At 37.0% G+C, this 67019-nt stretch overlaps 1 protein-coding gene across 2 annotated transcripts; it reads right to left on the bottom strand.

The window, feature by feature from the left end:
- Positions 1-1947: 1947 nt before the first annotated feature.
- On the bottom strand, positions 1948-50618 carry LOC113069262 (growth/differentiation factor 11). Of its 2 annotated transcripts, none has more exons than XM_026242295.1 (3): positions 49863-50618; positions 6451-6824; positions 1948-6258 (listed from the first exon to the last, which is right to left on the bottom strand). In XM_026242295.1, the coding sequence occupies exons 1-3, from the start codon at positions 50278-50280 to the stop codon at positions 5881-5883; spliced, it is 1170 nt and encodes a 389-aa protein (XP_026098080.1). In that variant the 5' UTR covers positions 50281-50618; the 3' UTR covers positions 1948-5880. The 2 variants fall into 2 exon arrangements, with proteins under 2 accessions (XP_026098080.1, XP_026098079.1); XM_026242294.1 differs by having other exon boundaries at positions 1948-6261; positions 49863-50617.
- Positions 50619-67019: the final 16401 nt, after the last annotated feature.

Raw genomic sequence — 67019 nt, forward strand, 5'->3', positions numbered from 1 at the left:
TTACAGAAGGTTGTGACACACCCAAATCATCACTATTGCATTGTTGCATTTTCCCAGTTGCCGAATATTGTAATGTAGTGATTCCTTTAATTTATATATTAAATTATAAATTAATATATAATCTATACCATCTTATTAACTCACTGTCATCCGTTGTCTGCAACACATTACTTCTGCCTCTTTGTCTTTCAGCCATTTTCTCCCCTGCTAAAGAAACTCTTAAGCCTCTTAAATGTCCTCGTCTGTGCTCTTAACAAGTTTGACCTTAAGACCTCTTTTAAGGGTTAAGATGCTTTCTGAATTACTTTTTTCTTTACTAGGATTTTTTCTTTATTTTTAAGAGTAAACGCACACATTTCTAAGAATTTTCTTAGAATTTTGTCTCTAGGTGCTACTTTTTGCATTAAGATTCTTTATGAATACGGGCCCAGGTGTTCTTAATCTAAGCCAGCCCACAGCACCCTCTCCTAAGGACATATCCCGGCAATATCCTGGTACAGATTGATTTTTTTAACCGCAAGTGGCAAAGGACTAAAATTGGCAAAAATTGGCCAAGGGTCAAGCATTTTGTTTTGTAAATCTTTCGTTGTCATCAAGCACAGAAAGAGAGTATTTACACACAATGGGTATCAGAATTTCAAAACATATTGCTAGAGGTGACCATGATTTTAGTACAACATGTTCCTGGCTCAACATCCTCGTTGTTCCTGGAACAACATTCCAATTAACCAATCAGAACTGAGGGATAACTTTTCAGGAAATACCTGTTTGAGGCTTATGATTAGGGTTGGGTCGTTCTGCACTGACTTTAGGAATAAATTATGGGTAGGGTTAGGTTTAGGGGAAGGGTTTGTGTTTAGTCTATATTTTTGGACCGTAATTTTGATCCAGGATCAACAAAAGATGTTGATCCAGGAACATGTCTTGCTTGGCAAATCACAGTGGCCTATTACTAGTGCAGTGCAAAAATGCTTAGTGGAATATGTGGAATGAATTTACTATTAGAAAAGAGAAATGTTAAAGAATAACATTTTTGAGTAAAGTTCATGTAAAAGTAATACATGAAAACAGATACAAGCAGTTGCTGAATCATGTACCAGACAATTGCACTAAGAATCCACAAAAATGCAAAACACACACTACAATATACTAAACAAACTTATTGAATTAAATAGGCAAATATGGTGAGAGATAAAATAAGTAGTGAGATTGAGGCCCCGTCCACACGGAGACGCGTTTCTGTGAATACACACAAATTTTTTATCGGATAGGCTTTTCGTCCACACGCATCCGGCGTTTTCGTAAGGTGAAACCGCTATTTTTTGAAACCGGGTCCCAAAGTGGATAAATTTGAAAACGCCGTCTTTGCGTTTTCGTCTGGACGGCTAATCCGTATATTTTCAGAAACGGTCATCAGCCCACGTCTTTCCCCTAGTCAGACACCTCTACGTCTAGTAACAGCAACAAAAACATGAACAAACACTGAACGATTGTCTTTTTATTAACTAACATTAACACAGATTAATACATGTATTATTCCATGTTCGATTGTGTTCCACGCGCAAGGTTTATGAGCATAGTCCAAGTCTTCTTCTCTGTTTTTAGTGTATCTCTGTGGCAGAATTACAGCGCCACATACTGGTCTGGCATGTATACAACATCATTTTGCGGTTTCGTGTGGACGTGGATATTTCTTGAGACGAGGAAAAAAAAGATCGGATTGGGGTAAGCTCCTTCTCCGTGTGGACGGGACCTGAGATTGGACTGTTTGCCTTAATAGTGGATGAGAGCAAGCATGTCAGCAAAAAAGGGCAGGTTTCTGTGATGATATGTTAATTGCACAAATTATTTGTGCTCTTATTACTCTTATTACTCTTATTGCTAATCAGTCAACACAGTCAATGAATTAAGAAAAGGGCATTCATTTTGTATTCTAAATAAAGTATTTATTGTACAAAACATGATCAAACAAAAATAAGGACAGATATAATGATGAAGTATTCTTATTTGCATGAAAACCAAACTACATAATTTCTTTACAAAACATAAAGAATGGTTGAACATGACTAAAACAAGTAGGTAAATCTTCAAAACAGAGTCTGTAAACTGTATATAATGTAGAATGTTTTCATTTGGATTTTTTTCTTTTTTAACATTTACAAATCACAATTCTTTTTTTCTCCGCATATTGTATGACAAAAACATTTAGAACATCACATTATACAGAAGTTTGAAATTGTACAGCTTAACAGGGTAATGGCTTACGTTCTCCATATCATATTTTCCATTCTTTGTATCCTTAAAGGACATTACTATAGAGACCCTGTGGCATTTTATAAGACTTGTACATAATTCAAGTAATAATGTTCTAAAAACATTGATAGAACTGAAATGGCAAGAATAAAAAGTCTGAAGTAATTACATGCATTTGTATTTTTCAGATGTTCTACAATTTGTCGTTTTTTATTTCATAGCAAGGTTTCAAACTTCAAAAGAACTGAAATGGCAAGAATAAAAAGTCTGAATTACATGCATTTGTATTTTTCAGATGTTATACAATTTGTCGATTTTAATTTCATAGCAAGGTTTCAAACTGTTTTGATGAGGTAGGTTTGAATTATTTTGTGATTTAATTTTCAGTAGGAATAATTACTTGTGGCCCATATAACCTTCCTTCTGCTGGGTACCAAGTTAAAATGTTCATTGCTAGTTAATACATAATTCAAGTCCTGCAAAACTTGCCTTTCAAATCAGATGTTATCTAGAATATTAAGGCTTTATAGACTTCTGTTTTGTGAATTTGATAGTATTATAAAACAGCAATTTAAAACTTCAGGCATAGATGAGCTTTTGAAAATTAAGACATGATTTGTTTTAAATGGCATAAACTCCATAGACATTACTAGGTTATTAAAATCCATCTACAAGGTTCTTGTGCTTAAAAAGGTCAAATAGAAATGGAAATAAAAAATTCTCGTGCCATTTTTACTTCCCATAGTGCAAAATTTATTGTTGGTACATAGAGTGCCCAAAATAATCTTTTATGCCCTTCAGCATGATCACACTGCCATCTTTTTCTCTTTTGTGATATATCTATATATTACTTAGATTTAGTATAAGAAGGCTCCTCTTTTATCCAACATCATAGTGCTTTTGTTTTCAACAATGGGACATATTTGAAGAATAGAAAAGATTTATATTCTACTGTACTACTACCCCTCTCCATCCTTTGCTTTTTCAGCTCTCCCAGAGTTTACTGTACCATTAAAGTTTGGTACGGAACAGGGAATAGTATTTAATTAAATACTTTTACTTTTCTTTACTAATTACTTTTCTCTATATTTCTCTAAACTGCAGACAAGTGTCTTATCTACAAAGGATAGAGTACTGTTGTGATCCACAGTGACATCTGTTCTTTGAATTCATATAAATACATGTGCCAATATAGAGATCTATATGTTATTGTATTAAGTGCAGATGAAAACTCATCTTTATTTAGTACAACTGCATATAGTCATGAACATTTTTATGTTTTATTTTGGTTTACCTTGGCAATGATTTATTGATAACAGATTTTAAAGGCAGAGTTAATGTAAGCAAAGACATTTCTGAAAATAGCATTTCTGTAAAATCGAAGAGTATGGATTTATTTTTATTTTTTTACACAATTACTGTTTGTGTCACATTTCACTTCTTTAAATAATAAATTTTTAATTTGGTGTTGACAATTAGGTCTACACCATAGTGAAAACAGCTTTAGTGGAGGGGCTGAGGTGCATTTGTCTCTTGTCACGATTTCTCTAATGCATAACATTAGCATTAAAATACAATAAAAAATACATGTAGGAAACCTAGAATGAGACTTAGTATGCTGGCTTAAACACTTTGGACTCAATTTCAAAACTTACAACTGAAAGATGCACACACACACACACACACACACACACACACACACACACACACACACACACACACACACACACACACACACACGCACGTAATAATTAAAAAATATATGATAATATTTTACTTTCCTAAATTATAGATCAACACTAACAACTCCACAAATGAATGAGTGTTTTGTCTTATGATCTATTATATCTTGCACTAAATTTTTATATCATCCTCCATTCCGACAGTATCCCCTTACCAGCTGTAATTCAACAATTTTCCAGCATTTTTATTTTCTATTTTCTCTGAATGTGTAATACTGCAAAAAGCAACAAGACAATGAGGATATATTTGATGTAAAGCAAAATTGTGGACCTGAATCTCAGAACTACCTAACAAAATGCATCCAAAAAAATGTGTGTGTATACAGTGGGTAAAGTAAGTATTGAACACATCACCATTTTCCCCAGTAAATATATTTATAATGGTTGTTGAAATTGAATTTTCACCAGATGTTGTTAGCAACCCAAGTAATCCATACAAATAAAGAAAGAAATACTAATTATTTTAGAAATTAAGTTCGGTGTTATAAAGTGGAATAACCCAGGGAAAAAGTATTGAACATGCTAACTGAAATTTAATTAATACTTTCATACAAAGCCCTTGTTGGTAATGACAGCTTCAAGTCACGCATCGAGAAACTAGTCGTGTGCATTGCTCAGGTGTGATTTTGACCCATTCTTCCACACAAACATTCTTCAAATCTTGAAGGTTCCGTGGGCCACTTTTTTGAACTCTACTCTTTAGTTCTTTCCATAGACTTTCTATTGGATTCAAGTCAGGTGATTGTCTGGGCCATTCTAGCAACTTTACTTTCTTTATCTGAAACCGAATGAGAGTTTCTTTGGCTGTGTGTTTGGGATCATTGTCTCGCTGGAATGTCCATCCTCATTTCATCTTCAACATCTGGGTAGATGGCAGCATATTTTTATCAAAAATGTCTCTGTACATTTTTCCATTCATCCTTCCTTCAATTATATGCATTTTACCAGTGCTAGACCATGATTTTTTGGGGTGATGTGCAAATGCCATGTGACCCCCAAACATGGTGTGATAATTAATTTCACTCCTCTATCAGAAATCTTGTGAGGAGCACCTGGCGGTGGCCAGTTTATGGTGAAATTTTGTCCTTTCCACTTTCAGATTATGTTCTAACAGTGCTCACTAGAACATTCATATAGAAATCCTTCTGTAACCAATGCCATCAGCATGTTTTGCAACAATAAGGTTGCAAAGGTTATGAGAAAGCTCTTTGCTTTCACCCATCATGAAATGTTTTCTGTGTGACACGTTGGTCAGACAAGGGGCAGGATTGCTTTCTAATTATTGATAGATTTCAGGTGGTGTCTTGGCTTTCCATGCTTTATTGCACCTCCCTTTCGTCATCTGTTCAGTACTTTTTCCCTGAGTCATTCCATTTTATAACACAGAATTTAATTTCTGAACTTATTTGTTTGTATGGATTACTTGGACAGTAACTGACTTCTGGTGAAAATTTAATGCCAACAGCACCTTTAGAAATATATTTACTGAGAATGTTTGTGTTTAATACTTATTTTGCCTGCTGTATATGTATATATACACACACACACACACACACACACACACACACATACATACATACATACATATACACACAAACACTCAGACAAATACACACACACACACACACAACACACACACACAATTGTGGTAGAACTAAAATTCAGATTCAAATAATAAAGTGAGAAATTAGGATCCTGGATCTAAGAGTGCTGTACTAGAGTTAAGAAGGATACAAATGTCTTTTTGTTCTCTGTACATTATGAAATACTATTTCCAAGGAGTGTGAGGACAATAAAAGGTAATTGCAGAGACTTGTAGGTGCTAGATTCATCCCTAATACCCTCCCTCCATCAATTTCCCTTAGCTCAACCAAAACATATTATTCTATGAACAGCCACAACGGTCCACCACCATTCCTGGGATTTTGCCATGGATTATCTGCTGTTTATCATTGAAGTACAACATATTTATCGGTGACATCTTCGTCGGTGTGCAGCATGGCCCTGCCGAGCCTCTAGGATTGGCATGCTGAACCAGATGAGTATGTGGGTACTTCTGCATGAACATGTACTCACACTGGCCTGAACAGTAGTTTGCCTTGTAACGTTTGGGTGCAATGATCCAGTCCCAGCCAAAAGCTTCAAAGTCCACTGTGAGCGGGTAGCGACAACAGCGGGATTCCATGGAGTGCTCATCACAGTCAAGACCCAGATTTCTCCGTGATCGCTTGGTTGTTTCAAGAACCCTGACCTCCAGGAATGGCTGCTGGAGATTACAGGAATAAGGAGACATACAAGAGATGGGTCAAGTACCTTGTATAAATTGTAGACTCATATGCTTCTCAAGTGACATAAAGCTAAAACAAAATAAAAATAAATAATATTTGGCTCAGTATGATGATTATTGTTTCCACTATAGCAGTATTTTTTATCTAGCAGGTCTAAGGGTCCTTACCAGTCCTTCCTCTCCAGGCCTCAGAGATGTCACAGCCAGGTCATTGCCACTCTCGTCATAGGCATTTATATCAATGCCCCAATTTGTGTGTGGTTGCTTGAACCAGTTCTGCAACACATGTTTGAAATCAATGCTCTGCCAATGACCAGCTTGGGAACTAAGCTCGATTTTGAGCGACCGGATGCGGATGTGTCGGCTTCCCTGCTCAGTGATAGGTTTAAGGCGAAGGATCTGCAGATAAACAGTGGACGTTTTCTGGAGTGGACGCAGATAAACCCACAGCTGGGCTTTCAGAACCTTGGTAAACATCAGTTTTGGACTGAACTTGAAGAAACAACAGCTGGGTTTCCCATCCACCTGCACCAGAGGTTCAGCTAAAGGAAATAAAATAAAATGCTTTTATTCACTGAAATTGCATTTAAAATGGTCAAATAGTATGACACTATGATATAAACAAAACAATATAAATCTAAAATAGAAATATAGCTGGCAGCAGCTTCAGGAAAACAATACACGGTGGCCACATGCATTTAACTCTTTCTAATCTTTTACCCTTACATCTAATCTGAAGGCGAATAGTAGGCATATTTTGGCATGCTGTCCTGGGGGAGAGGTCCGGGCCCGGAGCATAGCCCGAACCCAAATAACTCCCCCTATCCCTAATTTGGGATAAATAGATTAGAAGTGAGGAGTTGGGGTGGAGGAGGGATGCCGAAAAACTGTTGTGGGACAGGAGGTAGGAAGACTGGATATATATATATATATATATATATATATATATATATATATATATATATATATATATATATATATATATATATATATATATATATATATATATATATATATACGCTTGTGTGCTAGTTAAGATGATTAGCTAAACGAGATGCAACTGTGCAAAATTGGATGATTATCTGATCGTGCTCCTCCTGAACTTTGTTAATAAAACCCCATTCAGATGCTGGTGTCTGAAAATGGAATAATATATGGTGCCAATTGTCATACTTGCAATACAAAATATGACTGAAAAAGAATAAATGATTATTTAAGTATAAATATATCTTAAAATTACCTCCATATCAAACAAATGAGGAAAAAAAACACAGCCTTTTAATTAAATACATATTAAGTACTGTGACTGTAAAAAAAAAAAAAATATATATATATATATATATACATTTTTTTTTAGATAAAATATTTCAGCCACAAAACTTCAAGAGTATAAAACAAACAGACAAAGTTGAAGACAGAGTGAGATCAAAGTCCCAGATGGAGACTGATTACCAGTTATTTATAAATTTAAAATAAATTAAATTTTAAGGGGTCATATGATGCAATTTCAAGTTTTACTTTCTCTTTGGAATGTTACAAGCTGTTTGTGAATAGATAAAATCCCTAAAGTTACAAAGTCTAAAGTCTCTAACCCAAAGAGATATTCTGGTAACACTTTAGAGTAAGGTTCCATTAGTTAATCTTAGTTAACTACTTTAGTTAACATGAACTATGCAAGAAAAATCCTTCTACAGCATTTATCAATCTTAGTTAATGTTAATTTCAACATTTACTAATGCATTATTCAAGTCAAACGTGGTGCCTGTTAACATTAGTTAATGCTCTGTGAATTAGCATTAACTATAAATGAATAACTGTATTTTCATTAACTTACATTAACACACTCTGTCAGTTTAAATCTAGATTAAAGACCCACCTCTTTAACCTGGTTTACACATAGCACAAGGATTTCTAGGCTGCATTAATTAGGAAATCCGGGAACACTTCCCATAACACACAATGTACTTTCTACATCATTAAAAGAATGGCATCTACGCTAATATTAGTCTGTTTCTCTCTTATTCCGAGGTCACCATAGCCACCAGATCCAGTCTGTATCCAAATCCAGTTTCAACTAATATAATGATAATGGCATAATAACGCAGGTACACCATTTCAAAGATCAATAAGCTTTTATTTTATTTTATCCCACATGGAAAAAACCTATATAAACATAAATGTTTCAATATAGGTTTTTAATATATGTGACATATATGAAACTGGCCGTTTTCCTATATTATATGTACATATATGTACTAGTGCTGTCAAAATTAGCGCGTTAACACATTCGATTAATTTGAAATATTTAACGCGTAAAAAAAAAAAAACGCAATTAACGCGGTTGCAGTTTTTTATTTCCAGTTGTGGCCTATGTGTGTTCATCGTGCAAAGAAATATGGATAAGACCAAGGAATGACTTTTAGACGGAAAGTTTCAGTATAAAACTCTGCCGGATTACTCTTCAGTCTGCCACAAGAAACATTACTCTTCATTCAGTCTGCCACAAGAAACAGCAACATTAAAATCATGAACTCAAATGTCATTGTTTAAAAAAAACAAAAAAACAATGACTGTAACAGTGCGTAAATCAGACCTTTCTATAATGCTAACGTTAATTAGCTTAAACGAAAATAACGAAATAATTGTGTAGCGGAGTATTTTTTGTACACAGTGCCGCGAACTGTCAATCTCTCCTGTACGCGCGCATCACTGTCCTCCTCAGCTGTAGCAACTTGCGCTCTCTCTCTTCATCAAGCTTTAAAACAAAAGGGGGACAAAAAGATCATATTGTCTTTGTGCATAGGCTATAGATTAATTAGATAAATGAATATCTAAATTTGTGCCTTGCCATCTACAGTATTTTTTTAGAACTTAGAAAAAAGATGCTGCAGCCAATGAACAGCCAGCGGGGGCTGCAGGACGACTCAACCTCCGCAGACAGTTTTTAATGTTTATCAGACAATAAATACTCAAGATTTTGCTTTAGTATAACTCACAACTAGTTTCACACACCTTCTCCGGCCACGTTGAGTTGTTGACACTTAACAGTGGGAAAAGCGACACATGCGCTATTCACTTGTATAACTTAAGGGTGAATGGGTAATGTAGTTTCTGCTCTGTGTGGGATGAATTAGGAAGCTTGCATTGTGAAGGGCGCTCTGAAAATCGGCAGTGCAGGTAAAAGATTAAAACCTCTATTAAAACAGATGTCCAAATGAGCGTACCGGTACGCTACAAGTACGTTCTGGGCGCACGGAGAGGTGGCGGTACGCTCAAGAGCTATATTTGGAAGTGGCAGTACTGAGTACCTGTGCTCTGGCCCACTTAAAGCACTGGCAATGACTATACTTCGGAATTTTTTTGCAGTCCACTTAGAATTCAACATGGAAATTATTTTTGTTTTTTATTGGCATTGATTGTTTTGAAATTCAAATGGTAATTACATGCCTGTGTTTTTATTTCTGTAATAAATATGGCTTTCAAGCCAACAGTTAACTTGGAGGATATTGATGGTTTATTGCAGGTATGTTGTTTACATGAGAAAATCTGTGTTACAAGTTAAACAAAAATTCCAATAAACAATAATATTTTGAATTTAAATAGTTTCTTTGTCTTGAGTTTACTTTAATTATTTACATTTTACATTTACATAACCAAAAAGTTTCAGTCTTTTAATTGCGATTAATCGCGATTAAATCGCGATTAATCGCGATTAATTTTAAAAAATTGTGCGATTAATTAGTTAATTTTTTTTAATCGATTGACAGCACTAATATGTACATATATATGTACAAATATATGTATATATATGCACACATATATTTACACATATATGCACACATATATATACACATATGTACACATATATACACATATGTACATGCACACATTGCATTTGGTGGATGTAACGGTGAATGTGTGGATGTGTATGAGCTGTGATGTGAATCTGGAAATGACTTGAAATTGAAAAAAAAGTTTGACAAAATAAAAATTAAAAACCATTTTGTTATACATTTCCTTATTTTCCACTATCTTCCTACAAGAAAGAATTGACCTTGTAAATATTTCTGGAAAACGTGTAGATATCATAGTTAATATATCATGTTAATATATTGCCATAGTTAAATTCCATCACACGCCAATTACATGTGATACCAATTTCACATGTTCGCCACATACATAATTCTTGCATCATTTTTTTTCATTAATTCTTAGTTTTTGCCTTGATAATAGAAAATATGAGCTAGGCATTATGTATGACAGTCAAAAATGAGATATGAGCTACAAAAATTACCAGATCCTGCCATTAGCTATATAGAAGACATATCTTGTATGTATAGGGCTTATATGTGGATATGAAGAAGCAATGCAGGAGACCTATATTTCCTGTATATGCACATATATGCACCTCAATTTTACCTATATGTGGCATATATACGAATATATGCAACATATCTACGGCATATATGCAGCATATATGCAGTATATATGCAGCATATACAGTATTGTTCAAAATAATAGCAGTACAATGTGACTAACCAGAATAATCAAGGTTTTTCGTATATTTTTTTATTGCTACGTATATTTCTACTCTCACACACATTAATTTTTCCTTTCACATACATACATTTCTACTCTTTCTCACACACATACATTCTCCTTACACATACATTTACTTCTATCTTTTTTTGTATCCATTACTTGCTGTTTAAGCAGGAATTCATTCTCAGACCAGGAAATACATGTGCAAGAACTGATCAGCTCTTCCTCACAATTTTACAGTTATGCTATTCAAAGTCATCCTTTTTCTTTTCAAGTACATATTTTAAGTTTTTAACTTGGGCATATCATTATGCAACCTATGTGTTTTACAGATCTGTGTACAAGTGTTAAGACACTGATTTTGATTGTATTAAGAGGGCTTAATGCTAAATAAGTTTTCTACTGGTCCAGTTCGGCCAGTGGTTTAATTTTTTTTACTTGCCCTGGCAAAATTTTCACAGGACTTGCCACAATCAATCAATCAATCAATCAATCAATCAATCAATCAATCAATCAATCAGACTTATTTTTTTCATTGTTGACTGTAACATTGTATTTTAATAAATAATAACCATTTTGCACAAATAGGTACAATAGTTCAAAGATAAAACTAAAATAAACCATTCTTTTTCAGGCCTAACTATTCCAGTTAAGGATGCACTGATCAGGATTTTATTTAATTTACAATCAAATGAGCCGATTCCCATTCTCATTGGCAATTTATTTAGTTCTTATTCTTTTTCTCCTTTTTTTTCGTTTTTACATTTATTAAATGTTTATTTTGCTCTGTTACTGGCCAAACTAACCTTGAGCAAACAAACAAACAATATATGCAACATGAAGCAAGTGCACAAAAACATCAGATGGGCTGAATTAATATTTTATTATTACTATTTATTATTATTAGTTTTATTTCCTTAATTATATGTGTGTGTGTGCACTATGTTTGTACTTTCTGTACTGGAAGCTCCTGACGAAATTTCTTCTGTGTGTAAACACTTGGCAATAAAGCGCTTTCTGATTCTGATGAAAATGCTAATTCAATCTCTGACAGCAGGTGGCGCTTATAGAACACTAGTCTAGCACTGAGTTATTGCTGCACGCAGAGCTGTGCAATTGAATAAATTAGTAAATAAAAATCTAAAAATAAATAAACCGCAATGAGTCTTGGGTTATTTAAATAATATAAAGATATCGCTGTCCCTAACTTGCTGTCTCCCACTTAATCCACTTCCTAAATTAAATGAAAGAAAAATAAATTAAAATAAAAAATTATATACATATAAATATATATATATATGTGTGTGTGTGTGTATGTATTTGAGGAGCAGAGAAGAGAGTAATTGCATTTGCTGTCAGTTTACAGTCAAATAGCTTGTGCAAAGTGCTAAATCTTTTATAATATGATTTTTTTTTGGCCAAATAACAGAAAAAACTGAGTGCTTACATAGTGACTGAAAACTTACTCATTTACTAATGTAACCTTGGTTCCCTGAGATACAGGAACGATTACTGTGTCTGCTTAAAACGCTATGGGAAAAAGCCTTTTTTCTCCTGAACTGAAGCCTTTATTCGCAGTGTATAAAAGTCTAAATAAAAACCAATGACCAATGACCTGGCAGCAGATCTGCACAAGCCTATGGTAAAAAAAAGCCCACAAGAGCATGCCAGGAGTCATCTGGCTATATAAGCAGGTATTTGCGAATGCAACAGGTTTCTTAGGTTACTTCGTCTGAAGCGATGACTTAGTCATCTGTCTACACAGTATGGCTTGCAATGCAGTCAGGTCAAGACACCTTTATTTATATAGCACTTTTAACAATACAGATTGTGACAAAACAACTGAACAGCATTAAATAGAAAAATAGTGTGTCAATAAAGCAAAAAGGCAGTTCATCATTTAATTCAGTGATGTCACCATCCAGCTCAGTTCAGTTTAAATAGTATCTGTGTAATCAAGTCGATGATATCGCTGTAGATGAAGTGACCCCAACTAAGCAAGCCAGAGGCAATGGCGGCAAGGAATCAAAACTCCATTGGTGACAGAATGGAGATAAAAACCTTGGGAGAAACCAGGCTCAGTTCTCAGAGGGGCCAGTTCTCTTCAGGCCAGATGAAACAAAGAGTTCAATTCCAGGCTGCAGCAAAGTCAGATCATCTTCAGAAGAATCATCTGTTTCCTGTAGTCATATCCATAGGCCATCTAGGATACAAGTGACTGTGGATCTGTCTCTGGGGCTCATCTCATTACTGCACTGACCATCTGATCTGGATACAGACTGGATCTGGTGGCTATGGTGACCTCAGAATAAGAGAGAAACAGACTAATATTAGCGTAGATGCCATTCTTCTAACGATGTAGCAAGTACATCGAGTGTTATGGGAAGTGTTCTGGGTTCCTGTTTTCCTAATTAATGCAGCCTAAAAATCCTTTAACAGATTTAAATATCAGAAATGTGTTAGTGTGTTATGTGTAAGCCAGGTTAAAGAGTTCTTTAATCTAGATTTAAACTGAGATATTGTGTCTGCCTCCAGAACAATAACACAGGTTATTCTAAAGAATGGGCACTATATAGGAGATCTGCCACCCGCAGCTGATTTTGATATTCAGGAATTTGTTGTGTATTTAAGGTGCTCCTGTTACATAAAAACATGGATGCATACATACGCATATGACATGGGAACAAAACATAAAAATTGATTTAGCAAGAATCTGGAACAGTATATTTGATTTATATACAGATTTTGTGCATTTTTATTCTATATAGAACTGTGTAAATAATATATATATATATATATATATATATATATATATATGCATATGTATTTACATAATACTTGAGAAGACAATAATTAAAGATGTAGAATGATTTACGAAAAATTTATTATAGAACACAGAATTACAGAACACAAGTAATTATTGATATGCTAGCTGTTTCAGCTGTAGATGGCATGGGGGAAAAACAGATTTTATGTCTAGATGTTCTAGTGCCCAGAGATCTGTAGCATCTGCCTGAGGGGATAAGTGTAAACAGGTTGTGTACAGGGAGAGGGGTCTTTTGCCGCATTTCCACCAAATTTACCTGGACTAATTGTACCAGGAACTTTTTTTCCCCAGGAACTATTTCCCTCCAGACCTGTTGTGTTCTGCGTTTCCACTGCGGTCTAAAGTTCTGTGAAGATTATGCAAACAGTCTGGTGACGTAGGTCTGTGTGGGTTTCTCAATACACAGTATGCTAATTTTGGACTTCCATCCTCGATAGTTCGCATTTGACTCGGGAGTGTGATGTCCGCGCCGACGCAAATCCAGTAATGTAATTCTGCAAACAGCAGCGTCCTTGAAAATATCAGTCAGCTCACCTTGGCTACTGCTATTTTTCTCACTGTATATTTACAATAAAATGAAGTAGAATATCAAATACTACTGTCTCCTTTCATTTTCATTTAATCATGAAAATAGCCACAGAAATGTACTTAGTTCAGGGAAATGTGTATATATACAGCCATTACAACGAAACAAAATATTATATAAATTGCTTATTTTTATTTCATTTTAACATATAGATACATTGAGATTACTTTTTAGATTTACCCAAAAGGAATTATATTTTATGTTTAACCACTAAAGAAACATCAGAGCCAGTGGCGAATGTCAAAAGGACTAGCTGAGTTGAGACTGCTCTAGGCAGATACATGGGCACTGAGCTCCTGTTGATCGCATAGAGCTGATCGTCTCTGAAATCGGCGAAACACAGTTTTTTAATAGGCGCTGTCTTTATAAATAAACCACGGATTTGAGTTTTAAACAACTACATTCTTGCCTGAAATACTTTTAAGATTACATTTCATGACGCAATTACAGAAATATTTTGAAAAAGATCCAAATAAATGGTGGTTGAAATCAAAATGCTGCATAAACTCAACAAATCAGAACGTTTAGTGCCTAAGTCCCGCCCCTGAAAGTTCCGGAACTTTGAAAAAGTACTACCTCGCCAGCAGGGACTTTCTGAGGAACATTTTTTTTTACCCGGAACTTTATTTAGATCCTGGTTCCTGCGTTGGAAAGACACTGAGTACCAGCCAAAAGTCTCTAGTTCCTGGGTAAAGTTCCAGCTGTGGAACCACGGCTTTTGATGATGTTACCTGCCCGCTTCTTCACTCTGGAGTTACTCAAGTCCTGAAGTCTGGGAAGGGGCACACCAATGATCCTTTCTGTGGTCCTAACAGTCAGTTGCAGTCTTCTTATATCTGATTTGCTGGCTGACCCAAACCAGACAATTTTAAAAGAGCACAGAACATATTTAGTAATAGCAGAGTAAAACTGTGTCATCTGTTCCTGTGGCAGATTGAACTTTTTCAGCTGACGAAGGAAGTACAACCTCTGCTTGGCCTTTTTCACAATAGAGCCAATATGAATGCCTCACTTCAGGTCCTGAAAGATGGTTGTCCCCAGGAATCTGAACGACTCCACTGCAGCCACAGTTCTGTCTATGACAGTGAGTGGAGGGAGAGTAGGGGGGTTTCTCCTGAAGTCCACAATCATCTCCACAGTTTTCAGCGTGTTGATTTCCGGTGCTGATGGTATGGGTGCTGGATGCGATTTTTCCCAGCCTCACTAGCTGTTGCCTGTCTGTCTGGAAGCTTCTTATCCACTGACAGATGGAGGTGGGTACAGAGAGCTGTGTGAGTTTATTCTGAAGGGTGTCCGGGATGATGGTTTTGAAAGCAGAGCTGAAGTCCACAAACAAGATCCTTGCATAAGTCCCTAGTTTGTCCAGATGTTGGAGGATATAGTGCAATCCCATACTGACTCCATCATCCACAGACCTGTTTACTTGGTAAGTAAACTGCAGGGGGTCCAGCAAGGGTCCAGTAATGTCCTTCAAGTAGCCCAGCACCAGTCTCTCGAATGACTTCATGACCACAGATGTAAAAACAACAGGTTTGTAGTCATTAAGTCCTTTGATTTTTTTTTTTTGGGGGGGGGGGGGTAAGGGGATGAGGTGGTGCATTTGAAGCAGGAGTGGACTTCACACAGCTCCAGGGATCTGTTGAAGATCAATGTGAAGATGGGTGATAGTTGGACAGCACAGGATTTTGAGGCAGGCTTGAGAGACACCATCTGGGGCTTTGGCTTTCCTTATCTTCTGCTTCCTGAAGACTTTGCACACATTCTCATTGAAGATCCTGAGTACAAGCTGATAAAAATAGGGGGAAGGGAGGGGAGGGTGTTGTTGGCTGTGCTGTGAGATGGTCAGAACAGATGTGGGGTGTCAGACCAGGCTTATGCTTTTCAAACCGGCAGTAAAACTCATTCAGGTTTTCAGCCAGATATTGACTGGCCTCTGTGCTGGGGGATGGGATCTTGTAGATGGTGATGGCTCTCAGGCCACTCCACACTGATGTAGAGTCATTACTTGAAAGCTGTGGTTTTAGCTTTTCAGAATAGTTTAACTTATCTCCCTATTCAGTGTGTATTTGGCCTGTTTGTACAAGCCTTTGTCCCCACTCCTGTAGGCATCCTCTTTGAACTGGCGAAGCTGTTTGAGTTTTGCACTGACCCAAGGTTTGTCATTGTTAAAAGACAAATAAGTCCTAGTGGGAACACACATTTCCTCAGAGAAACTGATGTAGGATTTCACGGTGTCAGTAAGCTCATCCAGATCAGTAGCTGCAGCCTCAAAAACACTCCAATCAGTAAGTTCAGTGCAGGCCTGTAAATCTTGCTCTGCTTCAGCAGTACATATCTTCACAGTTTTAACTAAAGGCTTAGTAGATTTGAGTTTCTGTCTGTAGGCTGGTAGAAGATGAACCAAACAGTGATCCGAGAGTCCAAGAGCTTCTCTGGGGGCACTGTGGTATGCATCCTTTAAAACAGTGTAGCAGTGGTCCATTATATTGCTGTTTCTGTTGGGGCATGTGATGTTCTGTCTATATTTAAGCAGTTCACGGGGGGAAATTTCCTTTATTAAAATCACAGAGAACAATAATGGAATAGTCCAGTAGAGTTGTTTTATGTGTGTGATCTGATTGGCCAACAGTTCTAGCGCGATGCTCACACACCCATCAGGAGGAATGTATACACTCACCAGAATAAACCCGCGGTAAATAAAAAGGCTTACAGTTTAATGAAGAAAGCTTCCAAATTTGGGCAGCACATATTTCTCTGAAACTGTCAAATCTGTACACCAGCCTTCATTGATATAAAAACATATTCCACCGCCTCTTGTTTTCCCCGATGACTTGGTGATGCAGTCTGCTCTGTACAGCTGGAAGCTCGTTAGATGTAACATACTGTCCGGGGTTGCTCCGTTCAGCCAGGTTTCTGTGAAGCAGAGTGCAGATGAGTTTAAAAAAATCCTTGTTTATGTGTGTGAGGAGTCATAGTTTGTCTGATTCATTTGCTAGGGAGTGGAGATTCGCCAGATGAATGTTTGACAATGGCGTCTTAAATCTGAATTGTCAGAATTTAACGAGCTTGCTGGTGCATTTCCCTCACTTGCCTCACCTGGAGTGCTTGTACAGGAACGTAGTTCCTCCGACTAAAATGTCCAGTGAAACATCTGAATGCTTAAATGTCCGCAGAAAGTTATTTGGTGTGCTATTTCTGATGTCTAGAAGTTTGTTTCTAGTAAAGCTGATCTGAAAAATATCTTGCTTAAAGGGGGGGTGAAATGCTATTTCATGCATAATGAGTTTTTTACACTGTTAAAGAGTTGGATTCCCATGCTAAACATGGACAAAGTTTCAAAAATTAAGTTGTTCGTTTGAAGGAGTATTTCTGTTCCAAAAATACTCCTTCCGGTTTGTCACATGTTTCGGAAAGTTTTTTCCGAGTATGGCTCTGTGTGACGTTAGATGGAGCGGAATTTCCTTATATGGGTCCTACGGGCACGTCTGCCGGAAAAGCGTGCGCTCCCGTATAGCAGAGCAGAGACGAGACATCCACTGACCAGGGAGCCACTGACCAGAGCGAGAGCGTCGCGGAATGTCACAAAAGAAGTGTTATTTTGGTTGCCAGGGCAAGACAACCTTGCACAGATTACCAAAAGAGAAACAGCATTAAGGGACCAGTGGATGGAGTTTATTTTTACAGAGCATCAACGGAGTTGTGCAAGTGTTTATGTTTGTTCCCCTGCATTTCGAAGATGCTTGTTTTACAAACAAGGCCCAGTTTGACGCCGGATTTGCACATCGTTTATTTCTTAAGGATAATGCAGTCCCAACGAAAAAGGGTCACGATCGTGTGTTGGAACCGCAGGCAGTGAGTAAAACTGCTTCAAATATCTCTGTGTTGTTAACTTAGCTATCGGCGTGTAAGCACATCAAGTAAACAACATGCGATGTTGTCATCAAACTGCACTTTCCACATGTACAGCTTAAAAAAAAAAAAAAAAAAAAAGACGACAAAGTGGACTATCTTTCTCTTATGAATATAATAAAACCAAATCAATCAATCAATCACCTTTATTTATATAGTGCTTTAAACAAAATACATTGTGTCAAAGCACTGAACAACATTCATTAGGAAAACAGTGTCTCAATAATGCAAAATTATAGTTAAAGGCAGTTCATCATTGAATTCAGTTATGTCATCTCTGTTCAGTTGAAATAGTGTCTGTTTTTATTTGCAATCAAGTCAATGATATCGCTGTAGATGAAGTGACCCCAACTAAGCAAGCCAGAGGCGACAGCGGCAAGGAAACCAAAACTCCATCGGTGACAGAATGGAGAAAAAAACCTTGGGAGAAACCAGGCTCAGTTGGGGGGTCAGTTCTCCTCTGACCAGACGAAAACCAGTAGTTCAATTCCAGGCTGCAGCAAAGTCAGATTGTGCAGAAGAATCATCTGTTTCCTGTGGTCTTGTCCTGGTGCTCCTCTGAGACAAGGTCTTTACAGGGGATCTGTATCTGGGCTCTAGTTGTCCTGGTCTCCGCTGTCTTTCAGGGCAGTAGAGGTCCTTTCTAGTTGCTGATCCACCATCTGGTCTGGATACGTACTGGATCCGGGTGACTGCAGTGACCCTCTGATCTGGACACAGACTGGATCTCGTGGCCACGGTGACCTCGGAACAAGAGAGAAACAGACAAATATTAGCGTAGATGCCATTCTTCTAATGATGTAGAAAGTACGGTGTTATGTGAAGTGTTTCCGGTTCCGGTTTACCTAATTAATGCAGCCTAAAAATCCTTTAACGGATTTGGATATTAAAAGCATATTAGTATGTTATGTGTATGCCAGCTTAAAGAGATGGGTCTTTAATCTAGATTTAAACTGCAAGAGTGTGTCTGCCTCCCGAACAATGTTAGGTAGGTTATTCCAGAGTTTAGGCGCCAAATAGGAAAAGGATCTGCCGCCCGCAGTTGATTTTGATATTCTAGGTATTATCAAATTGCCTGAGTTTTGAGAACGTAGCGGACGTAGAGGAGTATAATGTAAAAGGAGCTCATTCAAATACTGAGGTGCTAAACCATTCAGGGCTTTATAAGTAATAAGCAATATTTTAAAATCTATACGATGTTTGATAGGGAGCCAGTGCAGTGTGGACAGGACCGGGCTAATATGGTCATACTTCCTGGTCCTAGTAAGAACTCTTGCTGCTGCATTTTGGACTAGCTGTAGTTTGTTTACTAAGCGTACAGAACAACCACCCAATAAAGCATTACAATAGTCTAACCTTGAAGTCATAAATGCATGGATTAACATTTCTGCATTTGACATTGAGAGCATAGGCCGTAATTTAGATATATTTTTGAGATGGAAAAATGCAGTTTTACAAATGCTAGAAACGTGGCTTTCTAAGGAAAGATTGCAATCAAGTAGCACACCTAGGTTCCTAACTGATGACGAAGAATTGACAGAGCAACCATCAAGTCTTAGACAGTGTTCTAGTTTATTATAAGCAGAGTTTTTAGGCCCTATGATTAACACCTCTACCAAAGACTTTTTGGAGTTCTGAAGGATGCAGTACTACTCTATAGGTACTCAAGATTAACAGGATATTGAGTGAAAACGAGCATTTCACCCCCCCTTTAAGACAGAACAAACAAACAGAAAGAGTACCTGTACCAAAGACCATCAAACCATGGCTGCCCTCCGTGGTGCCAACTGGAAGTTATATTCTAGGTATTATCAAATTGGCCATGTTCTGAGAACGAAGTGGACATTGAGGACTATTGTGCATTAAGAGCCCGCTCAAATACTTGATAGAGAGCAGTGCAGTGTTGACAGAACCGGGTTAGTATGGTCATACTTCCTGGTTCTAATAAGAACTTTAGCTGCAGCATTTTGGACCAGCTGGAGTCTTTTTATTAATTGTGTAAAAAAAAAAAAACAGCCAATAAAGCGTTACAATAATCTATCCTTGAGGTCATGAACACATGACTTAATGTCTCTGTGTTTGACATTGAGAGCATAGGTTGTAATTTAGATATAATTTTGAGATGAAAAAAATGCAGTTTACAAATGCTATAAATGTGGTTTTCAAAGGAAAGATTGCGATCAAACAGCACACCTAGTTTCCTAACTGATGATGAAGAATTGACGGAACAGCCATCTTAGACAGCATTCTAAGTTACTACACGCAGAGTTTTTAGGTCCTATAATTAACACCTCTGTTTTTTCTCAGAATTTAGCAGTGAGAAATTATTCTTCATCCAGGTTTTTATGTCTAATTTTCATTTCATTAATTTTTCAAATTGGTATGTTTCTCCAGAAAATTTACAGTGAGTAAATTTCAAAACATGGGTAATAGTCTACGCATTAAAAATGTAAAGAAAGACCTTTACACAAAGGCTCATACTGCATGCTATTGTTATTAAACAGTCATACCTATATATACAGTATATATATATATATATATATACACACACAACCTCACTCATACGATTTTGTATCATGTGTCTAGACCCCAGTGACTGGTAGGTTTAGGGGCGGGGTTAGGTATTGGTCATTCACAAATTCATATGAATTGTGCAACCTGTAAAATACTTACAATTTAGCAAAAAGAAAAAAGTATGAATTGGCCACCTCGTGAAATGTTTACGAATTGCTGTGAGATCCGGCTTAGGACAAATGTCTCGTTTGGTTTGGCTTTTGCAATTTTTGCAACTGCATAGGCCTAAATAATATTACATACAATATTATATAATTTGTTTTTTCTCAGGAGAGATGAGGCCCTTCTGAGAGAGAGACAAAGAAACTAGTGAAAGAGACGCGCATCGGGCAAAGAGACAAATACTCAACAAATCAGAATACTTCATAAGACCAATAAAAAATAACATTTTATTGAATTATTAGCCTACTGGAAATTATGTTCATTTACTGTACTCACTACTTGATAGGGGCTCCTTCTGCATTAATTACTCATGGAAGCCCTGACAAAAGTCAATTTAAGTTTTAAAAGCCTAAAAAAAGTAGTAGTCTTAGAGGTTTACGCATGTACGCTTGGTGGAACTTACAGAAACTCTTGCATGATTTCAGAGAAGTTAACACTGAAATGCTGACAAAAGACAGTGTTGTAATGAAGGAAGTGATATGGATGGTCATCTGCATTTTTTGGTCTCTTGTTTCCCATTTTCCTCTTGACAATACCCCATAGGACAATACTCCATTCTCTATGGGTTTCAGGTCTGGTGAGTTTTCTGGCAAGTCAAGCACACCAACACCATGGTCATTTAACCAACTTTTGGTGCTTTTGGCAGTGTGGGCAGGTGTTCAAATCCTGATCAACATTGCACTGGCTCCCTATCAAACATTGAATAGATTTTAAATTATTGCTTATTCCTTATAAAGCCCTGAATGGTTTAGAACCTCAGTATTTGAATGAGATCTTGTTACATTATAATTCTCTGTGTCCGCTGCGTTCTCAAAACTCAGGCAATTTGATAATACCTGGAATATCAAAATCCACTGCGGGCGGCATATCTTTTTCCTATTTGGTGCCTAAATTCTAGAATAACCTATCCTAACATTGTTCGGGAGGCAGACAAACTCTTGCAGTTTAAATTTAGATTAAAGACCCATCGCTTTAACCTGATTTACACATAACACACTAATGGGCTTCTAATATCCAAATACGTTAAAGGATTTTTAGACTGCATTAATTAGCTAAACCAGAACTGAGAGCACTTCCCATAACACCCGATGTACTTGCTACCTCATTAGAAGAATGACATCTACGCTTATATTAGTCTGTTTCTCTTCTGTATCCAGATCAGAGGGTCACTGCAGTCACCCGGATCCAGGGGCAGACTGGCAATCTGGAGCACCGGGACTTTTCCCGGTTGGCTGCTGGCCAATGTGGGCCGGCCCACCCGGTAAACAAATATATATATTTTTTAAATGATGGAAGTCATAATATTACATCTCTTTCCTACGCAAATGGATGAGTGAGTCGATCCAAAAGAGTGTTTTGCCCTCCCTCCCTGTTTAGTTTGGTCTCCCTCCCTGTTTAGTTTGGTCCACTCCATTGGATATCCTGGAACACGCCCCATTTCATGTCTTCTAATTTACAGAGAGAGAGAGAGAGAGAGAGAGAGATTTATCCGGTACAGCGAATTTCGCTGAGCAGCAGGCCACTGTATATGTTCACTTAAAACATAACAGACAATTATTTTGAGATAATTTGTTTGTATGTGTTCATTCAGAAGTTACGATACATGAAAGATGAATTAATTCTTTGTACGCGCATAGTCTGAAATGCTGTTCTCAGTGCATGCTTTGAACGAGTGCGTGCAAGCTTCGAACACACGCAAATTGTTTAAAACGCTTAAATCAGCAAGATTTAGAAACAAGTGCAAACGATTAACTATGTTTCACCCCTTCAAGCGAGTGAACAACTTGAATCAAGTTAGGAATTTTACATCACTATTTGAGATAGGGCGGTGACATATTTTTTATATATTTTCGATTTTATGATCCCTGCACCTCAGATCTATCCCGTTTGTGAACCATTGGTTTCCACACTGGTTTCATTCAACAAAATAAATGATTATTTTAAAAGATTGACTCAAAAGAATCATCTGTTCATGAATCGGATCATGAATTTGTATTACAGAGTCAAACATAATCTATTATTGAACATATTGAATGAATAAAGACTTCAAGTTCATCTGTAAAGCACATAAAGCTATCGTTTGAGTTTATAAACTTCCATTTCATGCATGATTCGTATGGATCTGTTAACTGAACATTCATTCATTTAACAACAGTTAAATGAACAGCTGATGCACACATTTTTTTTTTCAACGGAGGATCAGTTGCTTATTGTTTAAAATCCTCAAACTGTATACTTAAATATTAAATTAATAAATGACATCAAAACAGGGGTGGATGCGTTCTGATGTGGTGTGCTACTGAGGGCCAGAAAGTCCAGGGCTACTTTTTAGTCCCAGTCTGCCCCTTCATGGAGCCAATATGTATCCAGACCAGATGGTGGATCAGCACCTAGAAAGGACCTCTACAGCCCTGAAAGACAGCGGAGATCAGGACAACTAGATGATCCCCAGATACATATTCCCTGTAAAGACCTTGTCTCAGACGACCACCGGGACAAGACCACAGGAAACAGATGATTCTTCTGCACAATCTGACTTTGCTGTAGCCTTTAACTGAACTGCTGGTTTCATCTGGTTAGATGAGAACTGGCGCCCCAACTGAGCCTGGTTTCTCCCAAGGTTTTTTCTCCATTCTGTCACCGATGGAGTTTTGGTTCCTTTTTTGCTGTTGCCTCTGGTTTGCTTAGTTTAGGTCACTTTTACACATTTATGGGAATATTTACTTGATTGCACTGATACTATTTAAACTGAGCTGAGATTACATCACTGTATTCAATGATGAACTGCCTAGAACTGTCATTTTGCATTATTGACACACTGTTTTTCCTAATGAATGTTGTTCAGTTGCTTTGACACAATGTATTTTGTTTAAAGCACTATATAAATACAGGTGACTTGACTTGAGTCAAAGACTTCAAAAAGATGATCAGCAGAAGGAGGCATGAAGTGCTCCAAAATTTCTTGGTAAACGGGTGCAGTGACTTTGGTTTTCTAAAAACACAATGGACCAACACCAGCAGATGACATTGCACATCAAAAAATCACAGACTGTGGCAACGTAACACAGGACTTCAACTGCAACTTAGGCTATGAGCTTCTCCACCCTTCCTCCAGACTCCAAATTAAATACAACACTTGTTCTCATCTTAAAAGAGGACTTTGGAACACTGGGCAACAGTCCAGTTCTTCTTCTCTGTAGCCCAGGTTAGTCACCTCTGATGTTGTTTGTGGTCCAGGAGTGGCTTAACAAGAGGAATACGACAACTGTAGCCAAATTCCTTGACACGTCTGCATGCTTTGACCGCAGCCTCAGTCCATTCCTTGTGAAGTTCACTCAAATTCTTGAATCAATTTTGCTTGACAATCCTCATAAGGCTGCGGTTCTCTTGATTGGTTGTGATTCTTTTTCTTCCACACTTTTTCCTTCCAATTAACTTTGTTAACATGCTTGGATACAGCATTCTGTAAACAGCCAGCTTCTTTGGCAATGAATGTTGTGACCCACCTTGTGAAGGGTGTCAATTATTGTCTTCTGGACAACTGTCAGATCAGCAGTCTTTCCCATGATTGTGTATCCTAGTGAATCAAACTGAGAGACCATTTTAAAGGCTCATCCGGCATCCTCACAAATTCAGTGGCATAAGGTTCACCTCTGTGCTGGACACAAATGCACCCGTTTTGCGAGCAGAAATCGCTGTCCTGCTGGCAAAGGATGCGATAGAGCCAGTCCCTCCAGCCTATATGAAGTCGGGGGTTCTGCAGCCCATACTTCATAGTACCCAAGAAAGGTGGTGGCTCATGGCCAATCCTGGACTTGCGCAAGCTCCCATTCGGGATGTTAATGCAAAAACGTATCTTTCAATGTGTTTGTCCACGAGATTGGTTTACAGCGGTCCATCTGATGGACACATACTTTCATGTCTCCATTCTCCCCCAACACAGGCCATTTCTCCGCTTTGCATTTGAGGGGCGGGCATATCAGTACAAGGTCCTCCCCTTTGAGCTGTCCCTGTAGCCTCGTGTTTTCACCAAGGTCATGCAGGCAGCTCTCCTTCCCTTGAGGGAAGCAGGCATTTGCATTCTCAACTACCTCGACGACTGGCTCATATTGGCCCAGTCCCGAGCTCAGTTGTGTGAACACAGGGACGTGGTACTCAACCACCTCTGCCGGTTGGGGCTTTGGGTGAACTGGGAAACAACTCTCCCCTGTGCAGAGGATATCTTTTCTCTGTGTCAAGTTGGACTCGGTCAACCTGATGGCGTGTCTCTTGACAGAGTCATTTTGGGACAGGTAGGTGGTTCCACTGAAACTGGACAGGGCCTTGCCTGCAGTGGCATATCAATTGCCTCGAGTTCCTGGCAGTATGGCTTGCTCTGTGCCGCTTCAGATCCAGGCTATGCGACAAGCACACTGCGCACACAGCTGGCCTCGGGGTCTACACAAGTATACATTTCCCCCAGTGAGTGAGGCTGTGCAAGATCAGGGAGGAAGAGGAGCAGGTTCTCTTAGTAATGCCATACTGGCCCAGTCGAACTTGGTTCCCAGAACTGATGTTCCTCGTTAGAGCCCCTCCTTGGCCTATTCCTCGGAGGAAGGGGCACCCTTTTTCTTCTGCACAATCTGACTTCCTGGAATTGAACTGCTGGTTTCGTCTGGCCAGAGGTAAACACTCTTAGTGCGCTAAGAAGACCTCAAAAGATATATCTTACCAAAGTTGTTTATGTTCCTAAGTGTGTTCCCTGAAGTCCCCCTTAGGAAGTTTCTTAACACACTGCCTCTTATGGAAGTCGTGGCCTAATGGTTAGAGGGTTGGACTCCCAATCGAAGGGTTGTGAGTTCTAGTCTCGGGCTGGACGGAATTGTAGGTGGGGGGAGTGCATGAACAGCTCTCTCTCCACCTTCAATACCACGACTTAGGTGCCCTTGAGCAAGGCATCGAACCCCCAACTGCTCCCCGGGCCACAGTATAAATGGCTGCCCACTGCTCCGGGTGTGTGCTCACAGTGTGTGTGTGTGTGTGTTCACTGCTCTGTGTGTGTGCATTTCGGATGGGTTAAATGCAGAGCACAAATTCTGAGTATGGGTCACCATACTTGGCTGAATTTCACTTCACTTCACTTCACTTCACTCACTCACTCACTCACTCACTCACTCACTCACTCACTCACTCACTTCACTTTTTATGTCCGACGTTACAAGAGCGCTGTCCCGAGTGAAGGTGCTGATTAAGGTCGCATCGATGCTCAGGAATCGATTTTCCACTTCACGCTAAGGTGCAATACAGCGTTAAGAAAGGCAACACATTCTATCCAAATGAAACATTCCTTAAATTATTCCAGTAACATTTATTTTAAGATAGTTTAAGTTATCAGTAAAATATAGACTATAAATTAAATTATCAAATAGTCAGTAAGATGTTCACACGAGATGTTGTGACGGGTAGATGAACCGGATAACCCTCGCTAATCATCCACCCTCCTTATCCCGTTGTGCCACTTGTGCTGCTTCTTGACATGGGTTTAACGAGTTCTAAAATTTTTTTTACATCTATGTACAGGAAAGACAGGGAGGGATCAAAAAAGGGGGGAGGAGTCATGGTTTATATAAAAATCACATTACACTGTCACAGAATCAAATGGTCAAGATTATCAAATGCTCCAGATATCACAATAAATTAAAAAATGACAATCTTCCGGTTATAGCAGAAGCATTTAATCACTATTTAATTGATTCTGTGGCTAACAAATACACTCCGTCAATAGACAAAAGTCAATTCGTTTTTAGTTTAATTAATGTCACAGAATCAGAGGTATCACAGACCATTAAATCACTCAGACCATCAAAATGCAAAGATATTTTTTATATGTATACGGTATTGCTCTAGGCACGAAGTACATCTGTCACATCCCCCATCACCAAAATAATCAACATGTCTATTTCACAAAATATTTTCCCAAGCATGTGGAAATCATGGGTAGATGAACCGCTAATCATCCACCCTCCTTATCCCATTGTGCCACTTGTGCTGATTCTTGACATGGGTTCAACGAGTTCTAAAAAATATGTTTTTACATCTATGTACAGTAAAGACAGGGAGGGATCAAAAAAAAGGGGGGGCGGGGAGTGATGGTTTATGTAAAAAGCACATTACAGTGTCACAGAATCAAATGGTCAAACAATTTATTAGAATGTTTAGGTCTTAAAATCACCCTTTGACCACAAATTTCATTTGTCCTTGTCGTAATGTACAGGCCTCCCTCTGCAGATAACAGTTTTTATGAAAACTTTTAGAAGCTGCTAAAAGAAAGCAACCTTGATAAAGAACTTATCATCATGGGGGATTTTAACATCAACTGGGAAGACAAATCCTCTAGAAAAAAAAAGCTCAAACAAATCACTTACAGGTTTGATATAAAGTTGTTTGTGGGCAAACAAGAATAACTAACTCTGCCAAGACACAAATCGATCTCATATTTACCAATAGACCTGAAAGAATTGTAAAATAATTTAATATGTTGACAGGTTTATCAGATAACAAACTTATTCTTGTCACAAGAAATCTTGCCAAAGAAAAAAAAAACGTTTTCATCCTTGTACTAGAGGAAAAAAAGAAACTTATTACAATTCCTAAAAATAATTATCAAAACTTTGTAGCTGCAGGTAACCAAATTCAATGGGATGACATTTTATCTTTAGTTGATTGCGAAAAAGACAGCAAAATATTTCTAAAAACACTTGAGAGAACTATTAAAGAATTTTCACAAAAAATCAGGTACAAATAACGCAAAAATACTGTACCAATGCTAAATTCAGACATCATAAAAATAATGAAAGAACGAGACCAAGCCTTAAAAATAGCAAATAAAACTAAATCAACTCATGACAGAGGACGTTTCACCATGTTGAGAAATAAAGTTGTAAGATCATTAAGAAAAGCAAAGGCAGATTTCTTTCTCACTATAATTGAAAAATCCAATGGAAATACTAAAATAATATGGAACCAGCAAAGAAAAATGATAGGTGATCACCCCAAAGAACAAAACACTCCAGATATTACAATAAATGAAAAATTGGCAAACAATCTTCCGGTTATAGCAAAAGCATTTAATCACTATTTTATTGATTCTGTGGCTAACAGATACACTCCGTCAATAGACAAAAGTCAATTCGTTTTAAGTTTAATTAATTTCACAGAATCAGAGGTATCACAGACCATTAAATCACTCAGACCATCAACATTTTTTATATGTATACGGTATTGCTCTAGGCACAAAGTACATCTTTCACATTTCACAAAATATTTTCCCAAGCATGTGGAAATCAGCTATTGTTGCTCCAATTTTCAAAAGTGGAGATCCTCATTCCCTGTCAAACTACAGACCCATCAGTATATTGCCTACAGTGTCTAAGATTTCAGAGAAACTAATAGCAAAACAAATTATTAACCATCTAAATACCACACCCTTTGCTCTCCACCTTATGCAGTTTGGCTTTAGAGCCAATTACTCCACCAAGACTGCGACTTGATTCTTTACTGAAAACATCAGAGCTCTGTTGGACCCAGGTGGGGTTGTTTGTGCGGTGTTCCTGGATCTCAGGAAGGCTTTTGATACTGTTAATTATACAATTTTGCTGCCAAAATTATGCAGTTTTAACTTTTCCTCGGATGCGCTTAAATGGACTGAGTCTTATCTAACTGACTGTCTCCAACATGTCAGAGTGCAGTCTTTTAGTCTGTCTACCGGTCTTCCTCAAGGATCTATTTTAGGGCCTCTATTGTTCTCACTTAATATTAATGACCTCCCGTCCGTCTGTCCTGATGTCTCTGTCCTGATGTATGCTGATGACACTGTAGTATATGTTCATGGCAAGAATATTTCTCAGGTGGCCGAAAAGCTCACTAAATCCATGGATAATATTACAGCTTGGTTAAAACAATCCTGCCTGCAGCTGAATACATCAAAAACAGTAGCAATGTTTTTCACAAAGTCCAATAAAAACTTCAGTGTTGAGCCAAATATTTTCATTTCTGGGGAAAGGCTGCAGATCGTGTCAGAATACAAATATCTGGGGGTTTTGATTGATTCAAAGTTGTCATTTACATGACATGTAAAAAGGGTCTGTAATCCCATTAAATTTAACCTCATGAATTTTAGACACATTCACCATCAAATGTCCACACAGGCAGCAAAAATGTACATGCACTCTATGATCTTATCACATATCACTTACTGTTTTCCCATCTAGTCACAAGCTGGTGTTACATCTCTTAAACCTCTGCAGTCACTTTACAAACAAACTGTTAAAATTCTGGATAAGAAACCAATTATTTCTCATCATTGTCCAATTTTACAAAAACACATATTACTCAGTTGGGAAAACGTGGTCAAATACTCAAATCTATGTCTTCTATACAAAATTATTAATGGTTTATCATCGCCTCCACTCCACCAGTTTATTAACATCCGAACAGCTGATCACAGCAGAACCAGAGGTGCAGCGTGGGGGGATTGTGTCATTCCATTTAGAAAAAGTGTATATGGTCTTACTTCTTTTTCTGTTCGAGCTGCTATTGAATGGAACAGCATTCCCTTAATAATCAGAAATCAAAATACATATTGTACATTTAAGAACCATTTAAAGAAATGGTTTCTTGAATTTCAGATCTGTCAACATTAACACATTTCTAGACCTGCTCTATCCTCTGCTGGCTTCTTGCCTTGTGTGTGTGTGTGTGTGTGTGTATGTCATGTTTTGTCAAGATGTTTGTTTTGATTGTTGGTTTGCTGTATTTCGATTGTACTTTTAAACATAATAGGATTTATTATATGTATTGTACTTTTTTATTGTTATGTGTATTCTTACTGTTTTTAAGGGTGACTTTTAACATCTGTCCAGGGACTGCAGATAAAAAAATAGCCTTCTGGCTAACTCTGGCATATTGGCAGAAATGTTTGTTAATATGCACTGTCCCTGTAATAAATAAATAATTAGATAAAAATAAATAAAATGTAATACACTTTTATATTAATGGTATAAGGTACTTTACAATCGGAATTGATTGGCAAGCAGCTGCAGTTACTTCTGTTTAATGCGGTATTGATTGCCATTGGTTAATGTTTTCAATAAAAAGCAACCTATCTACAATGAACAGAGAGAGAGAGTTAGATACGGAATATGCTGGGGAAGAGGGCACCAAGCTTCTCGTCAGAGGAACTTGAAGTTTTGCTGGACCTTGCCACCAGGTCGGAGATCACACCCCTATGGTCCACTATAACCTGCACGTTTATGGCCACATATCTCTTTCGCGATATGTTCGCCTGATCAATCACTGATGAACTGGCGATAGGGATGAGTGTGCCATCCACCAGGATGTAATCCCGGCATTGCGCAGAAGGGCGTTGGTGACAGTTTGGACGCACTAAAGCAGAATTTCACCGCGTTAGCCTGGCAAGCGCAGGTCTGAGAAGGACCAGCAGCTCCATAATGAACTGTCTTGGGAGGCAATTTTTTTTTGGACACCACCATGCTTACCCATTTATAGATCTTAGCCATTTAGAGCCAAATTGTTTGCCAGATTTTAATCATCAAAAGTGATTGCCAGTTCGCTTAAATGACATTACGAAATAGCCTAGGCTAATTACCACCATATTAGTTCTGATACCACATAAAGTCAACTTCATGAATAGGCCTGTATCCATTGCGATCATTTTTTATTATGAGTCTTAAAATGTCCATAACATAAAATCATTGTTGAGCCACAACATTGTCAACATGCAGCAGCGCTGATTTCTAAAGACTACTGCACAGTGGCGGCGACTAGCGTCTTGAACTCAAACAACGCTAAGAGAGAGCTTACGGATTGTCCAGACCAACCTTACGAAAGTGTGACTTACAGAATATATACTTAGCATACGAATACGGGCCATTACTCTTCTCTAGGTCTTTGTTAGGTCCCAGTTTTCTTTGTCAACAATTAATCCTTTTGATACAGTGATTTGGAAGATTTGTTTTTATCTACCTCTACTGGTTGGAACAAAAGAATTAGAAGGCTGTTTCAGGCTGAGTTAACTTCTCTCAGATGTGTCTCACTGTAATGGCCTATACTAAAAAAATCCATGGAAGATAGTGTGAACTTTGTCATCTACATATTTAATAACTAATAAGGTAAAATATGTTTCTTATAAATTACTACATATTTTTTACCCTGTTAAAAAAATAAAATAAAAAAAAAACGCTTCCAAATAGTCTTAATGTTTATACTTGATTAACTGGGGCCCAGGTCAGGAAGCAGACAGACTGGCTAAACCAACCGTCTGCTATCTGCCTCAAGTCACAGAGGTCAGATAATTCTCAGCATATAGAGACTCTTTCACCTTGATATCACACTATAGAGACTGTGTCTGTTCCCCGAACTAGAAAATAAAAAAACGTCCAAACCAAGTTAAGATTAACAATTTGATTTTCATAGGTTCAACAAATAAAAAACAGATACAATAAAGATAAACAAATGATAAAGCTTGACTTATTGAATATCAGATCCCTTTCTACGAAAACACTTTTTGTAAATAATATGATCACTGATCATAATCTAGATGTGCTCTGTTTGACAGAAACCTGGCTAAAACCTGATGATTACATTATTTTAAATGAGTCCACCCCCCAAGATTAATGTTATTAACATGAGCCGCGTCTAAAAGGCAAAGGGGGAGGTGTTGCTTCAATTTCTAACAAAGTTTTCAGGATTTCTCAGAGGGCTGGTTTCAAGTATAACTCGTTTGAAGCAATGGTGCTACATATAACATTATCCAGAAAAACAAATGTTAATGATAAATCCCCTGTTATGTTTGTACTGGCTACTGTATACAGGCCACCAGGGCACCATATAGACTTTATTAAAGAGTTTGGTGATTTTACATCCGAGTTAGATAAAGTTAGCTGCAGATAAAGTTTTAATAGTTGGTGATTTTAATATCCATGTTGATAATGAAAAAGATGCATTGGGATCAGCTTTTATAGACATTCTGAACTCTATTGGGGTTAGACAACACGTTTCAGGACCTACGCTGGCAGCCATATCACCCTGGAGCCCAAGACCGGTTGCCAACTGAAGCTAAGCAGGGCTGAGTCTGGTCAGTACCTGGATGGGAGACCTCCCGAGAAAACTAGGTTGCTGCAGGAAGAGGTGCTAGTGAGGCCAGCAGGGGGTGCTCACCCTGTGGTCTGTGTGGGTCCTAGCGCCCCAGTGTAGTGATGGGGACACTATACTGTCAACAAGCACCATCCTTCGGATGAGACATTAAACCGAGGTCCTGACTCTCTGTGGTCATTAAAAATCCCAGGATGTCTTTCGAAAGAGTAGAGGTGTGACCTCGGCATCCTGGCTAAATTCCCCCATTGGCCTCCAACCATCATGGCCTCCTAACAATCCCCATATCTGCTGGTTGGCTTCATCACTCTGTCTCCTCTCCACCAGTAAGCTGGTGTGTGGTGGGCATTCTGGCGCACTATGGCTGCCGTCGCATCATCCAGGTGGATGCTGCACACAGGTGATGTATGAGGAGATACCCCCTGACTATGCACTATGTAAACTCCCTGGCTTTATACTCATCACATTTGCCATACAGGGTCATATGGGTGTTTGAATCCTTGAAAATGCTGGAAATTTAATGCAGTGTTTTCAAGGTTAATTATAAAAATGCTTGGATTTAAAGAAGTGCCTGGAAATGCTTGCCTTGGGTTTGTATTTGCTTTCTTTACTGAATGGGTAACCATGGTTTCATTATATAAACAGCTCCGCTCAAGTCTGAGCACTCACTCTCCCCTGACTCCCTGGTGATCAAAGGTGCTCACCTCCACTGCTAACTCAACCTGGATTGACTATACATAAGGACAGAGAGAGAGATGATTACAATTATTTGGAAGAGTTATTAAAAGTACACTTAGTAAGGATCAATTTTGGTTATATGGTCCTGTTTTCTTGAAGAGCAGGATTTTTTAGATGGACAATGTGCTCCGGACTTTTAAATTAAGTGTTCCCTCCTGGTGGAATGACCTCACCAACTCAATCCGGACAGCTGAGTCCTTAGCCATCTTCAGGAATCGGCTTAAAACACATCTCTTCCATCTTTATTTGACCCTCTAACTTTAACACTCACTATTCTAATTATATTCTTTAAAAAAATCTAACTACTTTTCTAATGTTTTATATTCTATTTTCTTTTTATTAATTATGCAATTGTATTTGTGTGTGTGTATGTGTAAAAACCTCTAACACTAGCTTGGTCTATTCTTATTTTATTCTATCTGTTTTCTTTATATTATATTATTTAAAATCCCATGCTAGGTGTACTGTGTTAACCTAACTGAGACTTGTTATAGCACTTATATATCATTGCTCTTTTTGTTGTTTTTGGTTGCTTCCACTGTCCTCATCTGTAAGTCGCTTTGGATAAAAGCGTCTGCTAAATGAATAAATGTAAATGTAAAAGCTAGTTAATCCTTTAGAACACAATAGAACTTGGATGTAGAATACTGCTAATTCTGAAAAGAAATGTGTTCTTCACTGAACCAGACAGCAGAAAAACTAGTTTACAAGTATAGGCTACTTTGTTTTAAAGAGCAAAAACCCCTCTTTAATATGACACCAAACATAATTTACCTCTCATTGTTGAGATACTTCCCATAAAAAAAGAAAAACAAACTATGCTACCAAATTACTCACACAAAACTTCCTATTAATATATATGATATTCATATTATCCACTCACCATTAATATTGCATATTAATGATACTGAAAATTTATTAGAAACATGAGAAAATATCTACTTCGTTGAATATACAGCTAAACAAAAATAAACAGCTTTCAAAATGCAAGGCAGGTTTCAATCCCCAAATATCATGCATTAGCTACCTCTCTTCCAGTGTGTAACTCGTCGCAGGAGCTTTGACGCAGGCATTTTGAGTAATAATTAAAATAATCAAATGGCATCATTTAGGTTTTTCTAAAGAATGGCCATAAGGATAAGTTGTATAAGTGAACTCTGCTAACCTAGCTACAAAAACAATGCAAAATAGCTAATGCTATGTTATTTGACTTTAGCTGACTGAGTAGCTAGTGCAGTAGGTGACAATCTGACAGACTTTATAATAGCGACAACGATTATGTTATCTTATTATAATATTCATTAATCTAGGTAACGTTAAATCATCACACTATCCTCCTGCACCCACACCTGCTCCTCTGCCTGAGTGCCGCCAGCGCTGCCATGGCTAGTCACCGCTCCTCCATGTGCTATGTTCACCTGTTTTTGCAAAATGTCGTCAATTCTGCATTTTATTTACTTCATCTGTGATAAGTATGCGAGCACATGTCTGTTTTCTCTTCATGAACCGATTTTGGACAGGCTTCTGAGGCAGAGTAATGGTCTACAGCATGATCTACAGCTAAATATAGAAGTGTTGTTTTCTGAGAGATCACCCCTCGCCGTGATACCTGTAGGGGACCGCTGTTCTATCCCTCAAGCGAGGGACGAACACCCCTCAGAAGAAAGGGAACACCCTTTGCTGCTAGAGCCGCAGGGGACTGCTGTTCATTCTTCAGCAGAGGATGAACACTCCTGCTACTTAAATGGAGATGGAGAAGGAGAAGATGAATGAGAAGGAGATGAGAAAAAAGGGGGCTGCTACTTGACCTGTTAGCCAGCACTCCAAATGTCCTGAATGCCCCTCAACTTGCACGTGTAAGTGTTTATGAATAGATTAAATGAAACAGCATAGACAACAGATCGCTGTTTTTCAATGGAAAGCTTATAAAGCCTGTATTTGCTACATTTGTGTAAGCAGTACACATACAAACATGAGCAATGGAAACGCTGTATATACCAGATCCATCGTAATAACGAGTCATAAACAAATCCACAGCTGTAAATCACAACTGTTTAGTTAGAAAGGTAACACTGAACGACATCTCATGGAGAACGTTTAGTCCAACGAAGCGATAACACTGTAATATGGATCATGATTCCTTTGTTTACATTTCAGTTCTTCAGCGACAGAACTGTTTGTGTTCGTTATGGAATAACTCACAGTCAGAAACTGCATCTTTGTAGTAAAAAAACGGCATGGTTTTGCAGTGTACAGTGTCAGAAACAGAATGAGATGATCCACCGGAAAAATAATTAATGAAAGATAGGCGAAAGATAGTATATTTGAATTTTGGCGCTCCCTCGTGACGTGCTCTGACGTACCTGCCAGCTGATGGAGGCGGAACTTATAGCGATCGCCTTTTTCTGTTTTTTTTTTATTTTATTTTATTTTTCAACAGTTTTTATATATGTGAGAGTGTGTTTTATGTTGAATATGAATGTATCTGCATGATTACCATCTGTTTGAGTGCAAATCAGCCCACTCGCTATTATTGCATGATCACAGCTATCAAAGTGAACACATCTATATGAATATAGAGAGTGGATTATTTACTATATGGCGCATTTGTGTTATTACCATCTGTATAAGTGGCCATCAGCAGATCAGCACTTATTTGCATCGTAATTCATTGTAAATGTTGCATTTCTAGCAAACATAGTATTTTCTGTAATTGGCAAACAAAGTTAAATCTTTTTTTATTTTTCTTATTATTCTTATTTTTCTTACTCAAATTATTCTTATTGTATTTTTCTAGTGCTCAAATAAATCACTTATATGATGTCTAAGTTTCTGTCTAGTGTTTTATAGTTGAAAAAAACTATGCAGTGGTAAGTTTACTGACTAAATAGTTTGTAGAAGCCTTCAATACTATTGGGAAATATATTTTTGTATATTTGGGGGGTGGGGGGTCTAGACATAGTCTCATAAAAATATTTGCAGGAGTCAAATTTTTCATGACATCTTATTCAGATTTGAAATAGAAACCCATGAGACATGTGGCTTTCAACCTATTACTTTTCTAGATTGCTCCAGGACTCATTTCATGAATTTTTATATAAAAAAAAAAAAAAAAAATAATGCACTTCAGTGTCTATAACTTTTAATATTTTTGAGAATTATCAAATCTGGTTGATAAAAATAAAGCCCAAAGGGTCTTCTTTCCAAAGACACCAACATTATGTTTGTAACACACTGAAGTAGGAAACTGTATACAATTAAAAGTTAGGTAGAGCACTTTCAGCTGTGAGTCCCATAATGGGGGGTGCTGGCTAACAGGTTAAATCAAGAGGGGACTTGCTATTCTCTACCTTGCATTTAGAGGGTACATTAAGGACATCTCAATAACATTATCTTTCTCTTTTGCAGGAATGGAACAAGGACAATTTCGGGGGGTCTTCACGCTACTCTCCTACAGCTCATACCAAGCTCAGGGACATGCTGCTTGTTCTTGCGGTTCTCCCGCTGGAGAGAATACCCTTCACTGCTATTACCAATTACTTTAATCAAAGAGAGGCCTGCTATTCTCTGCGTCATTAGAGGGGAGAATACCACTTTGCTAGCCAGTAGGCTATATTAAGGATATCTCAATAACAATGTCTTTTCTCTTTGCAGGACTGGAACAAGGTTGGTTTGGGGGGTTCTTCTTTAGTCAGTAATATCTCTCATTATGTTTTGGGGGTTAATATTAAAGCTCTTCTATGTTCAATTATTCTTCAATAAACTTGCCAAAGTAGTTCCTGTCTGAAATCGATTGAGTGTTAGTTCAGTCAAGCCATGGAGGCATAGGCTGTGACCAGCTTATACAGGACATCTCAGGGAAGTCGTGGCCTAATGGTTAGAGAGTCGGACTCCCAATCGAAGGGTTGTGAGTTCGAGTCTCGGGCCGGCAGGAATTGTGGGTGGGGGGAGTGCATGTACAGTTCTCTCTCCACTCTCAATACCACGACTTAGGTGCCCTTGAGCAAGGCACTGAACCCCCAACTGCTCCCCGGGCGCCGCAGCATAAATGGCTGCCCACTGCTCCGGGTGTGTGCTCACAGTGTGTGTGTGTTCACTGCTCTGTGTGTGTGCACTTCGGATGGGTTAAATGCAGAGCACAAATTCTGAGTATGGGTCACCATACTTGGCTGAATGTCACGTCACTTTCACTGTCACTTTCACTTTACAGTCCAATGACTACCACCATCCTATTAGACACGGGACATATATATGTGGCACCACTGCTCGGTAAGTATGCTCAACGGCTCCCAACCCTCCCTCCCCATTATAAGCATGAGCATATTACTGTGCACCTTCTGGTTGTCGTCTTCTTTGTTTCACTTCACTAAGGCTTTTAAATCTTAGCTGCCATGGACCTCACTGCTGAGAGACACTCATTGTAAAAAGTTATTAAACCTGTTATACTGTATTATGGCAACTTTTTCAAACTAAATTGTGATAATACCATATACCGTGATAAAAGCATTAGCAATTGATTACAACATGAAAATTTGATACCGGCAAATCCCTACTCCAATGGTTTGAGTCTTACCTATCAGATAGATCCTTGAACGAATCTTGTGGAGGTGAGGTGTCCAAGTCGCAATATCTAACTACCGGGGTGCCTCAGGGTTCAGTTCTTGGACCATTTCTATTTTCTGACTACATGGCATCATTAGGTTCTGTCATTCAGAAACATGGCTTTTTATACCACTGCTATGCTGATGACACTCCACTCTACCTCTCATTCCCTCCTGATGATCCAACGATAGCTGCTCACATCTCAGCTTGTCAAATAGACATTCCTTGCTGGATGAAGGACCATCACCTTCAACTCAACCTTGTCAATACAAAACTGCTTGTGGTTGCAGCAAACCCATCATTTCATCACAATTTTACCATCCAGTTAGGCACATCAATCATAACTCCATTAAAAAATAACCAGAAACCTTGGAGTTATGATTGATGATCAGATGAACTTCTCAGACCGCATTGCTTAAATTGTCCGGTCCTGCAGATTTGCTTCAACATCAAGAAGATCAGGCCCTTTCTTTCGGAAAAACATGTTATTAATTATTATTAATTATTAATGAGCCAAAAAGAATGCACTTCACACCTTTGTTTTTTAATTTGCACTGGCTACCAATAGATTGGTTAGATCAAGACCACTTGAATGTGCCATCACAAAGAAACACAAAGTCACTTTTACGGACTTTTAAATGAAATAATCCCTCCTGGTAGAATGATCTGCCCAACTCTGCCCAACTGAACGAGTCCTAAGCCATCTTCAAGAATCAGCTAAAAACAAATCTCTTCCATCTTTATTTGACACTCAAATTCTAGCACTCTCTATTCATATTCAATTCTCAAAAAAGCAAAAAAAAAAAAAAAAAAAAAAACACTTTTCCCTTTTAGACTTGCACTCTATACAATACATTTCTTATTATTATTATTGCTCTTTATTTCAGACTCATGGTCCATATGAAAAAAAGAAATTTAAACTGCTTGTTTTCTTAAAAAATAAAATGCAGAACTTTCCATTTTATATCACCCTGTCTACATATGTGAAAATGAACAGACATCCCCCAAAGATCACTAAAAAAGCACAAATAACAATCTTGAAAGAGGTGAGAAAACATAGCAAAAGATCCCTAGAAAACTGCAAACTGTGAAAGTCCTTTTTAATGGGTCAATACAAGAATGTTTTCCATGAAGGGACAATCTGTTGAGAAAAAAGGAATGTCTCATGCCCAAATAATCTAATTGTTCTTCAAAGCTTCTGTGGAAATGTTTTGTGGATTGTATACATGGTAGAAAGCAAGTGTGTCTCTACAGAAGTCTTGTATTAAAATACTTGACTATGTTGGATAACCTGTAAAATGATTAGATTAGGATGCATATACCATTACATAATCCTGAAGATTAATCCATAATTCCAGTATGTTCATTTGTTGTGTGATTCAGCACAATTAAAATAGTTTAACATAACTATGCTTAAAGGGGGGGGGGGGGGGTTATACTGAGTTTTTTATACTGTTAAAGAGTTGGATTCCCATGCTTAACATGGACAAAGTTTCAAAAATTAAGTTGTACATTCAAAAATACTCCTTCTGGTTTGTCACAAGTTTCGGAAAGTTTTTTTCGAGTATGGGTCTGTGTGACGTTAGATGGAGCGGAATTTCCTTATATGGGTCCTAAGGGCACTTCTCCCGGAAGAGCGCGCGCTCCTGTATAGCAGAGCACAGACATTCACTGATCAGAGCGAGAGCGAATTGTCACAAAAGATGTGTGTTTTTGGTTGCGGGGGCAAGACAACCCTGCACAGATTACCAAAAAAAAAAAACATTAAGGGACCAATGGATGGAGTTTATTTTTACAGAGCATCGACGGAGCTGTGCAAGTGTTTTTGTTTGTTCCCTGCATTTCGAAGATGCTTGTTTTACAAACGTCGTTGCTGCTGCTGCTCTCGTTCAGTTTCAGCCTCGGGATCTGATTCTGGATCATAAATAAACAGCTGAATCTGACTGTTAGCCATGGTTTGTTTTGGATGATGTTTTTTTTTTTCTCACGGTAATGTCACAACTTCCAAACGCTCTCAACGCAAAAGCCTACTCGTGCTTGTGATTCTTCAGCTCCGCCCACACGTCACGCCTCCAGTGGCTCGTGTTTTTCCGAAAGAAATCGGCACAGACTATTTTTCTCTTATAAATATAATAAAACTAAAGACTTTTTGGAGATATGAAGGATGCAGTACTGCTCTATAGGTACTCAAGATTAACAGGAGATAAAATGGAGTGAAAGGAGTGAAAATGAGCATTTCACCCCCCCTTTAAATGCTTAATATAGTGTGGAAAAGTGTCAAGGTTTTTTTTTTTTTTTTGAAAGATCAAGGCAATGTCATATACTGCTTTAAAGGAGAAAAAAATATGGATAAGGACACAAGATAAGAAAAAAAAAAAAGTAAATGGCCCAGATGCACACCAACATCTGTTGACACTACACAGAGTTTCCAACTTGAGAAATAGATCTCAGCTGGCAGCTTCAGTAACACTTTAGATTAGAGAACACTATTTACTATTAACTCTTGGTCAACAGTGAATATGTGTTTCCTAATCTAAAGTGTTACCACAACTTCTTTAACTTTAACACCAACTTTATCTAAAACAGACTACAATAATTTATAAAATCTGCAAAGTTATCATTGCTGCACCTGGAGGATTTTACTTTTGATCACTGTAACATTTTAAATGTTATTTTTTTTTCTTCTGTTTTGTCTTTTATCTGTTGTTGAATTATTTACAGGTGCTTCATGGAATTTATTGTTTGTACTAAAACACATAAATACCATAACAAGTTTACAGATATTCAGAAAGCATGTTATTTTCACTTGCTGCACTTTTTTCGCCGAAAAATAGTGATAAAATCAATTATTCGAATTTGAAATGTGCATTCCATGTCAGAATGTCTGTTTTTGTTTTGGGCTGTGTAATTTCACCCACTGCCTATGTACCCTGTAGTATTTTGATATCCCAAGTTGCTAAATGGTGGAAAACACAGCATATTGAAGCCATGGAAAGCCGGCAAACTGGATCAGAGATCACAGATTAAACCCAATCTAAATCTAAAAAGTAACGATCTAAAGAGAAACAACACTCTGCAATATTTTGAATTAGTACCCATTTTAAAGGCGACAGAACTTGTAGGCCAAATATGGTAACCCATTCTTAGGAATTAGTGCTATGCATTTAACCCATCCAAGTGCACACACACAGCAGTGAGTAATGAACCTACAACTTGAACCCACACCAGCAGTGGACAACTATTTTGCTGCAGCACCTGGAGAGGGATTGGGGGATTCAATGCCTTGCCCAAGAGCATCCCAGTTGTGCGTTGCTAAGGTGGAATAGGGCACTGTTAATTCACTCCCCCATGTACTGAGAATAGAACCAGTGCCTTCAGGTTACAAGTCCAACTTTCTAACCATTAAGCCACAACTGCCCCCTAAACTGCTGACAGTCAATGTTATATAATGGAAAACTTATTTAGCAAATATTTGTATTTATTTTCCTTGATAATATTGACATCATAATGCACATACTAAACCGTGTTTGAGTTTGTGTTTTTATACATTGCAAAATAAATATTTGCTCAAAGGCCACAAAACAATGAAATGTTAATTTGATTATTCTAGCAACTTTATGCAAAAGCATACTTTTCACAGATCATGCTATAAGCTCTTGAATAAAACATTAATTAATTACAAAATGTTTGGGAATCCAAAAGCCTCTGTATATATTTATATGGGGTGTTAATACAAGAGGTTACGCAACATTACACAAGTTTTTACCTTTTTAATGCCTCCAGAGTGCCCAATTCTCACATCAAAAAATGGATTTTAAATGCTTTCACACTATTTTAATGTGAACTATTGCATTTATTAAAAAAATAGTAAATAAATAAAGAGATAAAAAATATATATGAATTCTAATGGAGAAAATAGCTCATTAAAATTGTATAAATATTGCAAAGTAAAATTCCCTACAAAATCATATATATTAATAAAAAAATATTATTGAACAAAAATATTTACATTGGTTTTCCTGAAGAAAAAAAAAAAAAGTAACATTTCAAGGCTTCGGTCACTTTTGACCGTGAAGAAGGTAAGTGTGACTCCCAAATGAAGAGGGTCAGAGGGTTAATCATATTTCATGAACTGTATATTGATATATCTGTTTCAGATGGTTTGATGGTTAATACTTATTTTCAAGATGGAAAATTAATATAGAAAACGAGAACACATTACAGATAATGACTTTTAGTTCTCTAGGGACTAATACTGAATGATGGATGGGGGAGGGGATTAAAACAAGTCAGAGATTTTGGACTTTTATTTATGTGTAATATCAGAGTTTTCTTCTGTAGGCAATACCTGATATGTTTTTGTTACATTTCAACCAATTTCAACTGAACAAATAGATTATCATCAAATTACTGTATATGTGTTGTGAGATAGTGTAATTGTAAAGAAAACTACAAATCCTACATGACTGAAAGTAAAAATGTAGGTGATATTTCAGTAATATATCACCTGCTGTTGGTTCGATAAACAAACAATCTGTGGTAATCATGTGGTAATACCTGCTGTGGTCTGGGTTGACATTTTGTAAAATTTTTTTTTTTTTTGCATGAAATATATATTCCTATTTTCCTAGTAGCAAATGTCAAAACACAAATCAAAGGATGTGTGACGTGTGCTAGAAAGCTAAGATTTTGGCTCAAGGGTATCCCTGTGCACCTCTACAAAATTAATCATTCTGACACGTTCACGACCCTTCTAATAAGGCAGGGGCCACAGAGCAACACCCCACCCCCCCACCATCCCAGCCTATGCTGCCCCGCTCCTTCTTTGTTTGGCCCTCTATCCCAGGAGATCGGAGAGCTGAAGTGGGGGGAGGACATGGGACAGAGGACTGGTGTGTGCTGAGAAAATGGGGGGTACAGATTGCAAGTGACACCCTCATTCAGAATGCTCCTGGGGGACAGGGCCAGGCACAAGACTCCTATCACAGTTTAGGCAGTGCAGCCCCCAATGCTCAACAAAAGCATATCCTGCTTGCTCCCCATAATAATGGGTGTATTTAGCTAGTGTACTAAAAATGTTTTTAAAACTCTATTGTATACATAAACTAAGCGCAATAGCAATATATACACAAAAGTGCAGATATGAGATTGCTTATGATCATACTCATTCATGCACTAAGGAATACATTAGAGCCACCAGAATCAAGAACAGTGATTAAGGTGCAATCTTACTGATGCACAAAACAAGAAACTATAAAATATTATTATTATTAATATTATTATTATTATTATTATTATTATTAATAATAATAATAATAATAAACCTGGAGAAAACTGACTTATATCAGATATACTAGAGAAGTATAAACAATTTCTTGACAGATGGCTGATCCATTGGCTACAAAATCTATGCAGATTTATGCAGATTTGACATTGATAGTTTCCCTAAACCTACTTAAATGCTATGCAATAATACTTGTTTTATTTTAGATTTACCGTTACCTACCATACTGTCTATTAACTTTTGGGAAAGGCTTAACCAAATTTAGTCCATATTTATTCTGTACAGTTCTTTCTGCTATGACAATTAATATTGCCAATATTTCACCATACAAATATTCTGAAATATTTAAATATATAATATAAGTATGAATTAAACTTGCCATAAAAACTCCCTTTAATATGATAGCATGTATTAAATCTTGAAAATTATATTGACTCAAATGTACATATACATAAAATATAATTTCCTCAAAATGTATATACTTGTCAAAATGTACACACACACACACGTGGAAACTCTCAATGCTAAGGCAAATAACTGATAAGTCTAAAGATGTTTGTGTGGCTCCATTTTAGTTTCCATTTAAAATAAAAAGAACATGTGAGCTTTATTTTTCTGTTCCCCCTTGGCTCAAAGATCATTGTTGGGGCCTAATTTTAAATGGCAATCTGTCTGAATAAATAATTCATGAAATGAATTAATTTATATTCATGTTTGCTGTCATTATTTTTCTTTTTGGCACTGAAAATGAGATGACTGACAGTGAAAAAGGGGCGTCTTCTGACCTCTGTGCTCCTCATTTTCTCTCTGTATATCCCATATGTGATGGTGCAGACTTTGTTGATATTACTCAACAGATATGTTCAGTATTGCTGAATTACCCAACCCCCACCCCTTTTTTTTTGTAATAATAGTTGTTTTCATGTGGTATGTGTGGTTCTGTTAATATAGCTGTTTATCATGTAATTCTTCATTAACATGACTTATTAATTTGAATAATTATGTATTTAGCTTGGCTTCCAAATTAATATTGGGTATTCATGTTTTGAAGCTGTATATTTGTAAATACATATCACTGACTAGATGAACAGAGCACATGGATTTTTATACACTGTAATGCATTGCCTTCTCACTTATTCAATTCTATTAATGCATTTTCATCACAAGGGTAACTTTTAGATTTTTCACAATACTGTTGAAATGAAATTATTTTTTAGTTGGTTTGTTTGTTTGTGTTTGTTTTACAAATATTTAACCAATGATAAGCATTAAATAAAGCTTGGCAGTAAAACTACGTAATGCCGTTGGATCCTTAAAGGGGACATATGATGCGATTTAAAATTTTCCTTTCTCTTTGGAGTGTTACAAGTTGATTGTGCATAGATAAGATCCCTGCAGTTGCAAAGGCTAAAGTCTCAAAACCCAAGAGATATTCTTTATCAAAATTAAGACTCTGCCATGCCCCCCTAAAACGGCTCATTCAACGATCACGATGTGGAAATATTTGCATAATGCTGCCCCAATGTTCATGCAAAGAAAGAAGGCGTGGTTTCAATAACCAAAGTTAGTGTTGAAGCAGCTATGTTAGGGAGATGCTGTGTGTTTCTAAGCAAAAGCAAAAACACTTTATTTAGCTTTGCGAAAGTAGATGCATTTAGGAATCTTTAAGATTAAAGTAATGTGATTTTATTATAGTGATTTTGACTTTATTCCTAAAAAGAAATGTGACTTTAATCTTTAATTATTTTTTTTTCAGTCTGACATGGCTCTGAAGGCTATTACTGCATGCAATGCATGAAAAATTTATAAAAAAAAAAAAATAAAAAAAAATGTAACAACATAATTTAATTCTTTATTAATAATCTATTATTTTCTGAATCAGTTGATGATCCTGACTGGTATCTCCTCATTGGAGATGCCTTTTGAGAGAAATGCATCTTTACGGATTACATACTGTAGGCTAATGAAATAAATGTTTTTTTAAGTATATTTATAGCATTCTATAGATATATTTATCATGTCAGTGAGGCAAATATTTGCTGAGTTTCAAGACTTCAGAATGCCACCCTTTTTTTTTTTAAAGCACAATATTTTGTTAATATTGTAAGCTCACACAAATAACAGTAGACACTTTGCAACTCCAAATGATGCAAAATGAGGTGTTCCACTCTTATTAAGAAATAAAAAAATGCTAGTGATTGCGTTTGCCATGTCCTTCATAGTACATTTCAGCTTCCCCTCTTCGCACAAACGATGGGATATATATCCCAAATTTATTTTTATTATTATTCTTTTTTTTGTATTGTAAAAATGCATGAAATCGAGCGAATGAATTAGGAAATAATATACACAATTTATAAATCGAGTGAACGAAATAGTAAATTGAGGGAATGCAATAATAATCATGTGCACGTTTTATTACATTGAGGGAACAAATTAATAAATCTTGCACACGATTTAGGCCTAATATTTTTTTCCAGCATGTCATGTGCGGGGCTCCGTATAATACAACCACTTTGCCATTGAAAAAAAAAACAAAATTAACTATTTTAATGGCTGCAGCAGCAGCTGTCTAATGGGGAAGAGGGAGAGAGAGAGAGAGTGAGAGAGAGAGAGGACACGGGCTCAGGTCAGACTCCGGCGGAGAATTCTGATAAGCTGTCGGGCCAGGTCGTGCAGGGCTTTGTTCCCTTGTTTCAATAAAAAGTTCCTCCTCGGCTCGATGGGCCCCCAATCTGCCCGATCCTATATGCAACTGCTTACCCAGATGCTATGCCCCTGGATCTCCGTCATTTGCTGGTCAAAAATATTGTCAACCCCCGATATTTCAGTGCTTAATTGTGCTATGGGATTGTTTTATTTATAACCTTACATTATAACTTAGTTCTGGAAGTATTTTTCCAATTCATTTTTATCATAAGGTTTTTAAATAGCTCTTTGTTTAAGAGTTACAAGCCATGAACCAAATCAACCAGAAATAATTAACAACATTACAGACTTTGAGGTTGAAAAAAAAATACAAATAAATTTAAATCAGGAAATATAATGAGGGTAAGCACTACAATACCATGAAACATTGTGAAATACATACTGTACCTTGAAAACATGAAAAATATTAAACTATTGATTTTTTTAAACTATTGATTTACTCCAAAATTTACATATTATGCAAATAAATATTAAAGAGCCTAGGGAATGTTTGAGAGCCTGGGGGGAAATAATGAGAGCGGGGGAGTGAATACATTACATTAATATTTTTTATTAATTTGTCTTTATGACATAAATCATCCATGTTTGCAGTTTCACTCTGTTCAGTGCTCTCTGTGGTTTCTTCCTCTTGTCAATTACTGTTCTACCTGGAGTAGTCACTTACTCTATCAAAGAGAGGTTTTGATTGATAAACTAACTATGATCCAAGATCTTAGTTTCTTTTTTCTTTTTTTAAAGGCTGAGTGAAAGACATAGTCTGGGAAAATTCCAAAGCAGATTGCTAATTCAGATTTTTTTTACATATATATATATTTAATTGCATATTTAGGCACATTCCCACAAAATCTTACAATTCATCATATTTTTTTATGGACTATGGTTGCTGGCTAAATCCCCAGATAATACCTAAAATGTCATTTTCAGTTTGAGTCAGTTTGAGTAAGAGAAAGGGATATATACAGTATGAGATTTAAATTAGTTTATACTCACTTTACTATTCACTCAGGCATTACTTGATACAAGAACAGCACATATATAACTCCAGAGAGATCCTTACAAAATACAGTCCTTATATTTTTAGGTTATAATACATAATACTACAAAAGTTTTGAGTTGGCAGTATGTGTGTGTGTGTGTGTGTGTGTGTGTATATGAATGTATATATATATATATATATATATATATATATATATATATATATATATATATATATATATATATATATATAATTATATTTATGTATTTGAGATGCTGTTTTATTTGTCGCATGTGATGACTTCAGTACCTGCTTATCTGGGTCTGGAATTGCTCCAGAATGGGAGGAGAAGCACTGAACCGTGGGAAGAGGAAAGAGAATGAGAGAAAGATAGAGAGGCATTCTTGAGAGAGCAGTGAAATTGTACCCAGGGTATAATGGACTTCAGTTCAATTTAAAGTTTATTAGCCAAGAAATGGACTACATGAAGTGTTATTTCTACAACACTTCTGTTCTTTAATTACCTCACTCATTATTTCATGTTTACAAAACAGGAAAGAAAAACATGAGTTTGCTTTATTCCTTTATTCTATTCCTCTTTCACTCTCTCAGATTAACAGAAACGACTGAGAGTAGTCTAAGACACAGGTGTTCACATGGTGAAAAAATACTAAAAATACTTCCCACACACTTCCAATTGATCAGAGGATGGTTGAACAACAGTCTTGTCTTTTTAACATTCTCTCTTCTAATGTTTATGGTTCCTGCACCTTCAGGAAATTAGCCTTTTATAGGGTCAACACAATAAAAGACCTTTGTTTTTTTCCTAGTTGGGAGTGGTTAGTGGGTTGGTGTTTGTGAATGTGTGTATATGTGTGTAAGTGACTTTGTGTGTGAGAGAAAAAGACATTTTAGGTGGGGGAGGCACTGCTTGTACTGTGGTTTTATCTCCTACCCATTCTTTTTGACATTTTAGGTGGGGGTAGTAGTGTTTAATCTACTAGTTCTCTTTTGCGGCCAAAGAAAAAGACCTGAAGAGGTTAATTGGCTCCTCATCCAATATATCACATTGCTGTGAACTCTCTGACCCTTCTTGTCAAAAGGAGGCCTTTTCCTCTGTGTCCTGATGAATGTGTGTTTCAATGGGAGTGTACTGCAGAGTAAAAGTTTTGGAGAACAAAAAGAGAAGTTATGGCAAATTATATATCTCAGATAATTAAATCTCTCATAACAATGAGAGCTCTACATTTATTATTTCTAATTGGCACAGTTTGGTGGCTGTTAGATAGCTAATGGCTTCCTTAACAGACAAAAAGCGATAAAGCAACAAATTTAAAAGTAAAAGTATAATGTTGTCCACCAAAATGTGAGCACAGAATAATTACCACTTTTTGGAAATGTATTCAGATTGCATTATGTTTAAAACAGCAATAATAAATCAAGGAGATGGGTGATTGTGTGGGAGGGAGGTGAGGGTATAAGCAGACAAATTTTGACTAAACCCAAAAACCACAGGTTGTTATGAAAGCACTGTCAAGGGAGAAAGGTCTGGTCTGAATATATAGACTGGCAACAACTGAGCTCTAGTGGTTGATTTTCTACCCTGGACTGTACACATGCACAGCCAAATTCCGAACAGAGGCAGAACAAAACATTGCAAAACTGAATGTATTATAATATCATATAATACATAATATCCACTTTTATCATATAACACCCAAAATATAAGCTTGTGATAGTGGGAAAATCTATCAAGACACCTTCCTTTGAATGTACTAGAGCAATGTGTTAAGTAATGTACTTTACAATATTGTGTATATTTAATCTTTATATGGACTATTACATTAGTCACCTACTAGTAATGTGCATACTGTAGCATACATTAAGAGAAATATATATACATTAAGAGAAATATAATATATATATATATATATATATATATATATATATATATATATATATATATATATATATATATATATATATATATAATTATTATTATTTTATTTTTTTTAATGTCACAAGCATTTGCTTTTGTTAGCCAGTGGAGAACTGACTGCTTGTGTGATAAAGAATGAGAATGGGAGACGATCATGGATGCTGTGATGGGAGAGCGAAGCTGAAGAAACAAGGATGACTGAAAATAATAATAATAATAATAATAATAATAATAATAATAATAATAAAGGAAAAGTAAAGATGAACTAAAAGAAAACTACAAAGAAACAACAAATCTTGGAAGAATATAGTAATGGTTTAATTGTTATCATATTCATATTATATAAACTTTAAAATGTATGTGATATATTATATACACAAAACAAGAATAAAATTATAGTAAAAAAGGAAGTAGAATAAAAGAAGAGAATAAAATGAGAGCCCACTAAAAACTCAAATTAGTATTTAAAAGGGGATGCAGCAAAAAAAAAAAAAAAAAAACATAAATGTGACTAATTACAACTGCTCTATGACCTTTTGAAATCTTACAAGTTACATTTTCAAACAAACAAATAAATACACTTGATTTTTGAAAATGACTCATTAGTCTTTAGAATATATATATATATATATATATATATATATATATATATATATATATATATATATATATATATATATATATATATATATATAAAGCCATCCATGAGCTTTGCAGCCGTTAAATGATAATTTATGTGATTCGTCTCTTGAATGTAAAGAGCGTTCGTTATGCCAGCGGGAACGTGGGATGTGTGATAATCAACGCAGAGGTTAGTTAGGGGAACACAAACCTATCTTTGTTCACCCTGGTCAGAAAAAAAGAAACTGATTATTTGCTCGGCTTTTCATCTGCCTTGTGCGGAATACATTATGTGTGTAAATGCTGTTGAACCCCGTCTATTCTCAGCGAAAAGGTCAAACACTCCCCTCGACCCAAACTCCTCCATGGGCTTTGTGTCCACAATAAAGTGAAAAAAAAAACGGGGTATGCCTATAACTTCACATTTAAAGGCAAGCGCAGTCGTAAGGCGCTGCTGCTGTAAGGCAAACAATAGTAGTGTTTTGGGATACTTTCAATAGCAGAGACTAAAGGCAGCAGAGCCTGTTTGTGCAAGACGGTTCTTTGAAAACTGCTTTATATATATATATATATATCTGAAATGATAATCGATAGGCCTACTTCATTTATTTAACTTACATTATAATGTACTCTGAAGCGACATTGAGCGCATCTGCCTATATCATTTCTTTTTACATTGTCCTTATTAATTAATTACACGAGCGAACCAGGTGAAGGCAGATTTCAAGTTCTCTGTGTGCGAGTGTGTGTATACCTATCTTTCTGTCTATAAATAATTACAATGTTGACATTTATGATAAACCTCACGCATTTGTCCCATACAAAAAATAGTAATAAATAAACGGCCATTTGAAACTAAACTTTTAATAGATGTGGAACTGCCTGTCTCTAAAGAGGGCAGAAAATGTTAAATAGTTTTAGACCAAAAAAACAACAACAACTAAAAGTTCTGCAACTCACGCTCTGAGGCCATGGTGATGACGGATTCGGTAGTGGCGTGATACTCATCGGCGTCCATGAAATCCTCTAGGGAGGATGCGTCCCCCTGGAAGTCGTGATGGTCCAGAAGCTGCTGCAGTGGAGGTGCTTTTGGAAGAAGCTGATTAACCACCTCTCTGCTGATGTTGGGCGCTTGTTTTAAGCGCAGTTTGCTAAGGATTTGTGATTTGATTGTTTCCAGCCTTAAGACTTTACTCTGTTCTCTCCAAACGCACGCTGAACACTCTAGAGAGTCCACATCCTCCAAATCAAAGAGAGAGACTCCAGCATCCGAGGACATCTCATTCAGTGGAACCTGAAAGAGGTCCGGCTCATCGCTCCCGGACAGTCCCAAAGAAATAAGAACCGTCAAGCACAACAAAAAGTTATAGCTTGTCATGATGTTAAATTGTCAGTATCAAAGGTTTTCCTCTTGACTTTGCAAGATACTTTGGTAGCCTACTTATCTTGAGAATATTTATTCGAGAAAAAAAATAGTTACCTAAAAATAAACTAAGACGTTTTAGCAGAAAATATATTCCATTTTATACGGACGGGTATAATCGGATTCTTTAAAAAAAAAAAAAAAAAAACGTTCCTTTTTGCATTTCAGTTTGTGTTTTTAAGTCCTTTAATCAGCTACCTGATTCACTGTCTGAAAATACTTTAGCATGTCTCTTTCAACTGTACAAATGCGTCTATAAAGCCCCCTTTATATATCACTGCTGCCTAGTGGCGTAATCCGTCTCTATTGGCTAACATTTCAACAAAAGGTTCACAGGTTTGTCACTGAATCTAGAGGGAGAGAGACAGACAGACACAGAGAGAGAGAGAGAGAGAGAGAGAGAGAGAGAGAGACGTTTGAATCTATTTATTTGTACAAAAAAAAAGAAATTATTTTTTTTTCTCAATTGAATAAATACATATCACAAAATCACAACATATATCATAACACTCCAAAAGTAAATAAAATTAAAGGAAAAATAAAATAAAATATTGCTACACAACATATCAAAAAAATTGCCTACCAACATATTTAACAATTTAGAATTAGATCTTCCTCATTATCTATAGAACATAAGACTTCACTTAAACCCCATGTTTCCATAAAAACAACCAGATTTTTTGTCAATTAAAACAAATGAATTCCGCTATGATCCTTGAAGTCACAAACCCTCTTAACATTCTCTCTGGGTCAACGAAAGCATCTTCTTTTATCATTCTTTTCCTTGTTACCCATATTGCTATTTTAGTCTCCACTATTAAAAAAATTATTATGCCTATTCTTCTCTTTTCAGAAACCTTTCAGTCCATAAATGAAAACGGTGTCATTAAACTCTTCGCCTAATTCTTCAATCCAGGTTTTTAATGTCTGAAAAAACCCTCTTTCAGTCTAGAACAATATAAAAACAGATGATCAGTTGATTCTTCTAAATCACAGAAAGGACATTTATTTTCTACAGTGGGATCAATATGCGCCACGTGTCTGTTTGTAACTGCTGCCCAATGTATTATTCTCCATTGTAGGTCTGCAGTTCGTTTTTCAATGGGAGATTATTATTATTATTATTAGATATTATTATTTATACTGACAGGAATCAAGTCCGTCAGATTTATGAAACATGTAATGGATGCAATTTTTTCATCTCTACCTTATTGCCCTTATCATTCCTTATCATCGGAACCCAGGAGAAGGGATTTTGAATGAAGAGGAGGAAGAGGAACATTTTCCTGAACTTCCTGTTCCAGCTCATGTGGAAGAAGAACCACAAGAGGTCACTCATTTCCTCTGCACTTTTCCACCCGTCATGATGCTTTAAATCCTTTGTCCTAGTGCATCCAGCTCTTGCCATTGTTTTCTGAAGACTCTTTGAATTAAGCACTGTTGCCTGAAGTAAGGGATTATGAAAAAGAGGTTCTTCCCTAATCCAGAATTCAGAGTCAAACCAGTTCCTTTCCACTTTAAAATTTGATGTCCATGTTTTCAGCATCGTTTTATAAAAAGCAGAAGTGTATTTTAAGTCCACTACTGTCAGATTCATTAAAAACAACTGTAGATAATATTTAAAAACATCAACTATGTGCAAAAGGGCTTTAGCAGTATCAGTCCAGCACCTCTTTGAATACAGCAACTTCTGTGCCACTTGCAGACTGAAGGTTTTGATTCTGCTTTTAATGTCTATTAACCCTTGTCCACCTTCATTCACTGGCAGGAAAAATATGGCAGCTTTAGTCCAATGTTGTCCAGTCCAGAAAAAATCCACCAATCTTTTCTGCAATTCCTGAATTATGTCATCTGGTGGATCCAAGATGTTCATTTTGTGCCACAGTGCCGAAGCTGCTAGATTGTTGGTCACCAAAACTCTTCCCCTTAGGATAGCTGTGGTAGCACCCACGACCACTTAGACAACCGGCTACACATCTTCGCCACCATTCCTTCCCAATTTTTTGTCTTACATGTCCCTTAATAAACCCCTAAACATTTAAAGCCATCTTTACTTCATTTAACACCACCTGGGAGCACTGGTGGATTTTTACTTTGTCCACAAAAGAAACCTTCACACTTTTCCCAGTTCACTCTGGCTGTTGACGCATTTTCATAAATTTTCAGTGTTTCCATTAAAACAGACACATCTCGTTCATTCTTAATAAAAATTGTAACATTGTCAGGGTATGTAACAAGCTTAATAGGCATTGTAATAATTCTAAAACTCCATATACATCGGGAAGAAGGAGGCGGGAACCGGCGCACAATCAAAACATTTTAATATTCAAAATAAATACAAAATGGCGCACCAGGCCCTTGCGGACGACTGGTGCGTGCAAATAAAAACCAAAAAATAAAATATGTCCCAGGCCTGGTCCTCTCTCGTCCTTCACGGTCGTCGCTCCAGTTTTATATCCTTCCATCTCCTACGTGGGACTCGATACTGGCGGTGGGGCGCAGGTGCAGCTCATCTTCAATCACTACACCTGGCCTCACTCCTCGTTCCCACGCCTCTCGGCCCCGCCCCACTCGCCACATACCCCCATCGCCCGTCCCCGGCAACTCGCTCCAGCCCACCGCCTCGAGCGTCCATGGCGGCACATACTTTGCCTGCTTGAGGGCACCGCGGATTCACCACAGCGGCGAGGGATCTTCAGCAGCGCGTCCCTCCTTCTCCCGGGCTTCGGCACCACTGTAATAATACTAAAACTCCATATACATCGGGAAGAAGGAGGCGGGAACCGGCGCACAATCAAAACATTTTAATATTCAAAATAAATACAAAACGGCGCACCAGCCCCTCGCGGACGACTGGTGCGCGCAAATAAAAACCAAAAAATAAAATATGTCCCAGGCCTGGTCCTCTCTCGTCCTTCACGGTCGTCGCTCCAGTTTTATATCCTTCCATCTCCTACGTGGGACTCGATACTGGCGGTGGGGCGCAGGTGCAGCTCATCTTCAATCACTACACCTGGCCTCACTCCTCGTTCCCACGCCTCTTGGCCCCACCCCACTCGCCACAGGCATCTCAACTGTAATCCCTTGGAGTGTCTTCCTTAACTTGCAAAGAAGGGGTTCAATGGCCAATGAATACAACATCCCTGATAGCGGGCATCCTTGTCTGATTCCTCTCAGCACTGCAACAGGCCGACTGAGCCCACCACCCACTTTCAACATAACAGAAGCATCCTTATTACAGCATCTGAATCCATGAAATGAAACTCTGACCAACACCAAAAGCTTCAAGCGTTTTAAACAAGTAAAAATGGCTAACTCTGTCAAACGCTTTCTCCTGGTCAATTGCGAGAATGCCAACATTTTCACTGTTCAAATTTGTAATGTCTTATTATGTCTCTTACAAGAAACAGATTGTTCATTATTGTTCGATTAGGAATACAATATGTTTGATATTTATTGACCATATATTCTAAAAAAGGGTTCAATCTATAAGCAAGACACTTTGCCAAAATTTTGTAATCTGTACATAACACAGCCACAGGTCTCAAATTTATTTAACATAACACCAAGATCACCTTTTTTGGGTAATAGAGATAGATGCTATTAGCTGTTTACTCTGTTCATCGGAAAGAGTCAATAAGTCTTTATGTAGTTCCTCAATGCATCCCTTATCACATTGTCCTTCTGGAAATAAGTCTTTGTAAAAATCCAAAGCAATTTTTCTCATTTCATTTGGATCTGAAATCACATTCCCATTTAAATATTTCAAATGCAACATCATTTTTTTTTTCTCTTTCTTTCTTCTCAAGATTAAAAAAGAAGGAACTAGGTGCATCCATTTCTCTCACAAATGCAAAGTGAGCTCTAATTAAAGCCCCCTTTGCTTTCTCGTGAAATAAAGAAGCTAAAACTCTTTTCTTTTCTTCCAGCTTTCCAACTGTCTCAACATCACCAACAATTAATTCACTTTCAATCGGTTTTATCTCTTTTTCTAATTCAGAAAGTTTTTTTTATCCTACCATTTGTGCTATAAATATAATTTTTAATTATAAAAATATAAAATTCTAATTTGTGCCTTACCTATATCCCACCACTGAACAATATCCTCATAATTACTTTTCTGTTTTTTCCACTCCATCCAAAACACATTAAACTTCTCACAAAAAAAGCACATCTTGTAGCAATTTCACATTAAAATGCCAGTAATAGCTATGACTTTGTGACTTTTTTACATTTATATCAATTATACATAAATGGTGATCAGAAAACCCATTTGGACAAATTGTAGCTTTTAAAATTCTATTACTTTTACTTGTATTAACATAGAATCTGTCTAATCTGGCAGTCCTAATATGGTCATGAGAAACCTTTACCCACGTATATTGTTTAACTGTAGGGTGTTGCTGTCTCCATACATCAATTAAATTAGAATTTCTAATAACATCCTGTAAACATTTGACAGAAGAGGGGTGAGGTTCTTCTCCATTTCTGTCCAAAGTAAAATTTTCTGTACAGTTCCAATCACCTCCTGGTTGATCAACCATGTATTTTCATCACAATTTTGTTTTAAAAAATTAAATTATTTTTTTTAAAACCGTGTATCCTCTCCGCTCCATTATTTGATGCATAAATGTTAATAAAAACAAAAACCAACCCATTTATACTTGCTTCTATTTCATTAACAGACACATTAGTTATATCAATCGTCTTTGAAAATAAAATAGCAACTCCTCCACTAACATTTGTACCATCACTCATATATAAATCGCTTCTCCACCCCATTTTCCAATCCACTTCAATTTTCACATCACTATGCGTCTCTTGTACAAATGTTACATCAAAATTTTTGTTTTGTATATATTCATTTAAACATGCTCTTTTCCTACAATCTCTTCCCCCGTTGATATTAATAGATCCTATTCTAAGGCTCTCCATGAAAAAAGAGGGAAGAAAAAGGGAAGAAAGCTAGACAAAAGGGATAGATAGTTCACCATTTGTGCTTCCTTCATAACTCAACTATAAAGAAATTAAAATATTTTTTTCTTTTCTCAAGTTTGTTACCATTTTTTTTTCAATCTGAATCTCTTTCTTCTGCTTAGCTCTTCATAACTGACAGCCTTTTGTATTTTAATCACTGAAGCCAAAAACTTTTTCACATCAGGAAAACAATCTTTTACTTCTACTTTTCTTCCAAATGTTTCATCAAGGAAATCATTTATATCTTTTACAGTATACAACTCATTCTCGTCATAATTGGAAGGAATATCTGACATTTCAGAAACACGATCATCTTCAGCCATCTCTTCATTCACATCAGTGCTTTCAGAGAACTGAGACAAGGGTATATCGAGTCGATTCTCAACAGTGTTGAATTCAACCAAACTTTCAAGAAGAGATTTTTTCGCGTCACTAGTCCCTGCCTCTTCACAACTCCTCTTCTTATTTTCTCCCCCACAATAATTTTTTTTCTCTTTTTTCTTCCCTGATTCCTTTTCAGCCAATTCCTTTTGGCCTCTGTTTTCAGTAACGCTACGTTCTAAATTATTTAAATTAAACCTTTAGCTAAGAAAAACACAACCAAAAAAAAAAGAAAAAAGAAACGGGAATAGTAAAGGAAAAACTACCCCCACAACGCTCCTCTCACCCATGAGACGCTCACATTTCCCCCAAAACCCCCAGCATGCACAGAGAGAGAGAGAGAGAGAGAGAGAAAGAGAGAGAGAGAAAGAGAAAGAGAGAGAGAGAGAGACTTTTGACTTTTAAAACACTTTAATTATATAAATCAATACAAGTTTAAACACAAATCCAAAAAAAAAACATTAAAGCTGCAAGCAGCGATGAACGGGCCCTCGCACACGGGCTCACCGGCAGCGAGTGGCTTTAGTAAATAGGTGAACGGTGAGAAACATGCATTTAAACTCATAAATATAAGTGGAATATATCAAAGTTTACTCCATATTTGTGCCAATCTTGGTGTTGCCAGCAGGTGGTGCTCTCATTATAATGGACTATTGGCCTTCAGATGTGTTCAGGGCAGGTCTCTTATCGAACATGTGAAGTTTGGGGAAGATCGAACAAATTATGCCTGAGTTACAACAACTTCTCTTGCTGTGGCGAGACATCAAAATTTGTCATGACGCCATGGACATGCCCTTTAACAAAAACTCAAGATATCCACAAGTTAAGATTGCACAGGCCTTTAGATTAGACTGACTACAAAAAAATACATTAATCTCAAAAAAATTCTAGGAGTAGTTTGTCACAGCATACAACATGTCACTTCCTGTTGCCAATAGGTGGCGCTATGACTATAACTGAATATTGGCATGTCAATTTGTTCAGGTCAAGAGTCTTATCCAACATGTGTAGTTTGGGGCAGATTGGACATTGTATGTCCGAGTTACAGCAACTTCCTTTTTCATGGCGAAACATCGAAATTTGTCAGGCCGCCATGGACACGCCCTTTAACGAAACCTCAAGTCCTTCGCAATTTAACATCGCAATTGGCTTTAGATTACACTGACCAAGTTTTGTTTTGATCTGAATAAATCTCTAGGAGGAGTTTGTTAAAGTACAACCCCTGAAAACCGCAAAAACAACACCAATTTTGCAGGGAAAATTCAAAATAACCGACTTCCTGTTTGGATTCGGATTTTGTACTAAGATACTTTTTTGAAGGTATTGGTGGGTTACATGTGTGTACCAATTTTTGTACATGTACGTGAAACATAGCTCGAGGCGCACTCTGTTGAAAGGGTATAGGTGGCGCTATCGAGCCATTCTGCCACACCTGATGGAATATTGGCCTTCAGATCTGTTCAGGCCAGGACTCTTATCACACATGTGAAGTTTGGGGAAGATCTGACATTTTATGCCCGAGTTATAACATGTTTTATTCCCATGGCGAGACATTGAATATCGTCATGGCGCCATGGACACGCCTTTTAACAAAAACTCAAGATCTTCACAAATGAACATCGCACAGGTCTTTAGACTAGACTGACCTCAAAAAAGACATTGATGTCAAAAAATTTCTAGGAGTAGTTTGTCGCAGCGTAAAATATGTCACTTCCTGTTGCCAATAGGTGGCACTATGACTATAACTGAATATGGGCATGTCAATCTGTTCAGGTTCGGAGTCTTATCAAACATGTGAAGTTTGGGGAAGATTGGACATTGTATGTCTGAGTTACAGCAACTTCCTTTTTCATGGCGAAACATCGAAATTTGTCAGGCCACCATGGACACGCCCTTTAACGAAACCTCAAGATCTTCACAATTTAACATCTCAAAGGCCTTAAGATTTAACTGACCAAGTTTGGTGTTGATCTGAATACATCTCTAGGAGGAGTTTGTTAAAGTACAACCCCTGAAAATGGCAAAAACAACGGCAATTTTGCAGAGAAAATTCTAAATAACTGACTTCCTGTTGGGATTCGGATTTTGTACCAAGAGACTTTTTCGTAGATATTGGTGTGTTACATGTGTGTACCGATTTTTGTACATGTACATGAAACATAGCTCGAGGCGCACTCCGTTGAAAGTGTATAGGTGGCGCTATAGAGCCATTCTGCCACACCCGGTGGAATATTGGCCTGCATATCTGTTCAGGCCAGGACTCTTATCACACATGTGAAGTTTGGTGAAGATCGGACATTTTATGCCTGAGTTATAACATCTTTTATTCCCATAGCGAGACATCGAACTTCGTCGCGGCGCCATGAACAAGCCTTTTAACGAAAACTCAAGATCTTCACAACTAAACATCACACAGGCCTTTAGATTAGACTGACCACAAAAAAGACATTGATGTCATAAAATTTCTAGGAGTAGTTCGTCGCAGCGTAAAATATGTCACTTCCTGTTGCCAATAGGTGGCGCTATGACTATAACTGAATATGGGCAGGTCAATCTGTTCAGCTTCGGAGTCTCATCAAACAGGTGAAGTTTGGGGCAGATTGGTCACTGTATGTCTGAGTTATAGCAACTTCATTTTTCATGGCGAATCATCGAAATTCGCCAGGCTGCCACGGACACGCCCTTCAACGAAAACTCAAGATCTTCGCAATTTAACATCGCAAAGGCCTTTAGATTAGGCATACCAAATTTGGTGTTGATTTGAAGAACTCTCTAGGAGGAGTTCGTTAAAATACAACACATGGAAATGACCAAAATTACACAAAATATGCTCATAATATTTAAAATAACCGACTTCCTGTTGGGTTTAGAATTTCGCTCCAAGAGTCTTTTTTGTAGGTATTGGTGTGTTACATATGTGTGCCAATTTTCGTGTATGTACGTGAAACATAGCTGGAAGGCTGTTGATTTTCTTGGTATAGGTGGCGCTGTCGAGCCATTTTGCCACACCCTCTTCTGAATCCTATATCAGACGAAAATTTTCACCAGGTTTGACGCGTGTGCAAAGTTTCATGACTTTTTGATCATGTTAAAGCCCTCAAAAATGCGATTCATTCGGGAGAAGAAGAAGAAGAAGAAGAAGAAGAAGAAGAAGAAGAAGAAATATAGCTGCAAGCAGCGATGGCGGGCTCAAGCCGTCAGTGCAACGCCACCCCGGTGGCATCGGGAAAACTGTGCCCAGCGGGCATAAGCATTTACAGTTACCCTCTGGCAATCAAATTTTAAGGGATATGGCAGTTAAAGGGTTAATCCGACCCATCTAGACTTTGAAATCACATATACAGAACAATATATATAACTTTAGTAACACTTTATTTTAATATATATAAAAAATGTATAAGTCGTAGCTGAAGCCTAAATGAACACATTACAATTGGTTTATGACTGCAAGTCTTTTTCCTCAAATGCTATTGAGCTTCAAATTTGCGTTTGAGCCCATTTGAAAAAGTAGCATAATTTACATATGACTTACAGTTTGTTTTAATAAATGTCAAACATTCAATTTAATTGTGCATTATAGCTGTCACCTAGATGAACAATTACAGTTGTTTTTATGACTGTAAGTCATTCTCTTCAAATGCTACTGACGTTAGAAAAATGTATAACAATATCACATGTAACTTTAGAGACGGTCCCTAAATTTGAGACTCTCGAATGTCCAATGTCAAGCCAACTTTATGCCTGTTTTTGTTTTGTTTTTTACTTTCTTTTTCTTTTTTCTGTGCCGGATTGCTGATTACCCGGGCATAGATGTCCATCCATCAATTACGAACATTCATCCGCAAATGTCCGAGCGCGGAAATTTTTTTTTTTTATGAGCAACTGGGATGGTGCCCCCTCTGGGAGTTGGTGCCCTATGAAGACTGCGTACTCTGCATATAGGGAGTGGCGGTACTATCTGGAAGATATATTCCTCAAACCGTCGTACAAGAGGTGATGCTAGTACTTCAAGAATCTCTCAAAACCTATCTGTTCATAAAGCCTATATATAAAGTCTTAATATAGTATTCCACAATATGTTGTGCTATTCTAATATTATTGTGTTTTTTATTGACATTGTTATTTGCCATTATTTTTTGTTTTAATATTGTTACTGTTGTTACTTGCTGTACGGTGACCTTGAGTGGTTTGAAAGGCGCCTCAAATAAAATGCATTATTATTATTATTATTATTATTATTATTATTATTATTATTATTATTATTATTATTATTATTATTAGCTGTACACTTGATAACAAAATTTAATATAAACTTTTGCAATTTTATATATATATATATATATATATATATATATATATATATAGTGTAAAGTTTTCTTTCATTGCATCTTGAAATAATTGTTTCTGAGTTCTGTGTTTGTTTGTTTTTTTTTTGTTTTTTTTATTAATTTATTATTATTATTTTTTTTTAGGAAGATTACAGCCTTTAATCTCCTCAAAATAAATGTGCATATAAACCATGAACAATTTAATTATAGCTGTATTTATAAAATGCTTACTAATGACTATTAATTTTAGGAGAAGGCTATATAAAGCAGCAACTGTTGATGTTGAGGCCTAAGATATTTGCAGTAATGATGAAAAAACAACAACAACAACACAAAATTACTTATTTTTTTCTGCTGGTGATTAAAGAGATGTTAACTCTAAGATGTTTCTCTCTCTCTCTCTCTCTCAATAATTTATTAGTGTTTTGTAATGATTTTATTGACCTATAATTCTGGTGATTAAAGAGATGATTCAGTCTCCCTCCCTATCTCTGTCTCTCTCTCTCTCTCTCTGACACATAGCCCATCCCCTCTCCCACACATTCACACAAACTCAGCACACACACTTAACACACAAACACACACACACACACACACACACACACACACACACACACATTACCCACAGTGACAGAGGGACAGTGACATCAGATGTATGATAGTTTTTTAATTTTCTATCATCCATATAGTGTTGTATAGTCATAAATTTTCATCAGCATGACTTGTCTTCTATGTGTAAATTTTTTTGAAGTGTTTAGAAGCTGCACTTAAAAAAATAAAAGACATTTACTGGTTCCTTTTTTACTGTTATTTCAAAAAATCACCATGACAAAACCATTCAAGCTATCCAAAATTCATTCGCAACTTTTCTGTAAGATAAATTCTTTAAACAGTGGTAAAAGAAGATGTGGTGCTGAACCTTCAAGAGTCACTCAAAACGTATCTGTCCATAAAGCCTATTAAGAATTATTCTTAATATACAGTTCACAATACTTCAGCATGTTATTCTAATTAAGTGAGGGTCATTTTATCAGTAAAATACATATTATTTTTCTTTGAAAGATCTCTATAAATAATTTAAATCATTCTCGTTTCTACAATAATTATTTAAAAGTAATCCTATAGCTCCATCTGGTGGCCATTATTGGTACTAAGAATTGCAAGCTTGATTTATAAGTTATGATAGTTTTAATTTTATGCTGGCTCCTGGACATGATAAAGCTATGAAACTTACTGTGCTTGTTTCAAATGATGACTTCTACATATATAAAAAAATATGAAGAGTTGGAATGAAGAATGTTAAAGATATAGTAAAATAACTATTGTATTTTTTTATGTTACTTTCATAAATCGCTATGGCCACACCATTTAAGGTATCCTAAACCCATTCGCAATTTAACATCTTCAGTATATTGGCATCATGTTGAAAAAGTTTGGTGTGAACTACTTGTGTCTTCTTGGAGTATGAATTCATTTACAGGCTGATTTTATCATAAATCCACAATAACATTTCTGAGTTCTGTATCAATCTGTGTTGTTGTTTGTTTATTTTTATTTTTTTATTTTTCATAGGTAGATAACTGACCCTTTACTCTCCTTTTTAATAAATGTGCTTATAAACCAAGATCAAGCTATTTATAGCTGTATTTATAAGCTGCTTATTAATGACTATTTAAGTTGGGACAAGACTTTATAAAGCTTGAACTGACTATTTACTAATGAGTGCAGTTATTATAAAGTGTTACCAATGCATTTACTAATGTTAACAAATTAGACATTATTTTACAGTGTTATCAAATCCTTAAATGACTCATAAGCATTTGTGAAAGTTCTGCTTGCATTACAGCTTAGTCTTCATCTGTGAGCTGAACAGTTTTACTGTTACATCCATGAGATTTTGTAAATTAAAATAAATGTCATGTCACAGGATGGAATAGGTCAGTATCAAATGAGTTTGAAATTATTATTTGCAGCACAAATAAGTATTTTTAGAATTTTGTTTTTAATTCCTGAAACTGTCAGAAAAGGATAAGGCCTGAGAGATTTCTTAAGCTGTAATGAAAACAGCAATGTTAGCAACAGCAACAAAAAATAACAATTTAAAATACATTTTTTTTCCTGGTGATTAAAGAGATGATTAAGTCTCTCTCTCTCTCTTTCTCTCTCTCTCTCTTTCTCTCTCTCATTGTGTCTGCCACTCAGCTCATGCCCATCCCCCACTCACACACACACACACACACACACACACACACACACACACACACACACACACACACACTCAGTCAGCACACATACATTCCTCAAACAGAGGGACAGAGTGAGTTGAGATGTCTGACAGTTTTTTAATTTTCTTTTAATCATACAGTGTTGTAAAGTCATGAAACTATGCATATTTCCTCAGAATGATTTTATCTTTGTATGAAAAAATGCTTTGAAGTGTTTGGAAGCTGCAATTTAAACATACAAGACAATTAATATTTCCCTGTTTACTGTCATTTCAAAAAATCACCACGACAAAACCGTTCAAGCTAACCAAAATCCGTTCACAATTTAAGTTCCTCAATGTTTTTTCAACATGTAGACAAAGTTTGGTGAGTATAGTGAACATTTCCTGTGAGGAGTATGCATTAAATCAGAGCTCAATTTAAATATTCAAATCAAAATAGCCGACTTCCTGTTGGTCGTAGCTGATGACTGTGAATTAGAAAGTTGTCCGTCTTGAAAAGAACAATTTATGTACCAAGTTTGGTGTCTGTAGCTAAAACTAACCCCCCCACTTTTGACAAAAGGTGGCGCTATAGAGTGCCTCCTTCACGCCCTTTTAAAAGCTTTTGCCATTGTCTAGCTATCACTAATACTGATATGTGTTTTGAGTTTCATGTAAATCTGAGCTTGTTGTCTGCCTCAAACTCACCATAACAGAACATTCAAGTTTGACACGTTGCCATGGCAACACTATATCAGATATCAATATCCCCACAACAGATTTACATCGGCCGTGTTTTGTCATTATTCTGATGAAGTTTTAAGTAAATAGAGTAAAAATAAGATGCTGAATTCAAAGCATTTGGAAAATGACACACTTCCTGCTGCCAGTTGGTGGCGCTATAATGTTGACTCTTAATAGTCACATATATACGATCAGTATCATACAACGAACAAACCAATGAAGTTTGATCAAATTCAGGAAATGTATGTGGATGTTATTAGACATTTCCTGTTTCTCATTTCTCGCCATAATTTCAACGCCTCGCCATGAGAAAACCGTTCGAGATATCAAAAATCCCCTCGCAATTTTTCATCCCCAATGTCTTGAGATCATGTTCACCTAGTTTCGTGGCGAACGGGTTGAAAACCTCAGAGGAGTATTTCAAATTCCAGAGCATGCTTTTTTTAAACAGCCCTGAATAGCTGACTTCCTGTTGGGCGGAGCCTATGACATAGAGCACGAAAGTTGTTCAGCTCAATGAGATCTATAAGTGTAGTGAGTTTCATATAAATACATGCAAGCGTGTGTGAGCTATGGTTCAAGATTTCTGACGGTGTTCCAGGGGGCGCTGTAGAGCCCCTGTGCCACGCCCGGGTCCCAGTCTCTGTGGCGTCCTGATGGCCGCAGATTCCAATGAGTGTGCCAATTTTCAAGAGTTTTTGAGCATGTTAAGGCCCCCAAAAATGCCCGGAAGGTTTAAAAAAAAATAAAAAAAATAATAATAAATATAGCTGCAAGCAGCGATGTCGGGCTCAAGCCATCAGTGCAACGCCACCCCGGTGGCATCAGGATAACTGTGCCCAGCGGGCATAAGCATTTACAGTAACCCTCTGACAATCAGTTTTAAGGGATGCGGCAGTTAAAGGGTTAATCCGACCAATCTAGACTTTGAAATCACATACACAGAACAATATATATAACTTTAGTAACACTTTATTTTAATATTTATAAAAAATGTATAAGGTGTGCATTGTAGCTGACACCTATATGAACACATTACAATTGCTTTGTGACTGCAAGTCTTTCTTCTCAAATGCTATTGAGCTTCAAATTTGCATTTGAGCCCATGTGAAAAAGTTGCATAATTTACATATGACTTACAGTTTGTTGTAATAAATATCAAACATTCAATTTAATTGTGCATTATAGCTGTCACCTAGATCAACAATTACAGTTGTTTTTATGACTGTAAGTCATTCTCTTCAAATGCTACTGACGTTTGAAAAGTGTATAACAATATCACATGTAACTTTAGAGACCGGCCCTAAATTTGAGACTCTAGAAAGTCCAATGTCAAGACAACTTTATGCCTGTTTTATTTTCTTTAGTTTTCTTTTCTCTGTGCCGGATTGCTGATGTCCTATACCCAGGCATAGATGTCCATCCATCAATTACGAACATTCAGCCGCAAACATGAGGTGTGAGCGGTCGCGAGCGCGGATGGGAGAATGACGCATGTTTTTTTTTTTTTTTTTTTTTTTTTTTTGAGCAACTGGGATGGTGCCCCCTCTGGGAGTTGGTGCCCTACGAAGACTGCATACTATGTTATACTGCATAATGTTAACAAATTAGACATTATTTTACAGTGTTACCAAATCCTTAAATAATGTATTAGTGTTTTGTAATGATTTTAATGACCTATAAGCATTTGTGAAATAGTTTTGCTTGCATTGCAGCTTTATCTGTCAGTTGAAGAGTTTTACTGTTACATCCATGAGATTAATAAATGTCATGTCACGTCACAGTTTTTCATAGGTCAGTATCAAATGAGTTTGAAATTATTATTTGCAGCACAAATTAGGGTTCTTAGGATGTTTTTAAATCCCTAAAACTGTCAGAAAAGGATAAGGCCTAAGAGATTTCTTAACCTGTAATGAAAGGAAAAAACACCACCATTAGCAACAACAAAAACAATAACAATTTAAAATACAGATTTTTTTTTCCTGATTATTAAAGGGATGATTAGGTCTCTCTCTCTCTCTCTGCCAGACAGCCCCTCCCTACAGTCCACACACACTGTCACAGTCACCAACCCCCTCACACTGCCCCTCCCTCTCTCCCTCCCTTCCCTGACACAGACAGGGTGGCCAGAGTGAGATCATGTCAGTTGAGAAGTCTGACAGTTTTTTTAATTTTCTTTTATCCATACAGTGTTGTAAAGTCGTGAAACTATGCATATTTCCTCAGAATGATTTGATCTTTGTATAAAAAAATGCTTTGAAGTGTTTGGAAGCTGCAATTTAAACATACAAGACAATTAATGTTTCCCTTTTTACTGTCATTTCAAAAATTCACCACGACAAAACCGTTCAAGCTAACCAAAATCCGTTCACAATTTAAGTTCCTCAATGGTTTTTCTTCATGTAGACAAAGTTTGGTGTGTATAGTGTACTTCCCCTGTGAGGAGTATGCATTAAATCAGAGCTCAATTTAAATATTCAAATCAAAATAGCCGACTTCCTGTTGGTCGTAGCTGATGACTGTGAATTAGAAAGTTGTCCGTCTTGAAAAGAACAATTTATGTACCAAGTTTGGTGTCTGTAGCTAAAACTAACCCCCCCACTTTTGACAAAAGGTGGCGCTACAGAGTGCCTCCTTCACGCCCTTTTAAAAGCTTTTGCCATTGTCTAGCTATCACTAATACTGATATGTGTTTTGAGTTTTATGTAAATCTGAGCTTGTTGTCTGCCTCAAACTCACCATAACAGAACATTCAAGTTTGACACGTTGCCATGGCAACACTATATCAGATATCAATATCCCACAACAGATTTACATCGGCCGTGTTTTGTCATTATTCTAATGAAGTTTTAAGTAAATAGAGTAAAAATAAGATGCTGAATTCAAAGCATTTGGAAAATGACACACTTTCTGCTGCCAGTTGGTGGCGCTATAATGTTGACTCTTAATAGTCACATATATACGATCAGTATCATACAACGAACAAACCAATGAAGTTTGATCAAATTCAGGAAATGTATGTGGATGTTATTAGACATTTCCTGTTTCTCATTTCTCGCCATAATTTCAACGCCTCGCCACGGGCAAACCGTTCGAGATATCAAAAATCCCCTCGCAATTTTCCATCCCCAATGTCTTGAGATCATGTTGACCAAGTTTGGTGGCAATCAAGTAAAAGACCTATGACAAGTATATCAAATTCCAGAGCATGCTTTTTATAAACAGCCCTAAATAGCTGACTTCCTGTTGGGCGGAGCCTATGACATAGAGTGCGAAAGTTGTTCGGCTCAATGAGATCTATAAGTGTACTGAGTTTCATATAAATACATGAAAGTGTGTGTGAGCTATGGTTCAAGATTTCTGACGGTGTTCCAGGGGGCGCTGTAGAGCCCCTGTGCCACGCCCGGGTCCCAGTCTCTGTGGCGTCCTGATGGCCGCAGATTCCAATGTGTGTGCCAATTTTCAAGAGTTTTTGAGCATGTTAAGGCCTCCAAAAACCCCCGGAAGGTTTAATAAAAAATAAAAAAAATAATAATAAGAAGAAGAAATATAGCTGCAAGCAGCGATGTCGGGCTCAAGCCATCAGTGCAACGCCACCCTGGTGGCATCGGGAAAACTGTGCCCAGCGGGCATAAGCATTTACAGTAACCCTCTGACAATCAAGTTTTAAGGGGATGTGGCAGTTAAAGGGTTAATTCCGACCAATCTAGACTTTGAAATCACATACACAGAACAATATATATAACTTTAGTAACACTTTATTTTAAAATGTATAAAAAATGTATAAGGTGTGCATTGTAGCTGACACCTATATGAACACATTACAATTGTTTGTGACTACAAGTCTTTCTTCTCAAATGCTATTGAGTGGTCGCGAACGCGGATGGGAGAATGGCGCATATTTGTTTGTTTTTTTGAGCAACTGGTGCCCCCTCTGGGAGTTGGTGCTCTACGAAGACTGCATACTCTGCATATAGGAGGGCGGTTACTATCTGGAAGATATATTCCCTCAAACCATCCGTAAAAGTGAAGGTGATGCTAGTCCTTCAAGAATGCTC

The sequence above is a fragment of the Carassius auratus genome, unplaced genomic scaffold (assembly GCF_003368295.1).
Source record: "Carassius auratus strain Wakin unplaced genomic scaffold, ASM336829v1 scaf_tig00001155, whole genome shotgun sequence".
Lineage (NCBI taxonomy): Eukaryota > Metazoa > Chordata > Actinopteri > Cypriniformes > Cyprinidae > Carassius > Carassius auratus.

Bases quoted from the DNA above. Each gene is read 5' to 3' on its own strand.
- LOC113069262 (XM_026242294.1), bottom strand. From the start codon at position 50,280: ATGACAAGCTATAACTTTTTGTTGTGCTTGACGGTTCTTATTTCTTTG. The intron at 6,825-49,862 runs GTGAGTTGCAGA...TATTTCCTTTAG, and splicing joins CATCACCATGGCCTCAGAGC to CTGAACCTCTGGTGCAGGTG. The intron at 6,262-6,450 runs GTAAGGACCCTT...TGTAATCTCCAG, and splicing joins GGCCTGGAGAGGAAGGACTG to CAGCCATTCCTGGAGGTCAG.